This window comes from Micrasema longulum, unplaced genomic scaffold, assembly GCF_059751315.1.
Source record: "Micrasema longulum isolate JH-2025_06_02 unplaced genomic scaffold, ASM5975131v1 h1tg002186l, whole genome shotgun sequence".
In the NCBI taxonomy this organism is placed as follows: Eukaryota; Metazoa; Arthropoda; class Insecta; order Trichoptera; family Brachycentridae; genus Micrasema; species Micrasema longulum.
This window is the reverse complement of record NW_028279351.1, coordinates 1-56,597: the sequence shown is the minus strand read 5'-3', so window position 1 is coordinate 56,597 and position 56,597 is coordinate 1. Positions and strand designations below refer to the sequence as shown.

Sequence of the window (56,597 nt, the reverse complement as noted above, 5' to 3'; positions counted from 1 at the left end):
TAGCATATTAAAAAAAATATTTAGAACAAAGATTTAAAAATAAATTAAAATACTTAAAAAAACAAATGGTTGCTTACTTCTGCAGGAGAGAAGCGAGAGGGGCGTGGCCGCGCGGTCGGTGGTGTATCAGAATCCCCCCCCCCTCCTCGTTTCTCCCCTGCAGAAGTAAGGAATCATTTGCTTTTTTTGATATTTTATTTTTTAAAAACTTATTCGTTCTAAAAAATTATTTTAATGTGCTAATATGTCTTCTTGCTCATACTGATCATCGTGGTTTCGGATGTTTAATGAACACCCTGTATAACAAGGTTGAGTTTTTAATTAACTTTTTGTACAAAATATAAATAGTGCATTTGCGAGCAAATTTCCAAATGGCAATTTCTTCTAATGACTTCTAATGAAATAAAACTTTAATTTATATAATTCAGTCGGCCTCTTGGTGCAGTGGGCAATATGGTTAATCTACCATGCAAGAGGTCCCGGGGTCGATTCCCGACATGGTTTACATAAAATATTTGTTGAAAAGGGTGTTTCGACACTAGAATATTTCATAGTCCCTGGACTGGCCACCTGAAGCCTAAAACTGATCACCTTACCTTCATGTAATATAAATTATCAAGACACGCTGCGATTGGTGAACCATTGCAGTCTCTTATGCTTCATTAGATGAGGAAAGGGAATAATTAATAATGAAATTAACGGAATTCAAGTAACAAAACATGTTCAATAGAAAATAAAATAAAAAGATAAGATATACGAAAATTTAAATTACTGTATTTGTTTATAATATAACTTAAATAATAATAGAAATAAAAGACGAGTGATACTTAAATCCACAAATTCGGATTATCCAGTGACCGGTTTCATCGCTTTCGCGACATCTTCGAGACTGGTATATTTATTAAGGAGTTCAGTGTATTTATACAAAACAAAGGTAAGGATTGAGGATTTAAAATTATATGAAAGTTAATTAAATCAAATTATTTTAAACTTTAGGTTCATTAACGAAAAAAAATCGGGTTAACTAATGAGTTTGTATGATGATAAATGCATTAAAATAGCATTATATCGACTCATTAGTTAACCTGATTTTTTTCGTTAATGATCCTCTCTTAAGGCTCTCAGGAGGCATCCGCATCACATGGCCAAGCCAACCGTATCGCCTCTGCTTGATGACAGTTGTCACCGGAGTTTGCTGCGTCCGTTCTATTATTCCTTCATTCCGCACAAAGTCAGACCACGGCACACCCATGATTCTTCTAAGACACCATTCTCAAATCGAAGTATTTTGCAGTTTTAGGCCCTAGGAGGTGCCGCGACCGTAAAGGAGAATAGGCGTTATTTTAATACAACAATAATATTCGTTAAAAAAAGGTTAGGATAGGTTGGGTTAAGTTTCATTTTTTTTTTTAAACCTTTATTTTATTTGACTTAATCCTTAGTTTTACTTAATCCTTAATCTTACTTAATCCTTAATCGAACTTAAATTTGAGTTCTTAACTTAACATAAGTAAAGCATAATATTTTTTTATAATTATTAAACTAAACCTAACCTACCTTATCCTCATCCGACGGCTATTGATTTGGCAGTTTCTAAAAAGCTAGCTTGCTAGCTAAAACTTGATACGTGTGAAATGGGACAAAAGCATAAAAAATACCTACACGAATTGAGTAAAAAAATATAACACATTCAAAATAAATTAATGATAATCTGTTAACTATCTACCAAGTATCTTTCAATAATATAAATAGATAAAATCTCTATTACGTCTTTAATAAATTAACTACAAGATGATTATTGATAATATGTATTATCTACTGTTTACTTGATAAATGTTTAGTTTAAATGGGTCTATACTTAAATTATGATACGCTATACTTGGATTCACGAAATCTGGCGGCCGACAATCCTTTGCTAATTACAGTCCTTCTTAAACCCGGTAGAAATTGCATCGGTCGTTTGAGAAACTCCATAATTCAGGTTTTTGGAGGATATCACTTTGACTTGAAACGCACTTCATTCCGTTGAAACCAATGTTTTAGAAAAAATATAGGTTACCAATAAAAAAATAACAATGTTTGAGTATGTCCAAATGCTTGCAGACTGGCTGGATTTTCTCCCTAAGGAGTTGTTCTCATTTAAATTTATTTCAACAGAGAGGGTATGGGTCGATATAATCGGAATGGGTCGATATTGCCGCTGGAGTACCTCAAGGTGGAGTTTTATCACCATTACTATTTTCCCTGTTTATTAATCCGATTGCAGATTGTCTCAAATGTTCATATCATCTCTATGCAGATGATTTACAATTATATCTTCATTGCAGACCTGAAAACACCAGCGAAGCAATAGAATCGATGTCTCATACACTAAATTGCGTGCCAACATGGACAAAAGAGTATGGTTTACTAATAAACCCGTCTAAAACACAAATTATGTTTGCAGGTAGTCAAAGATTGCTTAGTAAGCTAGACATACCTTCACTTAATCCTTTTATTGTCAATGGTACCAATATTCAATACAGGAAATCCGTAAAAAATCTAGGAGTACAAATGGATGAACATCTCTGCTGGCGAGCTCATACTAATGAATTAAGCCGCAAAATATTTTTCAGTCTACACTCACTTAGAGGGTTGCAAAAATTCTTACCTATTAGTACTAAATGCACTCTTGTACAAGCATAACTACTACCCATTCTAGATTACGCTGATGTTTTCATGACTGATTTAAGCTGTGAGCAACTCGATAAACTTGAACGACTTCAGAATACATGCATAAGGTACATTTTTGGTCTTAGGAAATATGACCACATTTCTGATTATCGTAGGCAACTGAAATGGCTCAAAATTAGACAGCGGAGAGACTATCACTCCCTCTCACTTCTGTTCAATGTACTTCATAGTCCTAACGCTCCTATATACCTGTGTGAAAAATTTCAACGCTTATCAGTTCATGGTTTACCTCTTCGTTCTCATTCTCAAGGCACTCTCTTAATACCCATACACAATTCCTCTTTCTTCTCTAACTCATATAGCGTCCATGCGGCTCAACTGTGGAATCATCTCCCATCCACCATCAAAGATGTTACTACATTATCTCTGTTTAAATCACGTCTGAAGAAACATCCCCTTTCTCTTCCTTAATCTCTCCTCCTTTCCTTTTTCCTCTTTCCTCTTTTTTCCTTTTTCCCATTGAGTAATAGTTTTGATTTAAGGTAATTTATAAACAAATACGTTTATTTCTATTTTTATATATTTTTAACTTTTTAATCTTTTTTTTTTCTATTGAATATGTTCTGTAACTTGAAATTTAAAATAAAACTTTTATTTTATTGGTTGGTTGGAAGAAATTGCCATTTGGCAATAAGCCCGCCAATGTACAAATAAAATTATGTACAAAAAGTTAAATAAAAAATAAACGTTTTTGAGAAGGGAATATGGAAGTCTAGGCATTTACAGGGCTTATGACCTGTCATTGGCTGGCTTAAGTGGCCACTTTACACACTGAGTAACATTCAACATTCTGCCCATGTTTGAACATCCACATTTCTAGAAAAACATATTTCAATTGTCATTTCAATTATATTTTTACCTATACATTCTTTTTCTGTTGATTTTAATTATACTATTATTTTGTTTTTTTTTTTAATACTACTATATTTTACTATTATTTTGTTGATTTTAATGAAACCATTATTTTGTATTTTTCATTATGTGTAAATCTTAATTTCTATAATTTATATTTTAAAAAATATTTATGATTTTCTTTTTTGCATTGTATTCTTCGGAATTTTATTATCTATTACTAATACTTTTTTTCTCGATTGTTATTCCATTGCATCATATGTCATTATAATCAAGTTTTACTACGTATTTTTATTGTTAATTATTATGGCTTGACACGGACATAGCCTTAAAAGCCTTAATAATTTAATTAATATTTAAACTAGTATAATTTTGAATGAATAAATAAATAAACAAATAAATAAATAAACTTCTATGCCTCGATCAGGTGGTATTAATTTTTATAAGATAAAGTCTTAAAACGATTCCTATTACGTAAGGAAAAAGTCAATTTTTGTGTACATATTATCATCTTTCATTGCGATGAATTGCTATTTTCACTAGGTAGGTTCTATAATGTCGGCGTGCGGCACACGAAAGATAAAAAAAAACATTCATAAAACAAAGACATGTAACTACACCATGAAATGTCAATAATACTTAATAATGCAATCAGACAGATAAAATGACTTTTTATCTACCGTAAAGTTAAGTATATAAATTAACACTCCGTATTTACAAAGAGTGTTTAATCTTCTTATTAAGTCATGGAAAATACTTAAAAAACATTTTATAGTACGTAACAATAAAGGTTCAAAATTCACGAAATGTAAAAAGTTAAAAAAATAACTTAGAAAATAATAATCATTGGTTACGCGTGAATGTTTACTGCCATTCATATATTTTGGCTGCCGGCTTTACCTTGAAAAGTAGGAACCCGAGCAGCCTGGCAGTACCTACCGCATAGAAATAATTAAAAATTCCAAATTCAAAAATAAAGCTGACAGTTTTTTTTTACCGCAAACAAAAAAAACAGATGTCTATGGGTGATCATAGCATGATAAACCGAAAACAATCGCATCTATTTACCCAGTTATAATACCATAGTCTTACATTTGCGTTATGGTTATATTTTTCACGATCGGGCAACATTACGCGGCAACTTCAAGCATGCGCTTGGCGAAAGTGGAGCAAAGTGGGGGGATTTTTGGACACAGTTCGATGTATTCAAATATGATTTTACGCTCTTTCTGGACTATTCTCTCAGCTGTCTAATTTTGAGCCATTTCACTTGCCTACGATTATCAGAAATGTGGTCATATTTCCTAAGACCAAAAATGTACCTTATGCGTGTATTCTGAAGTCGTTCAAGTTTATCGAGTTGCTCACAGATTAAATCAGTCATGGAAACATCAGCGTAATCTAGAATGGGTAGTAGTAATGATTGTACAAGAGTGCATTTAGTATTAAAGGGTAAGAATTTTTGCAACCTTCTAAGTGAGTGTAGACTGAAAAATATTTTGCGGCTTAATTCATTAGTATGAGCTCGCCAGCAGAGATATTCATCCATTAGTACTCCTAGATTTTTTGTGGATTTCCCTTATTGAATATTGGTAGCATTGACAATAAGAGGATTAAGTGAAGATACGTACAGCTTACGAAGCAATCTTTGACTACCCGCAAACATAATTTGTGTTTTAGATGGGTTTATAAGTAAACCATACTCTTTTGTCTGGTATTCTGAAAGCAAAAAAAGCTTAAAAAACGCATTTTTAACGCGTATTTACGTACTAAATACACGCCAACAAAGCGATCTCTTCGCACGCAATTTCGTTCAGAATACCAGCCCAGGTTAGTCGATTTTCATCATATTATATTATGTGGCAGTAAACGTCTTTGGTAACTCGTGTGTTGGCCTGTTGGCTAATCTTGTTGGCCCATCTTGGAAATTCTTGTGTTCTCTAGCTATCGAGGAAATTTGCGTCTCTCTATCGCGTCACCAAATATTTTTATAGGTAGTTCTGCATCACGTGCCCCCTTTTATATTATCCAAGGGAAATAATATATAAGTGAGTATCCCATAATTTAGAAATTAATCTCATACGAGTGTTGGAGAAGTAACACACCCCGTTGCGTTCTCTTACCCTTCCTCGTCTCAAAAGCACATTTAATTAATATTTGATATTGGTAGGCAGAATTCTGAATGTTACATGACAGTGAATACCATACTAATTTTAGCTTTATGGCTCCTAGAATTTATAATAAGGTTTATTCACCCAACCCTACACGGTGTAACTACTACAAAAAAAACCCAGTGGCTTATTAAGTTAGGAAGAAAAGAAACCGAAAGCTTATTAAACTACATTGTTAAAGAACTCACACGAGAGGTAGTATCATACATGATAAATATAGCGCAGGAAATTGGTAAAATAAACCAAAGTAGGTAACAAAATGCCGAACACTCCTCTAGTGGAACGGAAGGCCGTTGACTACTGCCAACAGGCCGGCTTCTCCTGAAGAGTTTTAAGTGGTTTCCTCTCCACGTGAGCAAATTCTGAGAAGTTCCTGATTAGCCCACATTAATATATCCCTCCTGATCCCAATAGTAAGATATTTAATTGCAGAAAAATCCACTTTTTGAAATATAAACCTTGTATATTATAAGCAAGGTAAATAATAAAGCAACTCCCATATAAAAAAAAAAAAAAAACTACACTGCTAGGTAAGCAATATTAATATTATCCACCACAATTTAAATACTATACAATACAAAGACAAGAAGGATAATTTATATATATATGTATATGTATGTATTTGTATGTAAGGGTGTGTATGTATATGTGTGTGTATATGTGTATGTGGGTATGTGAATATGTATGTATACACGTATTTTAAAATTGCAAAAGTTTATCATTTTTTTATATTTTTTTATTTGGGACTTTTACAGCTAATACATAAAAAATAAGTAGAAATATATTAACAATACTAGAGCCAATCAAAAAAATCCACTCTAAATCTAATAATACTTGGACAGTATAAGAAAAGTAGGTTGGATGCTGTCGAAATGCGATCTCTCAGACGAATGTGTGGTAAAACTATGCACGATAGATGCACAAATGTTGAGATCCGTACCGTATGTAAGGCTGAGACAAGCACTATCGACAAAATCAAGAAATGAGCTCTGCGCTGGTTTGGACATGTAGAACGAATGGACTACGAAAGAACGGCTAAGAATATTTACAATGCGAATGTTGATGGACGCAGAAATAGAGGTAGAACGAGAAAGACATGGCATGACCAAATCCAACAAATACTTGAAGATGGACATGTCAAAAGTCGGAATAATCGGCGCGCGTGTATGAGCAGATGTATGAATGTAGAAGAAGCGAGATCTGTATGTAAAGATAGAGTGATGTGGCGTTCTATCCTCTCTGCCTACTCTTACGGGGAAACGACGTAATTGTATATGCGTCACGTTTGTATTCATGTGTGTATATGTGAATGTGTGTATGTGTGAATGAATGAGGGAGAGGGTGCATGTGCGTGTGTGAATGAATGAGCGAGAAGGTGCGTGTGTGTGGGCGCGTAAGTATAAAAAAAATTAGTTTAAAACTTGTAATATTGTGTATATTGAAAAGTGTACAGAAAGATCTTGGTTAGAAGTTTGATTACAAAAATAAAATATACCTACTTTCAAAACCTTTTTGTAAATATCATTATTATTTTAAAAATATAATTATAACAAGATTGTGTTTGTTATTATTTTGATTATTTTGTTGAGTTTTATCCACCTTTATATATTTTACTGTGAGCTTCTCTTTTCTGTTAAATAGGCGCTATCAGATTTTGGTGAGTTTTTTATATTGGTGCTTGTTTTAATTTATGTTGAAATTTTGTGAGTTTAGTTTTATGTTTATTATTACAATTATTATTTTATGTTATTCTTGTACATATATTTTTGTTGTATATTGTTTGTATCTATATTTTTATTCCTTTCTGTTTGTGTTGTTCTTATTTTTATTGTAAATGAATGTAACTTGTTTTTGGCCGATGTTACTATGTTTTAGTGGAAGGCCCTTATAAAGGAAAAAAAAACCTATCTATACTACCAAGTGGACTTCTCTAGCTGATTTCCTTTTCAGGATTTTTACCCGTAATTAGCCACCGAGCATAAAACACCTATCCAGAATTCTAGGTCAATTTTATTCCAATTATAATTTTATCTGTTTGGACAAAGAAAAAAAATGAGTGGAGATAAAAATGCAGTAGAGAATTCTCCGTTTAACTCTATTCACCTCCATTATTCTGCCGTCATAAGAAAGATGGACGTTTCTACATAAAACAAAAAACGAGGAAATAAATATTTTGTAACTTGGAGATTGAAAAATTCGCTGTGTGAAAAATACTACAAAAATTAAGTATATAATTATGCGATAGTATGTATTATAGTTTGCCTTAACGGATGATATAAATTAGTTTTAATTAATTTTACGTTATTTATTCAAAAATTACAATTTACATCTTCTTTTCAGTAAAAATAATACAAGAAAATATGCTATACTTCAATGAAAAGACGTTTCTAGCTAGAAACGTCCTTTTTATTTCGTAATTAAGTAAACGTCTTTTATTTTTAGTGTTAATATGCCAATTGATTTTACTCAACTAAATAAAATAGACGTTACTGGCCATTTACTGTTTTTCAAACTAATAACGCCGACCTAATAATCAATTAACTTCGAAATTACCAGCAGACCTTAATTTAATTGAAAACGAGTAGGCACATTAATTTCCGATGTTTTTAAAATCGGAATAGAAGAAAAAATAAGTATTTTAATCAGTCTTTAATAATTATATAAATCAGAACAGCCTTTTATATTTAGTAATCTTCAAGACTTTTTGCAGTTTAGTCTCATTTTTCAGCGAAAATAATAGGGTTGTGGTTATATTAGGAAGATATATGTATTTTTAGTAGATCCGTATTTTTTTCCTGATTCCGAATATGTATTTAACTCATTTTCGAAAAAAATGTTAGATGCGTCCTTCTTTCTTATGACGGCAGTATTCACCTATCCGTAATGATGAGTCAATGGACTGGATTTTCCTTAGCACGAGGGATTTGAGTGGGAAACTCCTTGGTGATTTTCGAATGTTTGAGTTTACTGTTTGCCATATTGATGTGTCATGTATTTTTTATTTTTTATTTTTTATTATTGTTGTGTTTCTGATCCTATATAATATTTGTGATGATATACTCATGTGTCTGTGTCAACTAATTGCTCGTCCTAACTCAACACAAGACTTTAAGTCCCGTGGAGTTGGGACTTATGTTTCAAATAATTTATTTTGTTCTTTAACGCCCAAAAGGCGTTTACAAAAAATAAAAATGAAATACATGCTAACATACTAAATAATAAACACAGAATATACAGAAAAATATGTGAAATTAGTTTAAAAGAATGTAATAAAAAAATTTACTAAGTAAAAAAAAAACAATAATAACAAAGGTATGCAAGAAAAAACAGTAAGCATTTAAACAAAAAATGCAAAGATATAAGCTTATGAAATAAATTCTGTAAAGCAAACAATAAATAAAGGGTTACGGTAAGCAATAAAGACATTTTTAAGTTAAATTAATAAACAAGCAAGCATATATTATCACGAAAAAATAAGAAATAAAAATATGTATATATGAAATGCGTATTTGCCAATACTACAATGCAATTTGATATAATAGCAAAAAATAAAAAACAAGTATAAGGTAATAAAAATAAACAAGAGAGTATTTTTTTAATTTATGAAATTGAATTGTCAATAATAGTTTGACGAGCAGCTACAAATAAACTTGATATTGTGGACTTATAAGAAAGTAAAGAATTTGACAGAACGTCTGCAGCCGTTCCATGAGTTTTACCTAACCTGTGCAGTCTCGGTATCAATGAATTATTTTGTTGGTTGGAAGAAGTACTGGAGCAATGAAACAATAAAGTACTCCTAGTGTTGACAGCAGGTACTCTAAAATTAATTAATTCAAGTATTTTTGGTACGCCAAAAAGAGAGTTTAAAATTTTATACAGTACAATGAGATCATTAATAATTCTTCCTTCAGAAAGTGTGGTTAGGTTGAGCAGTGTTAATAAATAGTCATAATTCACATTTTGTATTGGAATGTTTATTTTGTAGTTTATATATCGTAGAAATTCATGTTGAACGTAATGTGTAATAAACTGCCTTTAAGCATTGAAGTATAGAACTAGAGTAAGTAAGCTTTCGAAATATGGTCCCTCAACCTGCGGTCAAATGGCATATGTTTGATAGAACGGACTTCAGTCTATTGAGAGCAGTCCCCGGTTACTTTTCAACTTTTGTCTCCTCGCAATGACTAAAATGGCTATATGTACGCTAAGATACTGCACAAATCGAGCTGAAAAAGCGATGGTATAACCATTACCGGTTAGTAATGTTTTTATTTTAATCAATACTTGTTTTTTTAAAGAAAATAAATATTTGCGTTCTTATGATTTACCCAAATATTTAATGTTGAGGGCCATTTTCAACGAGTTGTAAATAACTCACTATTAGAAAATGGAATCAAGTTGGGGTAAAGTGGGATACGAATCACAGACCTTTGGTCCGTGAGTCCGAGATACTAGCCACAACACCACAACCCGATTTAAAAAAGCCATTTTAATATTAAAAAACGTCTTATTCAGTACTTGTATCTCATTTCTCTGTCCTGCTCAACTGAGCTAACTAGCCGGGTATATGGTGAAACAATAAACAAAGGTGACGCGTATGCGGAAAGGAGTGACATACTGAATATAACTTACAGTAGACCGATGTAAAAAGTCCGTGCTTTTTACTGTACTACGTATTTTGCTTGCCAAAGTCGACGTGACGACAACTCCTCCCTCTGCTCCCTTTCTTTTGGGGACGACTTTTTAGCTCGGATTTGTATGGAGTGTCATCTCTATATTATTATATCTCAATGCTTTTAATTAAACAAATAAATAAATTAATGAAAAACTATTGTGATAATAATGATGAATAAGATTTTGTTGTTATCCTGTCTGAGATGGCATTATTGTTGTAATTTTTCTAAGCCTCTGATAAGCAAGCTCTGTTTATGTCTGGTGCGCCTCTCGTCGTAGATATAAAATCCAAAAATACGCATAATATCTGAGCGATAATCGTCGGCCACAAGAGCTTCAGTCACTATCAAGACGCGAAGAGCGCTGTACAACTGTCACAAATACAAATCTTGTTTTAATCGCGACAATTAAACGCCGTACACGTGTTCCCGCCATCTTAGTTTTACGGAAAATTTGCGGCGCCATTTCACTGACAGCGCGGGAACTATGTATGTTCTGTCAGGAGAATGAAAATTGTGTGTTCTACATTTTGTTTTGTCTATGCATTGTTCGTTGCGTGAAAATGGAACCGATTCCAAAAATATTCGCATTCTTTCGGAATAATTAAAGTGTAATTAACATCTGTTTTATAAACGACATAGTCAATAATTCTTTGATAATGAATATCTTTGTGGATGGGTTATTTTTAGAGCACAATGTGATGGCATAATAAGCATTACATTGTGACGGCTTGATGAATTTACAATAGCAACTGCTGCTAATTTTAATTATATGAATTGATTATTGTGAAATTTCATTAAATAGCAATGTAAAGCATTTGGAACAGTAAAATAAATTATTGAAATCACAATTATGTAGTAATTGAAATCAAATATCGTAGGCATGTGTAAAGATGTATAATAACAGGAAAATCTATGATTGAATGACAAAGTAGACGCATGTGGCGTTTTATCTTCTCTGTCTACTTCTATGAGGAAATGACGTAACCATGTACTATGTGATAGCATACGTTGTGTCCTTTTTTCCTAAATTAAAAGAACAGGATGACACAACAAAAAAAATAATAACAAATTAGTCAATTATGTATCCTCTTTCTTTATTTTAAAACAAATTTGTTAACTATACACTCGCCTTATTTGTTTTCTCCTTTATTCCCTCGGTTGAACGCGAACAGAAGGAGGTGTTGAAAATGTTAACTTTCGTCGACTTGACATTCCATTTTAAATACTTGTAATCAAATAAAATAAAATACGTAACGTAAAACTAAACACAATATCTTTTAATCGTAGACCAGAAAGTTTTCATTCGAATAACGTATAATCATTATTATGTTGTTTTACTTTTGGTGCTCATTTATAAATTTGAAAAAAAGCAGACACAACTTATGTTAATACGAGAACTCGAAATTTTAATTGACATATTGCAGCAGAGACGGAGATCATTTAAGAGAAGGATATATGGAAGTTTAGGCGTTTACAGGGCTTATGACCTGTCATGAGCTAGCTTACAGGGTTGATTTTAATGGCCACATAACACACTGTTACATTCACCATTTCGCTTATGACTAGTGTTTAAGAAAAGAAACCTTTATTGATGTGAGTAAGATTTATCTGACTGAATTATTTCACCAACTAGGTAACGCCTAAAAAAAAAAATTAGTTTTTTATACTTCTTTTTGGATCAGTTGGTTAAATCAACAATATTTTAAGTTTGTCCAAATTACTATAGAAAAATACTGAATTTAATTACGGAGTTATTTTTTATTTATTATATTTTATTTTATTCAGGAAACATACAGTACGGTTACATATTTTTATATTTTACACAGTTAGACTTAACTCTAATGGACCAGTGAAGTTTCCATATTATATAATAATTATACGTAAGGTTATTAATGAAAGTACAAAAAGAGTAGGAAAAAAAACATAAATGGAAGTTGTGTAAAAATTAAAATTAAAGTAAAAAAAGGTATTAAGATAAAACGATAGAGAATATTTTAGAGAACGAAATATGGAAGCAGAGGAATTATAAGGTTTATGACCTGTCATGTGCTGTTTCAAGTCGCCACTTTACAGCTTTTAAATTTAACAATCACCAAGCTCACACGAATAAGAAAAATAAAATAATGGAAATTTAGGACGAACCAATAGCATTTTTATGTCTAGCTAATAAATTAAGCACGCTAATTAAATTAATTAAAAATACCAAGATAATAATTACGATTATTGAAAAATATCATTATCGATATTCTCCGACCTACTACTGCTGCCGGTACCTACCTATTATTTACAGTAAGCGTACAAAGACCTTATATTTATTTTTCTTTTGATGTATTTTTTATTTTATCATTAAACATAATTTTATCTTTATTATTGTTGTGTAAGTAATATTGATACATACAAGACCTGTGCGCCGATTTAAAAATCGGCGGCGGCGACGTGAGCCCCTTAAAATAGCAGACGGCATCACACAGTTCGCAGGACGGGTTAGCAAATACTCCATTCATCACAGCTCAGACAACGCAATAAAAGGGTTCAGTGCTACGGGACATTGGTATTTTTTTGGTTACACGCAGTAAATTTTAGAGTATTTAATTGTACTGCAAAGTTTATTAAAAATTAATGAAAAAAAACATTTTTTATAAAATTAAACTATTTTGAAACGTCACTGGTTCAGATGTACCAGTGAAGCCAATCAATGATGTGTTGTGATAGATTTCCGGTTTCCAGGTATCCATGGTTAGCGTTTTTTCACGGGTACGGGGTTTTCTTTTTTAATGACAGAAAAAAATGAACTCTACTTCGACTTGAACCCGTGGCATCGCGGGCGGAAGATTTCGAAATTACAATACTTAAAAACATCATAGCAATGCAAATAAGATTTATTTTTTTGCTTAGTTTGGTAGTTTATTAAAAACTAAAATATACGAAAAAAACATTGAACTTCTTAATTCGAGAAACTGTTTGTTAGTATTAACGGTTTATGAAATGAAAATCATACCATGATTTGAAAAGTGTACTCGAGTACAGCAACAGCCCATGTGATACCGGAAAACATCGTCTCCTGATCGTCGAACAACGGCGGATGTGCGAAAAATGGTACGAACGAATTGACTTTCTTTTATATTTGATCTTGAAAAGGTTTTATAAAGGCTTTATATTCCAGGTTTTAAAAAAAAAGTATGTAACTATCCCAAAAATCAAAGAATAAACTTTTGTACCTATCGAGTTGTGAGATACAGTCTCAAAAAAAAAAATTGAAATTGCTTTAATGTAATTATTATAAGAAAATCAGATGCGTCGTTGTTCTACGATCATTACGATATGCACATTAGATATACGCGCACAGTTAGCTTATGCTTTGTTCCTTAGGGCAAATGATTAAAATTCACCCCTAAACTTCCAATGTATTTATTTATTTCAACATAAGAAATCCATAAATATTGGGTTAAGTGCATTTCAGCTTTTCAGGTTAAAATCCCATGTTGAGAGAAAGCGTTTTACATAAAAAACAATTAAATATGATATTCATTATCAACATTACCTTTCCGCAGCTAATGGTACATAGGGCATTGGTACACCAACTGCTGTTTATTGTTAAAAAAATATTACAAGAAGGTTAGATGATCAGTTTTACGCTTCAGGCGCCAGTCCAAGACTATAAAATATTCAAGTGTAAAAATATATTTGAAAATAAATATTTCTTGTTAACCAGCTTGGAAATCGAATCCGAGATCTCGGAGGCATGATAGGCGTGCTGACCATTATACTATGAGGCCGGCAAATATGATATTAGACTTGACAAATACAAAGAAAAAAATATTTCAAGTTGAATTATTAGTGTAAATGTATTAGAAATGTATTAGAAAAATAAGTCTTCACTATTAATAATAACATAGTAATTTAAATACGGATAGTAATTATATGCAAAACTGCGATTGGAATAATAATTATTTAAAGTATTTTAGATATCAACAATAGTTTCAAACTAAATAAAGTTACGTTATAATGAAAGACAAAAGATGTAAATATCAATAAAAATTTAAAACAAAATAAAAAAATACAAATAATTTAAAACCAATCAATAATGACCATACGCCGTTTGTAATTTGTGCAGATTAGTGATCAAAAACCAAAAACTCATTATACGCTGTGTTTAATAAATAGTAGAAACTTAAGCCTGTGTAAAACATCTAAGTATCGTGGATTGAGAGTGTACCTAGTAGAAGTCCTTAGAATTTTCTGCTCTGCTTGAACTAATTTAAATTCGAATACCTGGTAGGTGCACTAGAAGTAAGGAATTATTTTTTTGCAACAATTCACGGACCAACTTTGAAATTCACTCTCCTATACCCAGGATACATAGGTGTGGAAATGAATTAGAACAAATATTCGATATCTTCAATATAAATTCTGTTCATGAATTAAAACGAATTCTCACTCGTTATTTTTTAGAAAAGTAATGGGTTTATTTTTAAATATATTATTAAATTTAACTTTGTTTCCGGGAATACGTGATTTTTTATTTCTTTATTTAACATGTCAGACATAATTTTAAATTGTACATTGGTGGATTTTTTGCCAAATGGCAACTTCTTCCAACCAACTGATGATGATGATTTCACTAAATAGAGGTATTATTTAGTAATAAAATTTTATTTTTTAAATTTTTTTTTTTGTTTTATTGCTCAAAAAACTTTTGTTTTTTTAAGTATTTATGTTGTATTAATTTTTTTATTATTATTTTCTAGTTATTCTCAACTTTACTGTGTTATATTTATATTTAGTACATAAGATTTTATCATGGTTATTGCTATCTTTTATTTAGAAATGTTATGTTTCTTTTTAAGTTTTTGTATCATATGTTTACTAAATTGTTTAGTTTAATTTATTCTATTATTTCATACTATGTACTACATGATTATTGTGCACTGCTGTGATTATTTCTGTTAATTATTATTTTTTGTAAAAGTTTCTTTGAACCGTTGATGCATAAATAAATAAACAAATAAATACATTTTCTGTATTTTCACGTCTACGCTTTAACCGGCGCGGTGTCGGCGCGTCGGCTTGGTCGGAATCATCGGCGGCGCGGCGCACGCGTCTAGTACCTGCACAAAGATAGGAATGTTTGTGTTGACACAATTGTCGATTCGCAAAACTGTATCTACTGTTCTGTGTGAAAACATAAAGTTACGCAATGTGCCAACAATGCAAAGTAAAGATTAAAAAATAATATAAATAACAATTAACGTGTTGCATAACGCGTGACAGCAAGGATACTGTCAACGCTTCCGGATTATTTTGAATGAAGTTCGATTACCAGATCCGGAAAAAAAAAACATATTTAAGCCCAAAAATAAACAATAAACTGATTACAGCATATATTAAGTACATTACAGAGAAGAGATATGAAAGACTGAGCATTTTCTTGACTTATGATCTGTCATTGCCCGGGGTGCAAGAGGAAAATATCACTTTTTAAAACATTTCAAAAGTAAAAAGGGTCTATGAAATACTGTCCTGTAAAAAATTTTTTTTGCTTACTTGTTAATAGCATAAAAATATTTTAAAATTTGGAATTTGGAATCCCCGTAAAAACGGTCATTGCATTGGCCACGCCCCTATTACGTCACGATTCATGTTCATTTTTAGCTTTGTTTCCAATCATTCGAGTTTTTTTCAACCATCAATCTGTCAATCTGTTATAAACTTCAATCTGTTTTTAATACAGCAGCAAGGTTCATTACGGGAGAAAAAAAAATTTCTCACATCTCACATTTTCGAGATTTGCACTGGTTAAAAAGCATAGAGAGAATAAAATACAAGCTTTGCTGGACAGTATTCAAATACCTTCATGAAATATCTCCAAGATACCTATCGGACCTTTGAATTTGGAAAAATACATGTCAAAGTAAATCTACTCTTAGATCAGCATTTGATTCAGGCAGAGGAAAACTTGTCAAAATCCGGCGCTTCCCAAACACTAGATTCTAAGATCATGCTTTTGCCGTTGCCGGCCCCTTTGCCTGGAACCAATTGCCTTCAAACTTACGAATCATAAACAGTCCTAGTCAGTTCAGATCCCAACTAAAATCTCACTTCTTTAAATTATCATACCCTCAATTTCAAATCAGAAAATATTACATGTCACTTTAGCTAAGTTAGGATGTAAGTTTACGTATACAACTGTAAAGCGCCCTTGAGGTATTTTTTCACAAAAATGGCACTATATAAATCAGCGAAATATTATTATTATTATTACCGTAACGAATCTTGCCGTCACAACTATCAATGCCAAACATGTCGCGTTTTTCTATTGACATATTTTTGTATACTTTCTTTTTTAAAGTTATATATGAAAACATTTCTTACTATTAATTATCCTTAATCCCCTTCATATATTTTTATCGGTATTCGTAGTACCTGATATTTCCCTATTATGAATCTTCTCTATCTAGATAGTGGTTAATTTAGGGAAATTTATTTTTTCCATGCGACTAATTCTTACTTCATATATGGCCACACTAATGATTAAACGTCAAAAAATATGAACACGTGAAATCAAACATAACGATTTTCATTCAGAACATTATTGTGACCTTACCTTTCCATCCAAAACACTTATTAGGTTAAATTGATACTAGTTTTATTTCCGTTTTGAAGCAGTTTTATACATCATTTGACGTTAAATCACCAGTGTGGCCATTATACGAAACAGAGTCATCGCATCAAAAAAAATAATCTTCAAATTAAGCACTCTCAAGGGAGAAGAGAAGATTCAGAATATTACCACTGGTTAGTGCACCCTTTAAACACGGTAATATTTATCATTCTGCTTATTTCAAACATCTATATTTCTTCGATTTTAACATCTGTTGATTTTTGTAAAATTAAAGAGCTGATATCGTTATTGACGTGGGTGAAAAATATTTAATTCTGACAAATATTGTATTCTTAAATTTTGCATTCCTGGTATCAATATTTCCAATAAATAGAAAAACCCACCCTGCCGTACCCCTCCCATCTAACCCTATCAGTACCGAAGTATAATACTTAAAATTAAAGTATTATAAATGCATTATTACTTTGGTTTTGTTGACATTTACTCCTTTTAATGGGTAATTCGGAATACCTTAACCCTGCAATGCCCAATGTAGACGATCTGCTACATATTGATAATCGGTGTATAAAAGTGATTTCACACATGTTTATCACTCGCCGACTAGTTTATTATATTGTAAACATACTAGCCTTTATAGTTTATTCTAAAAAGTCACCACCAGGGTCAAATTGTTCGATAAAATTTGAAACAAAAAGTCAGTTTTATTTATTTTATTTATTTATTATAATATTATATTACATACACAAAATTGTAATTTATACAATGTTGCTTTGACTATCTAGCTAGAGTTATTTACCCTGTTTACAGGACAGTCAAATATATAAAAACAGTAATCAATATATAGAAACATTTGTAAAGATAGTGGAAAAAGAAAAAAATAGAGTAAAAACATGGTAAAAAATGTAGTAAAAACATAGTCAAAATGTAGTAAAAACATAGTAAAAACGTGGTAAAAACAAAAAAATAAAAGTAATGAAAATATAGCAAAAAATGTATAATTTAAAACCCAGTAAAATGCAAAGTAAAAACAGAATACATAGTAAGAAACATATTTAAAGTCACAGTAAAAAAAATGTATGTGTATAGCAAAAAGCATTTATTAAAAAAAACATAGTTGTACCTAAATGGTTGCACGTATTCTCTCCAAAATATTATTTAACAAATGTTCAAAGTGTGATTTTTTTGTTTTATTTTAAAGATTTCAAGTTATATTTATTAAACAATTATTTTTTTATACTTACGCACCCTCTCCTTCATTCATTCCCACACGCACATGTATCCTCTCCCTCATTCATTCAAGCATACACACATTCACATACACATGAATACAAACGTCACACAAATTCAATTACTTAACTTCTTTTCTTATATATTATGTGTCATTATATTTAAAGTGGATTTTTTTAATTGGCTTTACCATTGTTAAGATTTTCCTACTTATTTTGTTTAGCTGTAAAAATCCCAAATAAAATAAAATAAATAAGTAAATAATTGTTTCCGCAACTTTCATTATTATACAAAAAGATGTTCATAAAATCTTTTTTTTCTTGTTTTTCTTACATTCTTATATGTTTTAACCTTTTAATGCCCGATGTAGCATATTGTCCACATAAACTAAAATATGAAATCAAAACGGAAAAAAAAAACTTTTTTTTTCATTATTTTTCCCAGTATTTGCATCAAAAACAAAAATATGTTTGTGGTTACAATCAAAAAAATTGGGCAAATAAAGGTTTTAAAGTAATTGTGTTCTAATAATAAAATTATGTGTAGTATGTATATATTTATTTACAAAATGTTTTATTTAAAATATATTTGAGATCCATCAGACTGAATTATTTCACCGAAATAATATATTAGGCAACGCGAAACGAAAATGGTGTTAATTATTGGTTGATTATGAAACAAATCTTTTGAGACATGTTTGAAGGGCGTCAGAGTTAAGTGATTTTTCAAAATAATCATAATTATATAAATTGATGTTATTAAATTAATAAGTGCTCTAACTGGATTTAAACATACACGTGAATCAACACAGTTCTTGCTGCCATTTGTATAATTAATTGTAATACGGTTATGAAGGAAAATGATAATATTTTACATAAACTTTTCATACAATTTGCCAAACTTACGAACAATGAAGGCAGTAGATTTTAAAGGATAGGCTAAATACGGGAATTTTGAGGAAGAAGTATTTGTTTAGAAGACGTTTGGGTGTCCCGTTTTCGTGTTCCCGTATTGAATCCTATAAAGATGGGACTAGAGTAATGATTTATAGATATTTTCGATTGGCGCGTCTCTATTGTTTTACTTCTTTGATAAATCTTTTTTTATGGGAGCTAGGACCATCCAAAAATCCGAAAAAACCCCAGTTTTATCGGCTGTCTTCCAGAGTCGAACCGTGTATAGAAGCGATTATGCGCAGCTTACCATTATATTTGACTAACCATAATAATGTTTTATTGTAACTTTATTTACAGAAAAACCAATAAATAATCAACATTTATTTGAAATCATTTCCAAAGTTAGTATTTTTATCCTTATATAAATATAAATTTTAATAAAGCGTGCTCAGCGCCTGCGGTGAGCTAAGAAACTAGCCGATTATTCCAGCATATTTTTTCATACAAATAAGTATACTATATTTTGAATGTATTAACCCCAGTGCGGGTTTTTTCACCTAGATTAAACTTGCAGGTTACGCAAACTATTTGAAGATTCTTGATTTGGAAAACAGTATTTCAAACAATGTTTCTTAAGGACTATTTTTCTTTGAGATGGTACTTTTGACAAAAGACCATAATTACTTTCATGCGTCATATTACAGGACATATAGCGCTCCGCGCGGCCGTTTTTAGCACTATTCATTACTAGAACAATTCGGCCAGTTGACATTTCAATTGAATACCTAATATCGACTGAATTTATAGTGGTATTTTTTAATGAATTATATATTGCAGTTATGGATAGTATATCTATATAATATAATATATCACGAAGTTACATAGTTTGAGTTGATTTTATGAATGAGAGTTGTTGTATCACACAGAACCACAGAAAAATATAAATTTATAGTATATATTACTTACATTATATTATGAACCTCCTATGTAGGTACAAATATCTGATATTTTTTTATAGCTTACCTGTTAAAAAAACCACAATTCACCACTGCTGTCTTCGGATGTATGGTATAAAAAATAAGATAAATAATTTTGAAAAACCGAAAAATTGCCGAAACAAAAAATTTCATTCCGATACTTTTTCATAAAAAAAATACCGATTCAATTCAGTTTTGGGTGCGAAAAACGGGACAGCCAAACGTCGATTTCAGTTGGCCAAAGTTAGTTCGACGTGCTGTTGTCTTTTTCGCACAGTATCGGGGAGGCATTTGCGAGAGAGTGACACAAAAACAATGTTCAAATACACATTCAACAAAATTGTCTGGCATATCAAATTCTCTCAAGACAACCTGGGCCCCGATTACAACGGAGAGTTAACAGAATTATCTTCGACTGTCTATAAAGAAAAATCTGTATTTGTGTACGAAAATGAGTATATTTGCATGAACATTTAAAATTTAAAGTATCTTTATCGGTAACCCATAATTAAACATGTTTAAAAAAAAAAAAATGCGTATTCCGTTTTTCATACAGAAAACTTAATTTTACTTTGTATATAAAATTGAAGATAAATGTTAACGTCCCATTGTAATCGGGGCCCTGCTTTAACTTTGTCGTTGCGTAAATGAGTTTGATACTAATGTTTATTTTTATCGTTAGATATTTTGTGAGTAATACAGGTTAAAAAGTAAAATAATAAAACATTCACAAGTGAAGTGTTTACCCAGTGCAATAACTTTGAGAAGTGAATAATTTAAATAGTTTAGTGAATGAATTTAAGTGAATATTCTCAAAACTCGATGGAATGTAAATCCTTTCTGACCCCCAGCTCCTCTAGGGGTTCTGAGACCACATTAGACATTATTCAAGAGTTTGAATTATCTCCTCTCGATGAAGGTAAGCCTTATTTAATTACCATTTTTTAGTTGTTGAAATATTGGTGTTCTTATAATTAAACCAAATATTTCAATTTCGGTGACCTGGTTTTAAATAACTCATTATTATAGAGTGGAAATCATATTTGGGATTCGAGCCTCGGACTTCTGATCCGTAAGTCCGCGACACTAGCCACGAAACCACAACCCGATATTAATTTCACAACCCATTTACTTTGTTTTTTTTCTTTTTTTCTGTGTTCAGATGAAGAATACAGTCTTGTGTGTGAAAAAGAACCAGGGCCACGATTGCAATGGGAAGTTAACAGAGTTATTTATTTATTTCGAAGGCTTACGCCTTTGACAAAGTATAAAATAATATCGAAAAATAATTATAATGTAACAAAACACCCGTACACAGTATAGAAAATATAGATACATGAAATAAAATCAGCAAAAAATAAGGAAATTATAAAGAAAAATTAAATAGGTAATTATATTATAGTAATAACATAAGTATGCAGCAAATTAACAATAAATAAAGGGTTTAAATATAAAAATTATTGAAGTAACAGAGTCGATGTATCATAGCATAAACAGTAAAACAAGTAGAACCTTTAGTACATTTTTATAATTTAGAAAAGTTTTTTGAAAAAAAATATTTTTTTTATTAAAAAGTAATAATAGTATTAATTTGTATAAAGATAAATGAAAAAAATCCATGTTTCCATGTTTGTTTGCTAACATGTGGACTATCTTTAAAGAAAAACCGATATTTGTGTACGAAAATGAGTATATTTGCGTGATCGTTTAAAGTATCATCATCGATAACCTATAATTGAACATGTTTAGAAGAAAAAAATGTATTCATATTATGCTGTTCATACGGAAAACTTTATTTTACTTTTGTAGATAAAATTGAAGGTAAATCTTAACTTCCCATTGTAATCGGGGCCCTGAACCCTGGATCAGTGTTTTGACTCGATGGCGGCTCTCGGGTAAAAATCCGGAATAAGGAAATCGACTGGAGATGACGCGTTCGCTTCACATTCTTGAGGCTCTAAGTTCGATTTAAGCTCTAAGCTCACTCTAAGTTCGGCAGGGCGGGCGTGAAATATTGATTTTAAGGGTTGTTTAAATTGCAATGCTTCGTTGTTTCTCCACTGGAACCTGTATCATTCAAATTAAAATTAAAATTATTTATTCACAAAGTAACATAACAAATAACAAAGGATTTAAGACGTTAAATTGGAACTTTATATCAAACCAAGAACCCTTGAGCAATGGTTCGACATTATTAAGGTATAATACTCTCTAATAGCAAGAGTGTTTGCCTCTTAAACATGGTTTCACTAATGTGAAAGATGTCGATCTCCAAAGTGATAATGTTCAGCTGCTTGACTGCTCTTCCAATCGGCATGACCAGAGGCAGGTTGGTTCTGGATACCGGGAGGAAAAACAGTCTGTGCTGACGCTGTCGGAGATAGCCACCAGGAACATAAAAATTGATACTCTCTAAAATGGCCGAGTTATCTATGAAAATTTATATCAACAATTTAATAAGCAAAGTGGCGACATTATAGAGTCTTTTTTTAAAAATCAAAGACTTTGTTCGAAAAACGGACAAAATTCTAATGTATGAAGCCTATGTAAAAACTAAAATATGAACAGGATATCAAAATGACATAAACAGACTACAAAGACAACAAAATAAAATATAAATGTTAGTATATGACCTTCCCTATCTAACTGCATCTATTTTTTTAAACAAACTAAGCAATTAAATATAACTAAACTCTTTCAACTAGAATCATTAAAATTTATCCATAAATTAGCCACTAATGTAATTGTAGACGAAGAACTAAAACTTGTAAAAAATTGTAGTCAACATGGACATAATACGAGAATATCAGAAAAATATCATATACAACTTTCTAAAACAAGACAAGGACAGTCGAGACTAATAAACCAGGGACTGCAATTATACAATACACTACCAGACAAAACTAAACAAAAGACTCAGATAAACTTTTCAAAGATGTAAAAAATATTATTTTGAACAACATAGTATGAATAAAAAATGTTTATATTATTTTTGTAAAATGAATGTAATAATCCGTAAGGGTTAATTAATAAATTTTCAAATAAAAAAAATACAAAAAATCTGAGGATGTGAGAGCATTTGCCCCCTACCAAATAACTCGATACTTTAAGAAAATGGAGGAGAAGATTTAGCCATATATATGAAAGCACTTTCTTTTCACTCAATAGCCCGGCTCTCTAAAGATCAAGGCTTGTAGGGCGAGTATTAATTTACGGGGACCCATTACAATGAGAATGTTCAATGGCCTTTTTATTATTTTCATTTGTTTAAAGACTATCGAACTAAGCGGTAAAATAAAAATATTTTTGAATCGTATTATCGGCGGTATGATTTTTTAAAGTTTTGTGAAATTACTCCGCGTGTGACGCCACAAGTTTTCTTCTGTGTGTTCTGCTGATTGATGCAAACAGGAAATCTGTCACAACATTATTTCATTGGTTGCTTCGGAAGAACTACTGAAGTCGTTCAAAATAGTTCGTTATTATTAAAATCATAATTATTGCTATGAAATGCACTATAAAGTTATGGTTACTTTTAATTCTTGTTTATTTTTATGTTTGAACACAATTTCCTATAACATAATATATGTATTATGACAAAGTATATCATTATTATTGAATTACGCAAACGAAGAAGCGACATATTATGTAGATATGTGGTTTTAACCAGTTTCTTGAAATGGCGTTTTATTTATTTAATATTTGTTTTCTAGTCGATTGACCTTGGTAATTAATTAATCGTCATGGTCAGTAACTTTTTCAAGCTAAACACATTAATCAATATTCAATGTCTAGTTCCCGTAAGAATGTCCAATTTTTGACGAAATTATGTTTTTTCTGCGCCTTCGCATTTTAGTCAGCCAATTATCGCTCAGCTTTGGTGAGTTACATTATGGTTATTGGTTGGACCGCAATATTTTTTCCTGCTTTTTTGTGCTAAATCCTTTATTGCCAAAAGAGGAAATCTTTCCAACAGCGCTCAAAAGGCTGATAGCTCTATAGTTTCCGCAGTCCACCCTAGAGCCTTTTACCTTGTATAGAGGCATAACAACAGCTCTCCTCCAATCAGGGGGAGTGTATTTCTCCTCTAAACATAGGTTAAAGAGCTTATGTAGCCATACAAAAATTATTTCTCCACCCGCTTTTATAAACTCTGTGGCAATGTTATCATAACCTTGCGCTTTCCCATTCTTCATATACTTAGCAGCATTTTTAATTTCTTCCATACTAATCTCTTTCGCATCGTCATCTGCATTTATGTTTACTTGAGAAGGTGGTGCGCTGGCTATATTTCCTGGGTGCGTTTCGTACACCTCCTCAAAATATTCCTTCCATCTCGTTTTAATTCCACTATCATTCGTCACCATTTTTCCATCGTTTCCTATTACTGCTGTCATACATCCACTATCCTTACTTTTTTGGGAATTTTTAACTGCTTTCCAGAATATTTTCTTGGAAATTTTTTGTCATTTTTATTCCCTCACGAATACTACGAATACCGATTAAAATATATGAAATGGATTAACAATATTTAATTGTATTTTCAAAATCATTACGGATATTGTGGAGAAATGTTTTCATGCATGAATTAAAAAAAAATAATTTAAAAAAAAAAATACGTCGCTAGAAAAACGCGACATGTTTGGCCTTGATAGATGTGACGCCGAGATTCGTGACAATGTTCTAAACAAATTTGAATGGTCAGGAACAAACAAACATGAATCGTGACGTATTAGGGGCGTGGACAATGGAATGACCGTTTTCGTGGGAATTCCAAATTCCAAATTTTAAATTATTTTTCATGATACTAATATTTTTTTACTGGATAGTATTTCATTGACTTTCATCACTTTAAAAATGTTAAAAAAATAAAAGATGTCAGGTAACATTATTTTTCTTTTTAGAATTTACATTTTTATTAATAGTTAGTACATGAGTAATAGGCATTAGTGCCAATTATATTATTTTATAAATTTTACAATGAAATCTCACAATGGGGAACTTTGTTCGAATTCGGAAGTTCATTTTTATGGAAATCGTTTTTATTCATTTGTTCATACATTTTCGAAAAACTTAGCCTTACAATTAAATGCTCTAATTTTTATCGCAGGTAAAAAATCATTTTTTATATGCAATTTCCCGTTGCACTGAACTTCTGACTTGAAGGTTATTTTAAATCGGCATAAAATGTACAATGTTGATATTTTTTTCGTTTATAATACCCATATGCATGATATAATTGCGTTGTTTGGTGTAGATTGATTTTAAAAAATGAAATTGTTTGCGTTTATACATTGATACGAAATTATACAAAATACGATAAAAATACAGACGGTATTTAAAAAGATAAAAAAAGTTTTGCTTAGGTCAAGTATTAGTATGATAAGCTCTGAACTTATGAGCATTGTGTATTATTGATATTTAAAGCATTATCTTTTTAAAATGTTTAAATAAATGAACGTAAATATTAATTGATATATAACCATTTACCGACTTTCCCGTAGGAAGACATATCTACCGGTTTCGTTACGTATCCGTCTCTTCGTAAGGACCATAATTACTCAAAAATGCAAACCCACTATACAATAAACGCCGTAAAGTAAATAACATGGTGGTAATTTACAGTAGAAGTGCTTGAAAAAAATAATGTTCCTTTAATCGATGGTCAAATAACCTTTCAATATAGCCTATTATGCGATGTTTCATTGCAATGGATGCAAAAATTGAGAAATACATAGCAACCGACAAATGCTTGGAGATGGTCTTGTCAAAGGTCGGAATAATCGGCGCGCGTGCATGAGAAGATGTATGAATGAAGATACAGCGTGGTCTGTATGTAAAGACATAGTAGTATGGCATTCCATTCTCTCTTCCTTCCCTTACGAAAAAACGGCTTGAAGGTTTGTTGTTGTTCATTGTAATGATCACTCCATTCTCCTCCCCTTTTTAAAATTACTATTCCGACATGATTCTTGATCAAAATTGCTGACGATATCAGACAAGCAATGAATGATAAACGTCTAACGCTGTTAGTCCTACTTGATTTTAGTAGTGCATTTAACTCTGTTGATTTTGACCTGCTTAAATCTTAAGACTTAAGTCCTTAAATCTATCTCCATCCGCGGTCAATTGGTTCTCAACGTGTTTAAGTGGCCGTCGGCAATGCGTTAAAATGGCAGATGTCTTTCCAGATTGGATTGCTCTTACCGCCGGTGTGCCACAGGGGGGTACTTTCTCCACTTTTATTTTCCCTTTTTATCAATCCAATAACAAAAAACCTCCCCTGTTCGTACCATTTATATGCCGATGATTTGCTATTGTATATTCATTTCGAACCCGATGACGTTTTTGAAACACATAAAGTAAAGTCACTTGCACTTGAGCCTATCTCTTCATAGACAAAGAAATGGACTTATAAATCTATCAAAAACCCAAATCGTACTTTTTGGTGTTGAAAAAATCTATTAAAAATTAATTCTACCACACTTCCTCTTTTCAAAATAGATAGCACAGAAATTCCATTCAAGACTTCAGTCAAAAACTTAGGTATTATCATACATAAGCTTTTAGGGTGGCACAATCAGGTTAACGAAGTTAGTCGTAAACCTTATAGCAGTTTGCACTTATTTAAAAGATTGCAGAATTTCTTGCCAATTAATATTAAGCAAACATTAGTCCAGAGCTTACTTCTTCCACTCCTTGATTATGCAGATGTATGTTTTCCAGATGCTAACTCTGAATTGCTTGATAAGTTGGAACGATTGCAGAATGTATGTATAGGATGTATGTCTTTGATCTTCGCGAATTCTTTTTTTTTACTCAATAGTATTTCATAGACCCTTAATAATTTCAAATTGTAAAAAAAATCGTGATATTTCCCTATTATGGACAACAAACCATTTGTAATTCTTAGAACCAAATGACAATGTTTTTTGTATATGTTATTATTTTATAATTATGTTTATTTTTTGAAATTATTATTGTAAATATGCATATTGTTTATTATTTAAGGTAAAACTAGGTGTTCTAATTTTATTTGTACGACTATCTAAAAAAAAACATTACATATTATTTTACTATTTTTTTATTCATTACATACCATTTGTATTTATTTTTATTTAATTATATGAACCGCCGATAACATTTTAATGATTAAAAAAAAAACGCTTTGGTTACTCTCGAATCATACAAGTATTTTTTTTTTAGAAAGTAACGAAAGTTTACTCACTTACGTTTATATTTTTTACGACACAGTATATAGGTAATTATTCCTTTTAACATATTTCTAATATCTTTTTAATTAATTACTTTTTCTATACCAATCCATGAGAGTAAATTTAATAAACCTTTTGATTGGCATATATAAAAAAAAAACGTTTCCAAGGTTCTATGTGTAGGAGCAAATAAGTATTACATTTGTGTATTATCTCTCTCGAGGCGGATGAAAAATACAGTTCTGTGAGTGAAAATGAACCAGAACCCTGGACGAGTGTTTTCGGCTCGATGGCTGCTCTCAGATAAAAATGAATTATGAATAAGGAAATCGAGTGGAGATAAGTTCGGCATGTTGTGCAGTGGTTGACGCGTTCGCGTACCATTCTTGAGGTTCTGGGTTTGATTTCTGGCAGGGTAGACGTGAAGTATTGGCACCTGAAACGTAAGACTGATCCCAATTTACGCATTTGATTTACCAGTACAGTGCCCTTTAAACCACTAGGTGTGGAAAGGAGGGATGATGATTAATTTAATCAGTTGCAAAATTCCAAGTTGCAAAATTCCAAGTTGCAATATATTGTGTGTGTTTAATCAATTATTTACCAGTTGATGTCATTTATTGTTAAAGCGTTATCTTATCGAAAAAAAACATTGTAAAATAAACAAATTGCCCTAGATAATTCTAAGATTGTTTGTAAGATTAATTCAATTCAATTATCCATAAATTGTATAATTATACAGAATTTTGGAAAAAAATATCAAAGCCAACAAGCCCATGATCATAATGCCAGAGATAAGGAAAAAATCAGACACAGAAAAGCGCCCATTTTATTATTTTTTTTAAAAATATATTTGGACCCCTGTATTTAGTAGCCTTACGTGTCATGTACAAGGCTAAGGTACTCGGAAAAAAAAGTTTTTTTTTGTCTTGGAAATGGGATTTTCGATCATTGATTTTGGTTTATTACCTTTATGAGTCCAATCACCATTGTTGCGAAGTTCAAGAACAATGGCGCGTGATAACTACTTTTAACTACAGTGTGGATATCTGTTAAGGATATTCCATCTTTCCTGCATTCTGCTTCAAGATTATGGCGTTGCAAACTGAAAAATGGGCACTGAAATAACAGATGTTCTATACTCTGTGGAGAAATATCATCGCATGGACAATAGTCATCATTCCTTAATTTAAACCTATATAAATAACTTCTCATAGCCCCGTGTCCAGTAAAAATTTGGGTCGTTTCGAAAGATTTAGCCCATTTTATTTACGATTAACAGTACTTATGGAGAACGGACCGCATGGCGACCACAGCGAAATATTTATTGAATTATAGCTAAAATCCTAAGGCAAGCCGGAAAATATATTCACTCAAAGTTGTTTGAAACCATGTTTGTGATAGTTCATTCATTCATTATTCCATGTCAGCTCCCTAGTTGGAGCATATGTTGTCCATAAAGATCCTCCAAGCATCTCTGTCGGCTGCCAGCGTCCCGTAGCTCTGACACGAACTGCCGACGAACAGTCAGCAGTGGACGTCCAGGACGCCGAGAACCGGATGTCTTGTAAAGTAAGCAAGCGTGGTTAAGGCTCTCAGGTGGCATCCGCAGCACATGGCCAAGCCAACCACACCGCCTCCGCTTGATGATAGCTGTCAACGAGGTGTTTGCTGCGTTCGTTCTCTTATGACTTCATTCCTCACAAAGTCAAACCACCGCACCCCCAAGATTCTTCTGAGACACCTATTCTCAAAACTCAGAACTTTGCTGTTTTGGACCCTAGTGAGTAGCTACGATTCGCATCCGTAGATGAGAATAGGTGTTATGCAGGTATTATATAGGTGGCATTTGGTTTTCACTGAGTAAATATCTGATCTCCAGACAGCTTCATACTGTTGAATATAAATTAAATAAATATGGCGCTTGCTATTCCAGACACACTCCCAGTTAATTTTGAAAGCGGCCATTTTCCGTAACATATACTCCCAGGTATTCGACTTTTGATAATATTCCTTTTTCCACATACGAAAAACCCCATTTTTTTTTGTTGCCATACTACCCCGACTTTTATTTTTATTTAATTTAATTTTTCTCATAAAACAAAACACATTATGGAATTTATACTAGGTTACAATATGTCGGTAGAAATATATACATTTAATGTGTCTCAATTACATTATGAGTATAACTTTTATTATTGCATAATAATATTTACTCTAAATACTAGTTTTAGTCACAAAAAAATTGTGTATCCGTTTTATTATTTTACATGTTAGTGAGGGTGAGAATGAGTATATATATTTGGGGTGTGTGAGAAGTGAGTGTATATGTGTATGACTTACTATACTTTTTCAGCAATAGTAAAATAATGATACTTGAAATTAATATTATGTTATTATCTGATGCCATGTTTGCTGACTACAATATTATCAGAGCTAATATCGCAATTAAAGGAGGTTCAATGTGTCTGGGAACATAAAGCAATTATTAATAAACTACCTTTCGATAAGAGAATACAATCATGACTTGGTAATAAATATATTTCAAATAAAATGCTTAGACTAATGTTACTAATATTAGTATATGACCACTTACCGACTTTTTATGTCTACCGGTTTTGGCACGTACCCGTCTCTTCGTCAGGATACTCACCACACCAACATACAACTACTAAACACCACCAAGTCCGAGTCCCCACCTTCACGCATTTTGTAACATATCACTAAATTTTATTAACCTAATATAGTGTATGTTCGGACACTTACAAAGTTCAAAACTTTGATAAAAATGTTTTTAAATATCGTTAAATATTATGAACACTTAAAATAGTAAATAGTAAATTTTTAAAAATAAAAATAAAAAACGTTTTAGAAAATTAGTAATTTTTTGTTCCTTAATTATAAAAAAATGAGCAACGGAAAAAACTTTTGTATTTTTCGGAGGGGGGGATCGCTTACTGCACTAAACTGTTATTTTTTAAACGTCTTCACGAAACAGTTTAATTTGTGAAACGGTAACTGTTATCGCTATTTTTATAAAATAAACGAAATGCCCACCTTCACTGTATACCATTATTTAATTGTACTTGTTTGTCTTTGCTACACGTATTTATTAACTTCTTGTTGTTTCTTGTATATACCTATTTATATGTTTTTTTTTTTAAAGTTTTATTTATTTTAACAAATCAGTAACTTACATTCTTGTATTTTTGTTCCCGCAAAGCCGATGCTTGTCTGCGGGTTACATTACATAAAAAAAAAAAATAAGTAAGTACATAGTTTAATAATAAATGAAGAATAAAATATATTTAAATGCACACTTAAGTTTCACTTGCTGTTTTTAATAATTTTTTGACTATTTTTTAAAAATGAAGTAAGATTTTTTTCCTCACGATTTTCATTTGGTATTAAATTGTACAGTTTTGGTACTACACTTCCCATTGTTCTATCTCCATAGTAGTTCTTCTGTCGTGGTACCGTCAGCTGCTGTGCCGATACTTGTCGGGTCACGATCTGGTGGTTTACTTTGGATTTAAAACTGCAATCGATGAAATGATCTGTCATTATCTTAAACTGACACTGTTTGTTAATTGGCAAAACGTTAACATAGTCAAATAGTATTTTATTGTTGTCTTTTGCCTCAATCTTTATTTTTACAGGTACGATAGTTTTTAAAATTTGTACTTGTAAGTTCAAGACTCTGTCGGTATAAGATTTGAAACTTCATGTACGTGTTGGAATTGGCTTAGGCGGTAAATATAATAAATAATTGTTGGTGAAAATTTTACTGGGAGCAAATTGAATAATATTTAATATTCATTAGGGTGGTTTAGTACGATAGAGGGGTGAGCGTGAGTAAAGAACGAAAAGGGGGTGTGTTGCGTCACTTCCGACACTCGTTAGGGATTAATTTTCAAATGATGGGATGCACACTTACAATATTTCCCATAGATAATAATATAAAAGGGGGTCTGTGGTGCAGCATCCCATAGTAATTGAATTAATCTCCCTTGAAGAGTGTCAACAATCAGAGTAAACAGATTTTAGTCAACACTGCGCCGGGTAGGAAAATCGACTTCGATTTGTAATGCTGAGGGAACAGTAACGTTTTCAGGAAATCGTTATCAAATAATTGATTAAACAGATCAATATTATGTGTTCAAACTTTGTGATTCTTCATTTAAACACATTTATTCAAAATCTGAATGCGATCCGTACATTATGTAAGGCTAAGATAAACATTATCAACTAAATCAAGAAAGGAGTTCTGCGTTGCTTTGCACACGTAGAGCGAATGGACAGTGAACGTCTCAAAAGATTTACGATGCAAATTTTGATGCAGACAGAAATCGAGGAAGACCAAGAAAGACATGGTGTGACCAAATCCAATATGTATTTACAGATGAACATGAATTTTTTTTAATGGTGTTGTATTTTTTGTAATCTTCAAATGGACATTTTCACACTGGATTTGAAAAGTAAAATTTGTATAAATTTGAAGGATTTTAATACAAAAAAATATTTATCCTTGCCATCCAAAGAATGAATGTGACTCCAATACAATACGCCAGCATTAAATCTGTATAAGAGAGAGTACGAAGATCTCATGAGAAGGAAAGAAGAGACGCTGTTCTTTAGCAAGCGTTTGTGTGAAAGAGATTCAGCCGGTGATTGGTAGTTAGCGGGCGTGCGCGCATGTAAGATGACCGACGTATTTATGTTTTTTATTTATTTTGCTACGAAACGGCCAAATTGTATTTTTTAAATATAAATTACGAGCTGAATCCGGCAATGCTTTGCTATTGCTAGCTTTGAGTATATACTCGTATGAAGATAAAATAAACACTATCGAAAGTTCGGTATTTAGTAAAAATTAGAAATGAAGATGTCGGTACATGATTGTTTTTTTGTTTCGGGTTACGTAAATTGTGAGAATTTGTATGAAGAAAAGTCAGACCACGTTTCTTATTAAGTTTATCATCATTCGTAAGAATCGTAAGTAGACTGAATTCCAAAACCTCAAATAATTAATATTCATACAAAGAATTCTTTTTGCAAATGTCAGACTCTGCTCTTCTTACCAACACGGGCGCACTTTATGAAGGAATACAATTTTGTATGTATTACATTTCAGTTAATGTCATTTTAGCATTACCAAAAATCCAGTAAAAAGAAATTAATACGTTGAAATTATATGGTATTAAAGGAAAAAAATTGATTGCGTTCCATAAAAAATAAATATTGTCGGAAAACATTCAAATACAAACTTTTTTATATGCGAAAAAAAAATTCTCCTAATTTTTTTGTTTATGCATTTTCGTCAAATGGGAACCCTGGTAGATCGGCGAATATAATATTTACGTTTCTATCATGTTTTATACAGATCAAATTGATGCTTTTAAGAGCAATAAACATGCCCGGTGCAAAGCTCGCCATTTTGGAAAAAAACGCATGAATCGGTCCAGTTGTTATTTAGACATACATGCAAACATTGCTTTGGAATAGGAATTATTAAACAGTATGTCTATGTTTTTTCCAAATGTCTAAACTTAAAAATATTCCGTCTTTTATTTGTGGTAACAATGTTACATCACCGCCCGCAAAGGATTTTTTACTCCAGCCTATTAAGAGTTGAATGTTCTCATTTTTACCACGAGTAGGAAATCATTTTTATATGCAACATTTCGTAGTACTGAACTTCCACATATATCCTTCAATAATATTTTTTATCACGATCGGACAGTAACCCCTTAATATAATATCATTATCCTTCAATCGCGCGTCTAGTTCGCGCCGACAGCACGAGCACACGTGTCCGGCAGGCGGCAAGCACGTGAGCACCAATAGAGGATAGGCCCATCGGAGCGCTATAAAGCTTATTATTACAGGATTTGCGTTATATCGATAGCCGCAATTGTACCGTTTGCCTTATCAAAGGCAGTTTAGCGGCAAAAATTTATTGCGAGAATGCTTATGAATACTTTGTCGATCTTTTGATGAAAAATCATTAATTTTTACAAGCTAGTGTGCGTTGACATAAAAATACATAGACGCGCTCTATAGAGTAAAATATTTTTATAAAGTAGTGACACGAAAACGTATCCTGAGTTACTGAGTTTGTTAATTTTTTACCAGGGCTGCATTCAACAATCATGCGTATGCTACCAAAAATGGGACGATACTCATTTTAGATACATACAATAGTTTAAATTTTTATGTTAACAATCAACATTAGTTTTTGGTGGATCGTTATTTGCCAAGGTAGATTTAAGGGTAGCGTTCACTCTGTTCCCGGAACTCACCCTCCTTTTAATATTTTTCTCAGTCTTTCCATTCTTAGTAAATATACACAAATTCTTTGACCTGTAGCTCAATCACAAATAAATACCGACGTGCTTGAAAACATGCTAAGCATTGGAGCAATAAGCATGAACAATAATGAACATACTTAAGTTATCGCAATTATAAGTCAACGCGTGTGTATTCTCTAAGTCAACGCTCGTGTCGGTTTGTTTTTTGTTTTCCTCGTAAATAAATACAGTTCACTGGCGAAATATCTGCGTTTACTATAAAAAAAATACAATATAAAGCATTTGCAAAATAGTACGGAGTATCTAATACAAAAAAGTGAAAATTAAATTACAAATACTATGGCGACTGCTTTCCTTGCCATTTAGCTTGCATGCTGGCTAAATGCATTAAATAGCATGATAAAAAATAATTCAATAAATAAAAACAGCAGTTTTGGAATATTTTTCATATTTACACTGGTGAAATTAAAATATGTGATTGCGCAGCAGGATTATGCGTCGCGAAACGTAAATATTTTGACATTTAATATTGGGTGTTCACGGATGTTCCATTGTGATCGTGAATACGATAAACAACCATGGTGAGAAATTGTTATCACGTCGCTTATTAGCACCTCGATAGTTATTTGTGATTTAGCTACTAGAGTCATTTTCTGGAACGAATTATTACAAAATTGCGAAACTACTAAAAACGTCCAAATATGTTCCCACAGTGATCGGTTACGGCAAATGCATTCTCAAAATAAACAAACCATCACGCTGTTTCCCTGTAAGACTAGGCAGAGAAGATAGAACGCCATATATTTATATCTTTGCATACATATCTCGCTTCCTCTAAATTCAGTTACACAGTGTGTAAAGTGGCCACTGAATAAACTTCCATATTTCCTTTTTTTAAATGTTCTTCATTTCTGCGGTAATGTGTTAACCTTAATAACTCACAAAGGGGTGAAATTTGAATTTCATTTCATTTATTCGTATCAAATAACCTTTTTTTTTTTTAATTGTGGGGGTCATTGCGATGTAAGCTCCTGACGTCACTGCGACCTGTGAAGATCTATTGTGACGGGTCCCCGTGAATAGTTCTCGCCCTCCAAGCCCAGGTCTATAAAGACCCTGGCTACTGTGTGGAAGGCGAGAGTTTACATTTTGCTTAATCATCAGGCTATTAGGTAGGGGGCGAGCTCTTTAACATCCTCAGGTTTAACCAGTGGTCCCTCGAGGATGAGGCTTATTTTATGATGTGAAGCATCACATTCACATAGAACGTGTATAGGTGTTTCCTCATCTGCACTGCAGAACCTACATTTAGGAGTTTCAGAAAGGTTCATTCCCAGCAAGGTGTTTCTTCAATTTGATAAGCAACCCTTACATGCACGTCTCAGGTACGTCTGGATACCGGTAGACATAGTAAGTGGTTATATTTATTTTGATGCCCTTAAATAATAAGGAATACTTTTGTGTTTTTTTAATATTTTTTATTTCCTTTTTTAATTACTACGAGTATAAAAAAATACTGTATTATATTTTACAGAATATCATATTTTTTCTTTCTTATGTTACACAAAAATATTATAGCTGTCCATTATGTATTATAGGAGCAAAAATTCATTAACATTTTCTTGTATACCCACGAATAGTGGGATTTGGGATTTTTTGTGGGATTTTTTGTTTACTATTTTTACTATCAATATGTATTTCATTTTTATGTAATTATGCTTTATTTTTTTAATACTCTGTTTCATCATTTGTGTTAATTGTAAAAAAAAAAAAACATACCAATATTTAATAACATTTAGCAGAATAGATACTTGATTTGTATTTTTATTATTTTTTCAGAATCAAATAAGGATATTTTAAAACTGAAAGAAAAGAAATCATGGAAATCTGCAAGGAGATCTGTGGTAACTCATGGAACTGCCAGTTGGAGAGGTCCTCTAAGGGCCTTACGACTTCTCATTCTAGTCGCTTTGTTACCAGCCTTATTAATAGCTGTTCCACTTTATTTAAGGTGAGTTACGACCCATTGCTCCCAGTCAATAACAACTTAGATCGCCCCAAACTGCTCGAGAAAAAAAAAACGAATACTTGGACGTACAACTCGGCTGCAACAATAAGGATATATCACCTTTTTTTTAATTCTAAAGTAATAAAGGTCTATGAAATACTGTTCAGTAAAAAAATTTTTTTTTAAATAATTATTTTGATTTAAAAATTGATTTATAAATCCTTACGGATTATTAAATTCATTTTACAAAAATAATAAAAACATTTTTTATTTATACTCTGTTGTTCAAAATAATATTTTTTACATCTTTCGAAAAGTTTTTCTGAGTCTTTTGTTTAGTTTTGCCTGGTAGTTTATTATATAATTTCAGTCCCTGGCAACGTGAGACGAGGACGACCAAGGAAGACGTGGCATGATCAGATAAACCAAAATCTTAAGTCTGGTCATGTCAAAAGCAGACAGAACTGAAGGGCATGTACGACAAGATGTATGCATGTGCAGGAAGCTAGTTCATTCTCTCTGCCTACCCCTACGGGGAAATGGCGTGATGGTAGTAGTTGTAGTAGTAGTTTATTAGTCTTGATTGTCCTGGTCTTGTTTTAGAAAGTTGGGTATGATATTTTTCTGATAATCTCGTATTATGTCCATGTTGACTACAATTGCGGCCTCCGTGGCGGCCTCCGTGGCGGCCTCCGTGGTGTAGTGGTCAAGACGCTTGACTCACGCACGGAAAATTCCGGGTTCGATTCCCGGTGAGAACACAAAAATTAAAAATGTGATTTTTCTCAAGCCTGGTTGTTCTGTAATGTAATTCGCCACTGTAATTGGGCCTCCTGGCCTGTTGTGGTGCAAAAAAAATGAAATGAAATGAAAATATTTAACAAGGTTTAGCTCTTTGTCTACAATTACATTAGTGGCTAATTTATGGATAAATTTAAAGGATTCTAGTTGAAAGAGTTCAGTTATATTTAATTGCTTAGATATATATTTAATTTATAAGTAGCATAAAAAATATTTTTAAATTTGTAATCTTGAATTCCCGCAAAAACGGCAATTCCATTGGCCGCGCCACTTATTTATTTATTTCGACGGCTTACGCCTTTGACAAAGTATAAAATAATATTGAAAAAAAATATATAATGAAACAAAACACCTGTACACAGTATAGACAATATAGATACATGAAATAAAATCAACAGAAATAAGGAAATAATAAAGTAAAATTAAATAAGAAATTATAACATCGGTATGCAGCAAATTAACAATAAATAAAGGATTTAAATCGGCGGCCTCCGTTGTGTAGTGGTCAAGACGCTTGATTCACGCACGGAAGGTTCCGAGCTCGATTCCCGACGAGAACACGAAAATTAAAATTTTATTTTTCTCAAGCCTGGGTGTTCTGTGATGTAATTCACCACTGTAATTGGGTCTCCTGGCCTGTTGTGGTGCAAAAATAAATGCAAAAAAAATAAATATATAAAGTATCGAAGTAACAGTAAAATTAAGCGCTTAATACATTTTTTCATCCCACTTAGAAATATACTTAAAGTCCCGGACTTGAAACACCTATACCATGCACTGGCAAATTCTGTGTTGACTTACGGTCTAATTGGTTGGGGAGCTTGCACAAAAACCGCCCTTGAACCTGTAGCAATTGCACAGAAATCTTTAATCCGAGTCATCTTAAAAAAAACATTTCGCTATCCAAGTGACTTGCTCTTCAAAGAATTCAGAGTACTGAATATTATTCAACAGTATATATTGAGAACGGTAGTGGTTACACACATAAAGAGAGACATTTACCCAAGCGTCAACCACAACCATAATACAAGATACTCTAATAGGGATCTGATACAAAGTGAAGGGGTCAACACTGTTCTGGCATCGAGACAACACTATAACGTAGGCAAAAAGGTCCATAACCTTTTGCCAGAATCGTGGAAAGACGGGAGTGTTGTCAAGTTACGGAAGGTGTTGACCTCGCTCTTTCATGACATTGGTCGTAGGGAGTCAGAAAAGTTGATGCATGCCACGGATTGGAGAACCTTACTGGATGTCAAAAATAAAATATAAAAAATAAAGAATAATTTAAAAAATTTATATTTATAGATGACAACCATGAAGTTTCGCATAAATAAATTGTCTATGTTTTTATGAATGTATGTATGTGTATGCGCATGGGTGTATGTACGTGTGTGTGTATGTACATGTGTATATATGTGTATATTTATATATACATGTGTGTATATATGTGTATGTCTGTATGTATATGAATCAAAATGTGTATCCGAATAAGTTTATATTTTGTTTGTCTGTGCTCTATATTAATTTGTTAAGTATTATAATATATTAAAATGTAATTGCCTAGCTTGGAACGGGGTATGTACCCTTGTTAGCTGGGCAAAGTGAATATGGAATTGTATTTTGATAAAGAGTGTGAATAAATAAATAAATAAATAACAGAGGCAATGTATCAAAGTATCAACAGAAAAACAAGTATGACATTTTTATAATTTAGAAAAGAAGTGATTAAAAAGTAATGATTTTAATTTGGAAAGATAAATGAAATAAATCTTAGTTTCCATGTTTGTGAAATAGGTGAATATTTGGCATAGTTTGAACTATGCAAATCAACAGCAAAATAAGTATTATGTCTAATAAGTATTATTTATATACATATACAGTTTTTTGTTCACTTTGCCTAGCTGTGTGAAACAGTACTTATGATTTTCTTGTTGTTTTACTGTAGAATGTTTTATTATTTAAACTTTCTACTGAAAATGCTGCATAATTTTTAGGTATATTTTTTAAATATAGATCTTGTATAATTTTTGGTTTAATTTTTTATTTATAAATCCTGGGTATAAGGAAATGTTTTAAAAAAAATATATAGCAAGCCAAATATATTAATATTGTATGTTTATAAAAAAAAAAAAAAAAAATCCTACGCTGTCTCACATAAAAATTCACACAATTTATAAGTTCGGGACTGTCAAAAACATTATTTAATAACTTGAAAAGCAGCACTAAATCTGAAATTTCCTTTCTATCACTATTACACGTTAATTTTAACTGCTTCATTAAACATTTATAGTTAAGCTCTTCAATTGGAATGATTACGTCACGATTCAGCTTTATTTGTTCCTGGCCATGGAAATTTGGAAATCACGAATCTTGACGTCACAACAACCAAGGCCAAACACGTCGCGTTTTTCTAGCAACGTATTTTTATTAAATTTCTTTTTTACATTTATGTATGAAGACATTTCTTCACAATATCCATATTGATTTTGAAAATACAATGAATCAATCTAAATCCATTTCATATATTTTTATCAGTATTCGTGGCATGTGATATTTCAATATTATGATGATTTAACGTTGAACAACAAAAATGATCAATGATCTGCTATACCGTTGTCCGCGGTTTGTAATTTTGAATTCCCGCAAAAACGGTCATTGCATATTGGCCACGCCCCTAATACGTCGCGATTCATGTTCATTTTCAACTTTGTTCCAAACCATCAAAATATTTATAGAACATCTTCACGAATCTTGACGTCATAACTATCAATGCCATCATGTCGCGTTTTTCTAGTGACGTATTTTTTTAATATTTTCTTTTTTAAAGTTATATAAAATAACATTTCTTCACAATATCCATATTGATATTGAAAATACAATTAATTATTCTAAATAGATTTCATAAACTCTGGTTTCCTTTCAATACGAATAAATCTTTCACCTTTTACTAAAGATTTCCGTGGAGGGGAACACTCAAATGAGTCTATAACGTTTATAAAACCCTTTTCAGTTTTCAACATTTTAAATAACTTCACTTTAAAGTTTAGTTTACCGGTGTAAAAAAATAAATAAAAATAATTATGTTTTATTTGAATCCTGTTATGCCTTATATTATAAACATAATATAATGTATGTGTTATGTCTTAATAGTGTATTATGTTTACTATGTAACTTTATTTTAATTTTTTTTTTTTTTTTTTTTTAATTTTTACATTTGAAAAAATGTTAATTATGTTTAATGTTTAATACACATACTAATGTATAATGTAAAAGCCCCATGGGCGTCAACAGAAAGAAAAATAAAAATAAATAAAATTTTATCGGTATTTGTAGTATGTGATATTTCCATATTGTTTCATGTTCGTATTTCAAGCACAAATAATATTATGAATGCATCTTTTTTCAGAATCCTAAATTTTTAAAACAAATTTCTTAATAAAACATCACTCTTAAAAATTACAAAAAATGTTAGAGCCTTAATTTCAAATAATAATTATGATTCAATCTGATTACATTTAACGAATTTTTCATATTTTTAAATATATTTTCATGTTCTATTTATTTTCTCTTGTTCAAAAAATTAACTTATCTGAGATTACTTCGTGTAAATCCGTTAGAGAGAAAAATTTTTAAGACCGAGCTAACAATTTATTTTTTATAATGTCATTTCAATTTTATCATATTTTTATTATTATTACAAACGGAGTGACTCTACCCATGAATGTTTTTTTATGTATTGTGTTTAGTAATAAACAAAAAATTATAATTGGCCTATAATTTTGGTTAATTTGTAAATGTTGTATTTTTTTTTTAATGACTGTTGTTTCCTTTAAATAAATAAACATGTTTTTTAAAAATATATATACTCACAGAAGACCGGGTTAAAAACAGCGATTTTACGAATATCGAATTCAAACCAGGCTGACAACTCGCTTATTGGCATTCTAATCAACAAAAAATTCAATATTATGGTATTCTCCATCCCTGTTGTAATTTGTTAATCATAATGACTCCCGAGGGGGTAAAATCCAGTCTTTTGTCGTAACAATGTTCGTAACATTTAGACAAACTCAAATATTGCAATGAAACCAACTGGTCCAAGAAGAAGTTTAAAAATTTAAAAATTGTTTTCAGGCGTTGCCTAGTGTGTGAAATAATTCAGTCAGATGAATCTCTTCACAACAATAAAGGTTTCAGCTCTTTAACTTCACTTAAATCAACAAATGGAAGAATTAAAGAAATGTGCATGTTCAAACATAGGCAAAATGGTAAATATTACACAGTGTGTAAAGTGGCCACTTAAACCAGCCAATGACAAGTCATAAGCCCTGTAAATGCCTTGACTTCCATACTCCCTTATTTAGGTATTCTCCATCCCTGTTGTAATTTGTTAATAAAAATAATGAAAAAAATCGTGTTGGCATAATTTGTAGCGCAGTGTCGAAAGTTTGGAGGAATGTAAAAAAAACTTTTTTTTATTTTTTGCTCAAAACGTGTATATAAATGGTAAGTTTTTTCTTTTAACTTTTAAAAGCATCTAATTACCAACTTCATATTAATTGCCTGATGATCTCGAGCATACGCAATAGGATTTTTTAAATAAAATTTTAGTTCAAAATTCCTCTTTTTATAAGCCTGCCAATACCTTCGCAAATTTTGACCCTTGTTTGAATACGATAATTCAAAAATAGCTGTTTTTAACCCGGCCGAATGTAGGTACAGTTCATTTAAAACTTTAATAAACTCATACGCACACGCGTAACAAAAAAAACATATAAATCATTCAAATGTGCGCAACACAAGCAAAATTTGTATGTCTACTTAGTTCATCAACTGGCATTAAACTATTAATATAGGCTTAGTAAATATTCGAACGCACTGTAGATGCAATAGTATCATATTTAAAAAACGAAAAATATTACATAATTTCGTCCCGATAAACTATTAACTAAATTTTTTTTCTTCCAGATACTACGTATTTTCGGGACAGCTTTATCCTGTCGGGATGAGTGATATGAGAATAATTGACAATAAAGTTTCTACCACATGGTGTCAGGTAAGAAAATAATTTCTGAGAGTAATTTATTTAATTTTTGTTTAAAGTAATGGTAGATTCATCACTATATGTAAAATATTTATCTTGTACTTTATATTGGTGAGAAGTGCATGTTACATAAGGCCTTTTACTCATAAACTTGGTATAAAGTTACGCCTTGGGATAGTGGTAGAATAAGTATGGTATTTCCATCCTCATTCTATTTATTAAATTTATTCATTTTTTTATTTATACTTTTACATTGTTTGTATTCTTTTTCTATACAGAATAATGTTCACTCACTTGGGTGTCCCGTGCCGAGGGAAACATTTTACAAAATGTGAAACATGCCTTAAATTAGTTATTTAACAAAGTTAACATGATAATAACAATATAAAAACGTAATTAATTTAATTAACCTAATTATCCTTAACATAATAAACAATATTTTTTTATATCCTGTGATTATTTTCATGACGAAAAACTGTGTTGCTTTTAATTGCCAAATATCTCCTTATTGTTTTTATGTATATTTTATTTTTACTTTTTATGTTTATTCATTTACATATTTTTTTATTTTCTTTTATTCAGGAAACATACAGTACAGTTACAAAGTTTAATATTTTACACAATTGGACTTAATTCTAATGGACCAGTGAAGTTTATATTTACATATGTTTTATTTTTCTTATTAATACTAGTATTTCCACGTATCTTTAATTTTATAATTATAAATGGTATATTCTATCATTTATTTTTGTTCTTAAATTTTAAATTATTTTAAATTTATATTTATGCTTCAATTTTAATTATTATCGGTATGTTTTCCAATTTTTTTTTTTTTTTTTTTCATTATATTGAAAACATATTATACATAATTATATACAATATTCCCAAGGAGTTTTTTTAAAAAAAACTCATTTAGGGACATACAGATAATAATTTTTTTAGAGACGTTTTTAAATTTTAAACTATAATATTATTTAACAAAAGCAGAAAAATTAAAATTATGATATACTACAAATTAAAAAGGGTATGTAAAATACTTGAAAATAACAGAACAAACAGAATACTAGGCATGGAAATAAATTCAAAATAATGTTTACATTATGCAATCTGGGAAAGAAAATTGAAAAAGTTTAAAAATTACATGTATGTATATATACATACTGAACTAGTACAAAATAAAATCATTTTTTTTAATTAACAAAATATGCGCACACCCAATACATATTATATTTTTGTTTAATTTATTTATTACTAATGTTATATTTTATACTGTGTATTTATGCTTCAATCTTTATTATTATCGGTATGTTTTCTAATGTATAATATTTATGTCTCATTTCTTTCTATGGCATATTTTCTAATTTATTTTTATTATTATTACCTTCAAGTTTTCAAATTTATATTTATATTGATTTTTTCTAATGTTTTTACTTTTCTTTGAATTTATTAAGCATCATTTAATGAAATAAAAAAAAAACACATATAAAAAAGAAGGTCCTTCCTCAACACGGGAATTTCCTAGCTAGTCGGGACCTGAAATAAAGAAACTCTGTACATTTTAAAACTGTGAAATACACCAATAAATAAATAATTAAATAAATATAAACAAAGTAATAAAAAACATAACCAATTAATATAGATCAATAAAACAAATTTCATAAACAGTGCACAGATTTTACCTATTTGGCTTGATCCACTCATCGATCCGTGTGCAACCCACCTCCAATATCCATTTCTTAATAGCAATATACTTTGTATACATTGATATGTATGGTAAACCCTGATGGGTTTATATATTGCCTGTTTGATAAAATTACAAGAACATGGACATATCCTATGTTATTATGCAGAATCATATAATTTTAAACAAAAAATGAAAAAAAAAACACAAGATATACTATGAAGAGAGGAGAGGAGAGGTGATAGGAAGGAAAGAAGAAGGAAAAAGAAACAACTTAAACATTTAGATGGTGACATTTCAATCTTGATTTGAATGTAAATAATGAATGAATATCTCTAACATTAGTCTACCACTTTGCCTAGGCGTAACTTTATACCAGGTTTATAAGTAAGACCCGAAGTGTTCTTACCCGAGAACAACGTTATCTATTCGATAAAATAGAATCATGACTCAGAAATCATAATTTCCTGGGCCGCGATTATGAACGGCTATCTTCTTTAGTATACACTGAGACGGTATAAACAAAAATCGATATTTATGTACAAAAATGTGTTAATTTGTATAAAAATTCAATATATCTTCTTAGGTAACCGGTAATTGAACATTTGAAAAAAAAATTGTAAACATTTTCAATTATTCATACTTACTTTTACTAGGTAGATAAAATTGAATATAAATTTTAACTTCCCATCAAAATACGTACCCAGGGCCCCAATTTGACAAGAGTTATTTTCGTCTGTCTTTAAAGAAAAACCGATGTTTGTGTAGGAAAATTAGTATATTTGCATGAAAATTTAACGTATCTTCGTCGGTAACCTATAATTGAACATGTTTAGAAGAAAAAATGCATGCATTTTCTGTTTTTCATACGGAAAACTTAATTTTACTTTGTAGATAAAACTGAAAACGAAAGTTAACTTCCCATTGTAATCGGGGCCCAGGTGAGCATCAAAACTAAAAAAAAACATGTCTTAAAACAGAAAAGATTTGTTATTTTAGTCTAATCTAATAATGTATAATTTTTTTAATATAAATCTTGTACAATTTTTTTTATAAATCTTGGGTACAAGGAAATTTATGTTTTTTAAAGAAAAAAAAATATTTGGCCAAATATGTAGTATTTAATTTTTTTGTAAAAGGCAGATTTGTCGTTTATGTTAATTAAATAAAATAAAAATAAAATAATCTCCATTCGATTTCCTTTATCAAAATTTCCACTTTAAAGTAGAAACCAAAGAAAAATGAAAAAAGAAAATAAGTATCTTTCCAACATTATTTTACGATACATGTTAAACGGACCAAACTATTATCTTGAAGGAATTGGAAAATACATTTTAAGTTATTTATTACCAAGCTTAAAATGGCTATAAATCAAATTCGAAATTATGGACGATGTAATGAGCGATAGTGATTAAAATTATAATTATTATAAGTCTATCAACAAGATAGCATTGAAGTATCATCAAAATTACATGATTATTGATAATGATTTCTCGACTTATGCATATATTTATTTACGGACATTGTCCATTTATACAATTCACAGGGAAAAAATAAATGACAATATAAGAACACTTAAAACAAAAACAATTTAAAAAAAGCATTGACAAACATAAGAGATATCAAGATATATATGAAAATTATTTAAAAGTCTTCAAGCATACAGCCTTATTAATAATGGCTTAAAGCCAACTTTAACTTTACGGCCACATACTTTTATTTTTTACTTAAAAAAAAAAATATCCTGTTTTGCATAATTTGTAGCGCATAGGGTCGAAAGTTTGGAGAAATGTAAAAAAAACAAGTATTTTTTTTTTACTCAAAACGTATATACTCGTACATTTTATTTATTTTATTTTATTTTATTTGGGAAATCAACAGTTCTACATACATATTTATAGTAAACAAACATATATAGTGTATATCAAACATATATTTGAGAAATACAAAAAATTTCAAGTCCATCCGATCATTGAAAATATTATACTGTTCTCTTGTAAGAAGTAATTTAGATTTTAATTCATCAATATGGCCACCCTGCTAAAATATTCATGTTTATAATATAAAAAACATTCAACAAAAATTTCTACGATATATAAACTATAAACTAAACATTCCAATACAAAATGTGAATTATGACTATTTCGAGTACTTTATCCAGTACTTCTTCCAACCAACAAAACAATTCATTGATACCGAGACTGCATAGGTTAGGTAACACTTATGGAACGGCTGCAGACATTCTGTCCAATTCTTTACCATCTTATAAGTCCACTATATCAAGTTTATTTGTAGCTGCTCGTCAAACTATTATTGACAATTCAATTTCATAAATTAAAAAAATACTCTCTTGTTTATTTTTATTACCTTATACTTGTTTTTTATTTTTTGCTATTATATCAAATTGCATTGTAGTATTGGCAAATACGCATTTCATATATACATATTTTTATTTCTTATTTTTTCGTGATAATATATGCTTGCTTGTTTATTAATTTAACTTAAAAATGTCTTTATTGCTTACCGTAATCCTTAAAAAAAAAAAAAAACTTACTTGTTTATTTTATGGTTTTTAGAATTAATTAGAAAAAAACTCAATTTCAATTCAAGCAAATTAGTATTTTGATCGATTGCTAACTAAAGTCTTATTTTTTGGAAAAGATACAGAGTTTTAACTTTTAAGATTACACAACAGAGCTATGAGAGTAGTATTTAAGTATGGTCCATATACCAAAATTAAATTTATGTTAGGGAAATTGAATCGGGTTGTGGTCGCGTGGCTAGTGTTGCGGATTCACGGATTAGAGGTCCGAGGTTCGCACTCCGCTTAACCTCAACTTGATATCCATTTTCTAATAGTGAGTTATTTACAACTCGTTGAAAATGGTCACCAAAATCGAAATATTGGGGTTAATCATAAAAACGCTAATATTTATTTTATAAAAAAAAAAATATATATATTTCGGGTATTCAAGAAATAATTCTATTCAATACTCTGACTTTAATAAACAACTTGAAAAATGGACCGCTTCCTGGATTCATTTTAAATTCTTTAAATTAAATTAAATTAAATCAACTTTATAATTAGGATTTCCACAGGCATGGAATGAGACGTGGAGGTGATTTCAGGTTTCCTAAGGTGAGACTGACTGAAACCCAAAACAATATTTATCAAGAAAGTTTGAAAATGTTTAAAGAGTTACCAGAACGTCTCAGGAAAATTAGATGCATCTCCATTTTTCGAGTAAAATACTTTGTAAGATGTAGAATTGCAGATAAATTTTAGTTAGGTATATTTATTTTAGTTATTTTATAGTGTTATCATAGCAAATAAATTTATCTAACTTTGTGAGTGAAATAAATACATACAAATATTTATAGGTCTTTCACGTTTTTTAGGGCCGGGAAAAGAACAATGTTAATGGTGTACTTTAAAAATATCCCATTTAATTTTTTAGAAGATCGCATTTATTAATTTTAAAAAAATGAGATCAAAAACGTCTTTGACCAACAAAGCGATATGCACCGAACGCGGCATAGCGAAGCGGGAGGGGTAGAGGTTTGTGGAAGGGATGCTAGTTTGAGACATTAAGGATTGACTCTATTTTCAAATCATAATAATTATTTTATTTCATGGTAAAAAAAATGTTTTTGAATTTTTTTTAGGATTCAAAAAAAAGTTTTACTTTAAAGAATGTTCCTTTAAATGGGCTTATCTAGAGACCGATATACGTATAATGAGTTAGATACTAGCTAAAATATATCTTCTTTTCACGACCGTCGAAATAAATCCGACCTTTTAGTCCTATTTAAAATTCTCAACTCACTGTTTGATGCGCCTGAACTACTGAGCTCAATAAAATTAAATATCCTAACTAGAAACCTCAGATAAAACTTACTCTTCCATACCGATAACCATAGGACAAACAATGGTTTTCATTCCCCTATGCCTAGGATTCTTAGGTCTGCCAACAAACATACTAGTCATTTCTTTGATAACAAGTTGTCTTCTTTCAAACGATCACTGAATCAAATTCAATTGTAAACACCTCTCTCCCGCTTCCATTCCCACCAAGTCTACTATATACCATTGTGTCTTTCTACTTTCCTTTATAATAATTTTCTATGCATATATATGTTCTTAAAAATGCCCATTGTGCGTACTTATAAATAAATAAAGTTTCGCGGTCATGACCTGAAGCACCGAGTACACACTCATATTTAAGTGTTCCATAAAAATACAATAAAAAACCTCGTGAAATTAGGAAAAGAAAACATAAAAATACTAAAATATGTGCAATGGTTTAAATAAATAACTGTAAATAAATAAAATAGTATATTACAGAATGTCGCCGTAAACAATCGTTAAATGTATCTCAGTTTAATATTTGCTTTAACTGTCTACATACATTGTTGCAATAAAATCATCAGATTCTCTTTACACACTGGCTCTGATAGTGAAATGTAATTACATAACCTAATGTGCATTATTACTGTAATATTTAATTATTGTGGTCTTATAATTTTATTTATTTATTTAATCCAATATAAAATACAAATACATAGTTAACGAAAATGTTAATGCAATAAGTGGGTACATTCAATATATGTATATATTTTTTTATAGATATAGCCACTCCACTGGCCCACAGGCACGTTCCGGAGTGTCAGTGTATTATTTATTTATACATAATTGTACATAATTTCACATTAATTGTGTATAAATTCAAAAGAAATAAAAAAAATAAAACATACCTATATCAATAAAACGAAAAAGGATTTTCAAGAAACTAAAATTACATTCTTATATATGAAACATATTCCTCAGCTTCCTGTCTAGTCTTTTTAGCAATCCATTTATGTACTCTAGCTTTGAAAATATTGTTTTTCATTTTGTTCGCCAATATGTCCTTGCTTAAAAAGTTGTATAGCTTAGGGGCCAGAAAAGTATAATGCCTTTGTCCGTAATTTGTTTTTTTCTTTGGGAGCAGAAGTATTGTCTTTTGTCTTTGCCTAGTGTCGTAAATTTGTTGTCCGTCATTAAATTAGCATTTTAAAAATACACTCTCTAAGCATCCAACGACGAATTTAGTATTTTAAATAAGATATTGTAAGTTTTTTTAATCTATTTTATTCGTACTACTTTAGAACCAAAAGAAGTAATAAACACCCACAAGCGGCACGCTATTTTTATTTTTTATATTTATTTATTTAGAAAACATTATTCAGATCATCTTTAATATTATTTACCGCTTATTGACCGAACTTTTTTGCGTGGATATTGTTAATTTAATATTAACATATTACAACAGAGATGAAGAACATTTTAGAGAAGGTAATATAGAAGTCTAGGTATCTGCAGGGCTTGTGACCTGTCATCGGCTGGTTCATGTGGCCACTTTCCATACCATATATTCACCGTTCCATCCATATTTGAACATCTATATTCCTTCAATTCTTTCATCTGTTGATGTTTGTGAAGTTAAAGACCTGAAACCTTTATTTATGCGGGTGAGATTCATCTAATTGAATTATTTCACCTACATACTAGGCAACGCCTGAAAATGTTTTCATTGAAAACATTTCAGAAAACATTTCATGAAAACATTTTCAGGCGTTGCCTAGTATGTAGGTGAAATAATTCAATTAGATGAATCTCACCCGCATAAATAAAGGTTTCAGCTCTTTAACTTCACAATCATCAACAGATGAAAGAATTGAAGAAATTTAGATGTTCAAATATAGGCAGAATGGTGAATACAGTGTGTAAAGTGGCCACTTAAACCAGTCATTGACAGGTCATAAGCCGTGTAGATGCCTAGACTTTTATATTACCTTCTCTAAAATATTCTTCATCTCTGCTGTAATATGTTAATATAAACAGCTACTCAGCTACCACTAATGTTAGAGACGCCCCTTCTTTATTTACATTTAGGTCCCCACCTCTTGCGTATTTTTGAAATAATTACCTTGTTTTGTTTTTCTTTATTTTTTAGCGGCAACTTCTCCATTCTAATGCCACCTTCAATGCCTTCCTCATGGCTACCAAGCCTGTCATAGCCAGAGATCTGGTGCCAGTCTCCATGTCCAGGGAGCTGATCTTGGAAGACGACATGAAGGAGTATTGGGGCTTTTACCTGCTTCAGGGTTCGTCTGTCACAGTGTCAACGTGTGTCAGGTAATATTCAGTCTTCTTTGTTCTTGACAAAGTCCAAGATCTGGCGCCGATCAAAATGATGGTGAACGTTCAAGGGTTTTGTTTGTCGTTATAGAACTTTCGATTGGTTTTACTATTTCGAGCTTAAGTAATAATGACAATTGAGGAAAAACAATTTCGAGGGCATTTAAAAGTCTGGGCATTTTCTGTGTAATATTCACCATTCTATCTATGTTTAGACATCCACATTTCCTCACCTCTTCCATCTGTTCACTTTCGTAAAAAGAACTGAAACCTTTATTGACGTCGCGATAAATTTAAATCACCAAGGGTTAGAAAAGGCTAATTTATTTTAAAAAATTGGCCAAAAAAAATGCTCTACTATATGTAACTGCTAGTCGAGGTTGTCAATATTATTTTAATAAAATAAATGTGTATTTTCTTCTTTCGCTAACAATAAAAACAAACTAAATTAAATTTGTATGGACGAAAGAACCGATTAGACAACGACGACCTTTCGTATATTTATTGGCTGATTTCTATTTTTAATTAGATTTACAAAAGACATTAGTGACAATGCAATTCATTAAAGAAAATGACTATTTGATTACGTAATAATTTGAATGGAAATCATGCTCTTGACCTCGCATCAAGAGACAGTTTATTCGAAGCAAAACACGCTGTACTTTCTATTTTGGATAGCCTCATTTCAACGTGGAAATCATTGATATATTATCTTGAAATATTTAATCAAGATAAGTATTAATATCAGTCAAACATTTAATAATAAACATGATAAATAAAATTGTTTAAAATTGCAAGAGATGAAGACCATTTTAAAGGAGGGTACATGGAATTCTAGATATTTATCTATGACATACGACATGTCATTATTTGATTTAAGTTATTTTTTTACGCATTGTGTAGCATTCATTATTCGTCAATTAATCGCGAAAAAATTTTCATTGGTAAAATCTTGGAAGTATGAGCAAAACCGATAGGAAGACCCTTGGTCTTTAAAACGATTTTCAGGTGTATGGAGAGAGTACCAACTAGTGTATTTAAAATATATATATATATTTTAAAATTACATACATTTTTTTGTACATTTATTATATAAGTCTTAGTGTAATTATCTATATTACTATTTATTGAATTAATTCTTCTGACATCTCTCTACCTTAACGTACTAATATTTTTTTGTCAAATTTATTAAATGAGGAAGTTCAGTGATTTATTTTGTTTTTTATTTGTTAATTGACTTTTGTTATTTATTTATTTTTGCACCACAACAGGCCAGGAGGCCCAATTACAGAGGTGAATTACAACACAACACCCAGGCTTGAGAAAAATTACATTTTATTTTTTTTGTGTTCTCACCGGGAATCGAACCCGGAACCTTTCGTGTGTGAGTCAAGCGTCTTGACCACTACACTACGGAGGCCGCGTTATTAAACTAAGACAATTTTTTTTTCATCAATTTTTATATATCGTATTATCAACGCTACGATTTTTTCAAGTTTTGTATTTCTGAAATAACTCCGCGTGTGACGTCAGAGACTCTTTTCCGCTTATTCTCATTCGGTTCTTCGTATTGGTCCATCCATGGCAAGCAAACCGGAAATCTTCCGAAGCTATTATTTCATAGGTTGATTCATGTGAACCAGTGATTTTATTGAAAGTAGTCCGTTTTATTTATTTTTTCGTACATTTTCAGGAATCTTGCCGCACAATTTAATGCTCTAATTTTTACCGCGCGCAAGAAAACATTTATAGTATTCAATTTCCCGTAGGGCGTAAGTTCCTTATTGGATTCGGGTCATAGTTTTACAATGTTCGGGTATTACGTTGAATATCTTTTGTCCTAAAAACCTAAAATTCTTTACCCAAATTTAAAGTTTGTGGTAGACTCCATGACCCATTCTCTTTTGGTAGTGTGGTAGTTTTTCTATTGGGATTTAACATAATAATCATTTACTTTTAGATGCTTTATAATTCTCCGAGTTCATACAATTGCCATATATCTAAACCTCCGAATTCCTCAAATAACTCGAGGCTGCGAAGGGTCTGTTAAAAATTATTTTGTTCAATTTTTGGGAAGATTCGAGAAGTTTCTGTTTTAATTTGTAATGTATTTACTCAATATGTTCGGTTGCATATATTTTTCAAGCAGAGTACCAATGCAGTGTCCATTGCACCACGAATTGGCTTAAGCCGTTAATAATACAAACTAATAACGCTTTTGTAATAAGGCTTACAATATTGACACAAAGGCACTTAGATTCGTCCGATTGCAAATAAATAGACCAATAAATCAATAATTGTCTGTGCTTGACAAAATAAAGCCTATAAAACGTTTTATCACACCTTCAACAATATACACAAGCATTACATTTTTATCGTATTTTTTATCTGTTATATGAAAAATGATGATTTATTGGCATGATTATTGATTTGGATTTTAAAATACATTTGAAAATAAATAATAAATGCTATATATATTACAAATCGTATTTTTTTCATTTTAGAATGAATTCTTAAAATAAAATTAAAAGTTTAAATTTTGTTTTTAAAGCACAAACTTTGTGGTTATTCATTATAATAAAATGAATAAAACAACTTTGTTTTTAACCTCTATTTTTTTCCCACCTTATGGAAAGATGGATTTAAAAAAAACCTGGATTAAAAGTACTTCATGTTGAAAATAAAATATTAAAATTAGACAACTTTGAAAGCTTAGAAATTAAAAAGCGACCCATAATTAGAAAAAAATAATTAATAACCAAATACTATTTTTTTGTTGGCCACTCCTGTCCAGCTTCGAAAATAATCATTTCAAATTACCACCCTTTTAGGAAAAAAGATTTATTGGGTCCACGTGTAGTATTTAGTAAACATGATAAAAATAAAATAGGAAAGAATTCATAAGTTACGTTAACATTGACGAAGAAGCTTGTTTGCTTTGAAACCGGTCGGTGGGAAAAGAAAAAAAGGTTAAAAACAAAGTTGTTCTATTTTAAAAAAGGTGTCTACATACCCTAAAATGAATATAAAAAATGCAAATTAATATTAGTGGTTGATTTATTTGAATTTACCTTCATGTAACTCAATTACGTTAATTATAGTTTATTTTACAATCAGACAGATGCCACTGACTATTCCAAAGCATTTGACAATGACAGGTGAATCATCAAATTTTATTAAATAAATTGCGGTATCTGGGTATCCACAGAGATTTACTCAAATGGTTTACATCATATGTAGAAAAAAGGTTGCAAAGTGTAACTATTGAAGGATATAAATCACATTACATAACCATACCTTCTGGTGTACCACATGGTTCTCACGTAGGCCCCTTACTCTTCAATGCTCTATTTTTTATCAATTTATTGATATCATTTTGACTTTGCTAGAATTCTACTCGTCCATGCGCTTTGTAGCTGCACAATGATTGGTTATCTAGCTTTCATATTTCAACTTTAAAATACCTAAATTTTGTAAATGGGGTCTAAAATTCCAATCGTCTATGCGCTTAGTAGCTGCAAGACGTGTTCTAATCATACTTCTTTTTATTATTCACATTCACATTTTTTTTTTTTTAAATATCATTAATACACTAAATTTATTTTTCAATTTTTAAAATGTGTAAATGGGGGCTAAATTTCTAACGGTCTATGCCTCTGTAGCTGCACGACGTCCTGTAATCTAGCTCCTATCTGTTATAATTTTTTATTGATCTTAATTGAAAACGAGGAACTAGAATCCCAACCGTCCATGCGGTCTGTAGCTGCAAGACGTACTGGGATATTTATTAATTGTACAGCGCCCTTGTGGTGATTTTCACAAAAATAACGCTATATAAATTATCCAACTATTTATATATATGTAAAACATACGTGCTATCCGTTGAATTTTGCCTATCGGATTGCCGTCTCTCCGCCCATCTGCCTCGCTCCATGCCGTTCATTTGACAGTAAATGCGTATTAGGTTATCACGTTATCACTTATCATACGAATGTAACGTGATTTGGTGTCCAGTGATAATAAACCTTTTTTTATTGAATAAAAGTTTTTCAGCCTTTTGACCGCGGGCCCCTAAACTTATATATGATTTCAATCATTATTCGCTTTTACTGACTTTTTGTTATGTTGTCTGATTTCAAAGATCCACTTTTTTTCTAAATGAAAAAATATGTTTATTCAATATCACGGACTTGAAGGAACGTAGATGTAAGAACATAGATAAAAACAAGTTAAAGTTATTCCGTAAACCACTAGGTATAATACATGTCATAAGACCTGTAAAGGTCTGTTGGTCTTTTTGAACTCCTGAGAGGGATAAATCCAGTATTTGTTTACAAATATATTTTTATAAAGAATCTTAATGTATACACAATGCTAAAACCTTTGCCATTTTGTTTTTATTTTAATTTTATTTGATTTTATTAGGTAATTCAACAAAGATACATACTAGAAAACAAACAATTTGAAAGTATTTGTCGATACAATTTTACATGTAAATACTCGTATATCTTCAATTATAGAATTACACAAAACAGATTTATACATTAAAATTTAATATTTATATTTATACATACATTTTATCCAAGATACAATGCAATAAAAAATAAGTTGTACGTGTGTTCTTATTAAATAAGATTAACACCTAAGAGATTATTCGCAAAAGGCTGACGAAAGAATCGGGAAGTTACGCTCAAGAAGACAGCCCCCAATTTTGCCGATTTTGCCGATTTCCCGCTCGGCTTTGCTAAAAGGAAAATAAGAAGCAGAACCCTTCAACTCTGGAACGATCGTTATTTAAGTGAACCTACCGGAAGTATACCTTAAATGTTTTTCCCTACCATTGTCCATGCCTATGATTTCAGAAGAATGCAGAATTCTGGCTACGAACTCACCCAGATGCTTACGAGTTATGGTGAGTTTATGAGCTACCTACATCGCTTCAAGCTCTCCAAGATCGACAGCTGCCCATGCGACGATGAAACTCCTAAAGATGTCCCTCACCTGTTGATGCATTGCACCCTTTTCAGCTTTTAAAGACAACAGTTGGAGGCGCGATGCAGAAGCTTGGGTGAAGATGTATGCGACATCCTTTCGGTGATAGGTAATAAAGAACTCACTCTAGAGGTAGTATTATATATGGTCAATATAGTGCAGGCAATTGGTAAAATAAACCAAAGTGAGGAAGAAAATGCCGAACACTCTTCTAGTGGAACGGAAGGCCTGTTGACTACTGCCAACAGGCCGGCTTCTCCTGAAGAGTATTGAGTGGTTTCTTCTCTAAAAAAAAAAATATAAAAAAAGAAGCCCCAATCGGCCGTGAACCCTACTATGGGTTGTCTAAATGTGCTTCTCGTAATGAGCTTAGGTCATGGGCCAGGAAGCAGAGTGTAATGCTCTGGCAAAAAGTATCTTGTCAGCATCATGCGAAGGAACTGATAAAAGGGTACTCGCGAAGTTTTGCTTTTTACCTATAAAGCTCAGCCCAAATCAAGTGAGGGTTATCACTAGAGCCCGTCCAGGACATTACAGATCGAACAAACAAACACCTTGCTAAAATGATCCTTTCCGAAACTTCTAGATGTAGGTTCTGCAATTCAGATGAGGAAACACCTATACACATCATATGTTAATGTGATGCTTTACATAATAAAAGCCTCATCCTCGGGGGACCGCTGGTTAAAGCTGAGGATATTAAAAAGCTCGCCCACTACCTAATAGCCCGATACTTACGGATCTGGAATTGGAGGGGGAGATTTAGCAAAATGTTAACTCTCGCCTTCCACACAGGTAAGATTTAAAAAAATATCATATATTTGTACCTACACAGTAGGTACATAATAATGGACTATAAATTGATATTTTTTCTGTGGTTCTGAGTGATACAACAACTCTCATCTATAAAATCAACTCAAACGACGTAACTTCGTGATGTATTGTAGCTATATTATCCATTAATTTAACACATAACTTTCATAAAAGTTTATAAAAAATAACACAATTGATTCAGTCAGTATTAGGTATTTTCATTGCGATTGAAATGTCAACTGGCCGATTTGTTTTAGAAATTAATAATGCCAAAAACGGCCGCGTCGAACGCCACATGTGTTGCGAGTCATATGTCAAAAGTATCATCTCAAAGAAAAATAGTCCTTAAGAAATAATGTTTGAAATACGGTTTTTCAAATCGAGAATCTTCAAATAATTTGCGTAATCTGCAAGTTTACTCTAGGAGAGAAAAACCGCCTCTGGGTTTAAGATGTTCAAAATATAGTAAACATACTTATTTGTATGAAATTATTTTCTCACGTTTCTACGAAAATGAAAAAGGGGAGATTTTTAATTTTTTATTTCATTTTATTATCATCATAACATATCCGCTCCCTAGTTGGAGCATGTGGTGTCCACAAAGAGCCTACAGGCATCTCTATCGACTTCTAGCTCCAGTGCGTCCTCCTAAGTCAGGTTCGCATCCCGTAGTTCTGACATAAACTGCCGACGAACGATCAGTAGCAGACATTCAAGACGTTGAGAACTTAATGTTAAGGCTCTCAGGAGGCAATTAAATTATAAACCCCAGCCAATCGTATTACACCAGCTTGATGAGAGTAGGCATCGGAGTTTGCTGCGTCCGTTCTCTTATTACTTCATTACTTTGAAAGTAAAACCATTGAACATCCAAAAATTTTGTATTCTCAAAATTTGACATTTTGCTGTTTTGGGCCATTTTACCTAAGTTTGAACATACAGTTATCTTCAAATCTTCCATTTGTTGGTTTTAGTGAAGTTAAAGAGCTGAAACCTTTATTGTTGTGAAGAGATTCATCTGACTGAATTATTTCACATACTAGGCAACGCCTGATAACCATTTTCCAATTTCCAAACTTCTTCTTGGACCAGTTGGTTTTATTACAATATTTGAGTTTGTCTAAATGTTTGTAGACAAAGAACTGGATTTCACCTCCTCGGGAGTAATTTAGATTAACAAATTACAACAGGGATGGAGAATACCATAAAGAAGGTAATATGGAAAACTAGGCATTTACAAGGCTTATGACCTGTCATTGGCTGGTTGAAGTGGCCACTTTACACACTGTAACATCCACCATTTTACCTAAGTTTGAACATACATTTATCTTCAAATCTTCCATTTGTTGGTTTTAGTGAAGTTAAAGAGCTGAAACCTTTATTGTTGTGAAA

The 56,597-nt window shown here is 31.2% G+C and overlaps 1 protein-coding gene and 1 pseudogene across 1 annotated transcript; both read left to right on the top strand.

The window, feature by feature from the left end:
- Positions 1-10,771: 10,771 nt before the first annotated feature.
- On the top strand, positions 10,772-49,397 carry LOC148272786 (uncharacterized; the record flags this gene model as incomplete). The annotated part of the gene is made up of 5 exons (XM_088239570.1): positions 10,772-10,948; positions 20,840-21,076; positions 35,522-35,693; positions 41,463-41,550; positions 49,216-49,397. Coding segments are annotated over exons 2-5 (569 nt in total), but the record flags the coding sequence as incomplete, so codon positions are not given.
- LOC148272787 (U5 spliceosomal RNA) lies at positions 39,398-39,508 on the top strand (annotated as a pseudogene).
- Positions 49,398-56,597: the final 7,200 nt, after the last annotated feature.